Source organism: Apium graveolens, chromosome 5, assembly GCF_009905375.1.
Source record: "Apium graveolens cultivar Ventura chromosome 5, ASM990537v1, whole genome shotgun sequence".
NCBI classification, from domain to species: domain Eukaryota; kingdom Viridiplantae; phylum Streptophyta; class Magnoliopsida; order Apiales; family Apiaceae; genus Apium; species Apium graveolens.
The window spans coordinates 131,906,014-131,978,102 of NC_133651.1; the positions used below are offsets into that span (position 1 = coordinate 131,906,014).

The following is a 72,089-nucleotide window of genomic DNA, read 5'->3' on the forward strand; positions in this document are numbered from 1 at the left end:
TCCCTTATCTTCTGATGTCAAGCTAACTTGAGCTGCGTCAGAGGTTGCTTGCTTCCTTGTAACATCTGAATTTACTAACTCTTGACTTTGAACAACTTGAGCTCTTTCAGAGGTTGTTTGAGAATCTTTCTTGTTCTTCAAAATCAGATCAGTATCTTCATCAACATCTATTTGTTCATCCATAGTTGGCATGTAAACCCTTACAGGTTCATCAACTTTGCTTGTGCCCTTAAACTTTGGATCATACTCCACTTGTGATTTGGCTTTAGATGCCTCAGCACTTGTCCTTTCTTTAATCACAATGTCTTTAGCCTGTGGAGGTTTCTTTGCTATTGCAGAAACTTTAGACTTAGATTGCGACTTATCAATTGTAGCTTCTAGTCAAGCTTCTTCTTCTTCTTCCAGCATTTCAAGATCCATCCCAGGATTTTCTTTAAGAAACAGCTTCTTTGAGATCTCTTCATCAATATCTTCAGGATTGACTAGAACTTGTTTACCTGAGTTTGATTTCTTGCTAACATCAGAACTTAGCCTTTGAATTGTAGTTATGTCTTTCTGTAATGAAGAGCCTTTGCTTTTTCTTTGACCTCCACCCGTTTCAGAGTTTCCCTGATCTTCATTTTCATCATCTTTTTCTTTCTGTGATGTAGTAGGCTTGCATTTGGACTTAATTACTTTCTCCCCCTTTTTGGCATCATCAGGAAGAAGCAGGGAGACAAGCAATTCTAGAATTTTGAAGTTCATTAAGCTGAACTTGTTGAGCAGCTTGATTTTGTAAAATTTGAGAAACTTGAGCTTGCTGCTTGTCTTGAGACTTTTCAATATTTGCTAAACGGTCAAAGTTATGCTTGAAAAACCTCTGCTTCTCTACTTTGATCTTCTCTGCATCTTCTAGCAATGTATTTCGAATTTTGTCCAGCTGGGCGTGAGTTGTTGAGTGTTGACCATGAAAGTGCCTCGTACCCAGTGCTGTAACTCTAAGATGTGTCTTGAAATCATCATTGGCAAACATCTCACCAGCCTTTGTCAGATGTTCAGAAAGAACAGCTGCATTAGGGACAAATTCAACATTATTCCAGTCTTGGATCCACTCCTGCCCTCTTTTAGTCTCACTCCAAGGAACTGGAGGAGCCCTTTCTACAAACTTCTTGATAAAAGCAGCCTTAGAAGCTAGTGGTAGAGAAGCATGTCCAGAAGGACCGGCTGCATCAGCATCTACATTAACATCAGCTTCATCAGAGTTTGCAGCAGGCAGTGCAACAGAAGTGGCGGAATCTTCACTATCATCATCTTCTGATAAAATGACTGTATGAGAAATAATTTGAGATTCATCTCCAAGATCATCAGAATTTAGCATTGGAGTGGCTGGAGGAGTGTGCTGAGAAAGTTGTGTAGTTGGTGGAGCTTCCAGATACAAAACCTGAGGCACTTAAAAGTTATGGATGTCAATTTCATCACTTGGCCCCTGGTTATCAGCATGTACTGGAGATACTGGAGGTGTGGGAATATGAGTTATTTCTGGCTCATGAAGTGGAGAGTGATGAGTTGCATGAAGGTCTGGATCAGCACTTGAAGAATTCTGAGCTTCAACAGGGTCTTGTGAGATCAGAGATTCCTGACCCCCTTCCTTAGCTGCTGCTTCCATTCCTTTACCAGAATCTGCAGGCCTTTTTGCTAATGTTTTAAATATTTTTGCTTTTGAAGAGACTATAGGAGCTACATCATCAGAATTAATTGTTCTAGGCCTTTTCAGGGACCTAGAACTCCCAGTCTCTGTAGCTTTCTGAGAAGAGACTTTCTCAGCTGCAGAAACAACAGCATCTGTAGGTTGAACCTGTGCCTCATCATCTGATTCATCTCTCAAGATGATCCTCCTTCTTTTCTACTGTGAAACTTTCTTAGATCTTGATGCTGTTGCTCTAGCAGAAGAAGGCTGCACTGGATGTGCTAAAGGTTGAGATGACTGTGATGGTTTGAAATATGTCCTGATGGAGGGTTGAGCAGGTTGAGTTGAGAAGTTTGATGTTTTTGTGTAGATGTGGTATGTTCTGATGGTTGTTGTGGTGGCTGGGATGTGTTGGTGGGTTGAACATCAGGGTAAACATATTTGTAGGTTTGAGGATCAGCATTTACCAGTATCCATTTCACTAAACGAGGTATCTGTAAAGGTCTAACAACTTGTTTCTTTATGTCAGCATTTAGCAAGTCATTAAAAGCCCTTTTTGCAAGCTTAAAGGGTGGAATTAAATCAGTGGTAGGTTGGGGCTCATCAGCACAACAAAAAGAATATATAAGCTGACAGAATCTAGCAAAGTATACTACATTCCTATCCCCTATGAAACCTAAAATAGCACTTGCAAAATCAAAGTGAGTTTGATGAATAAGAGCATACCCGATTTGTTAACTCATGATTGGAATGACATCAAAGTTGGAGCACTTATTGGCGAATGCCTTAGTGATACAATCGAAGAAAAAGCTCCATTCCTTCCTGATATTTGCTCTTTTCAATTGTCCAAGCTTTCCCAAACTGCTCTCATAGCCCAAACTGGCCATAAGCTGCTGTAGAACAGGGTCCTCTACTGTTGAGAATATACAGCCTTCTGGTAAGTGAAGAGCTTTACGAACGGCTCCAGGAGTGACCACATGTTCAACATCATTTACTTCAAATCCGATGCTTGGAGTACCAGTAGCACCACCATCATTAAAATGCCCAGTCCGCCAAAACGTCAGTACTTGTTGGCTTGAAATAGCTTGAGGCTGGGTCAAAGCATACCCAATCTCACTATTTGCTAAGAAATCTTGCACAAAGTGCAAATCTGATGGAGCTTCAGCCTTATTCAAGATTGCAACATAGTGGTTTGGTACAAACTTGGCTCCATCAACAATTAAATCCTTGGGTGCCATCAGAAATAAGTGAAAAATTTGAGTGTCTGAAAGGTGTTCGAGAAATGCCTGTGTGATAAATCGTCAGAAAATAGTGAGAGTATAAGAGTAAAAAGAGAGAGATAGAGTATAAAAGTGAATAAAAGATTTTACAATCTTTTCTCTCTTTTACTTATACATGGTAAAAGATAACCGTTGAGACGAATATGAACCGTCTTTGGACACCTGTCAGGCATGCAGCAGTAAAAAATAAATAATGGGCACGGGTAATCATTACTTATCACCTACAGTTTTTCAAGGAGAAAAAACCGTCCCACTAACCAAGTAATCCCATTAATCAAGTAATCCCATTTAAACAATTATTCTGATAAAATATTCTCATTTAAGAATAACCAAAAATAAACCAAGCAAATAAACACTACCACGTGAGCAGCACAACTTGATTATTATCAGAGTGTAAAGGGTCATCAAAATATGGAATGACTTAAAGACAAAATCTTGCAATAAAGTAAAATTTCATTAATATATCAAACGAATACATTTCATAAAACTTAAATTACATACAGAAAATTACAAGATTTCCCTAGTCTAGAATCCCTAACATTGACAGCCTTATTCCTAGTCTAAAAGACTGACACAGCTGACAGTAAAGAGAAACGGGAGGATAACAATTAATTCTTCTTCCTATCTTCAATAAAAAGAATAGCAAGACGAATGATTCTGTCCTGATGACGAAGAGAACGAAGATGAAGATCTCTTTGAACAGTCAACAAATCATTTTTAATGATTTTTGGAAATTGAATCCAGAGATTAGAAGGAATATTGTTGATAGGATAACGAGTTGGAACTCCATTGTTCCAAATAGTCACCTTGTCTGAGCCATAGCAGTAAAACCAACCAAACTGAGTCATTGTGTGAGAAAAGAAAGAATTGGTTGTTACTGCAGGATTATTGATCAATTATATAGACAAGGGAAGACCAAGGGATGCAGGGAGTGTGAAATGAAAAGAAGTAAAGCCTCATCTCCCTAGACCGATGAGTAATTATGACAGCCATTAGAAAGTTAAAACAGGAGTTAATGAGCACACGAAACAAGTAAAAATTACTGTGCATACACGAGTACCACCAACCCAAAATATTTTGACTGTTTATATCTAACCCAAACATATTCTGATTTTAAATATGACTGTTTTAAATTTAACCACAAGTAAGTCAAGTAAAGAATCATGATTTAATACCAGAACTTAGACTTATCAGAACTTAACAGTCATCAGAACATGGCTCCTTAACTCGAAAAGTGAATGTTGTATTCCTGTAATTCTTCACACAAATACTGATATGGTTTCATCAGAACTTTAATCAGAACTTGTCCTCAGAATTTGAAGACCCTGTTGTAGGTTCTAATGCTTCTTGAAATGTCGTTGTATCTTCAGTATGCTCCCCCTGCACATGTGCATCTTCCTTTGGCGTAGTCACCACAGTTTCAATAACATCAGAGTTTAATCCATCAGAGTTTGCAGTATCAGGATTTAGACTGTCAGGATTTACAGTATCAGAATTTAAAACTTCATTCTCAAATCTCAGCAGATCATGATCATTGAAATCTTCAAGTCCTGTAATCTTCTTATCAAATAAAGAGACATTGATAGATTCCATCACAACCCTCGTTCTTAAATTGTAGACTCTGAAGGCTTTTGTGGAAAGTGGATATCCAACAAAAATTCCTTCATCAGCTTTTAGATCAAATTTGGATAGCTGTTCAGGATGAGTCTTAAGAACAAAACACTTGCATCCAAATACATGAAAGTACTTCAAATTTGGCTTCTTTTTCTTTACCATCTCATATGGTGTTTTTCCATGCTTGCTAATGAGTGTTGCATTCTGAGTAAAACAAGAAGTCTCCACAGCTTCAGCCCAAAAGTAGGTTGGCAACTTTGCTTCATCAAGCATAGTTCGTGCAGCTTCAATAAGAGTTCTATTCTTTCTTTTAACAACTCCATTTTGCTGTGGAGTTCCAGGAGCAGAAAATTCCTACTTTATTCCATGGTCTTTGCAGAACTCTTCCATGATCAAATTCTTGAACTCAGTGCCATTATCACTTCTTATGATCTTCATAGAATCTTTGACCAATTTATCCAGTTGCTTGACATGATCAATCAAAATAGATGCAGTTTCACTTTTTGTGTGCAAGAAATACACCCATGTGTATCTGGTGAACTCATCCACTATGACCATAACATATTTCTTCTTTGCAATAGACATGACATTCACTGGACCAAATAGATCAATATGTAGTAGGTGATAAGGCTCAAGAATTGATGATTCAGTCTTGCTCTTGAAAGAAGATTTTCTTTATTTTTCCTTCTGACATGAATCATAAAGGCCATCAGGAGCAAATACTGATTTTGACAATCATCTCACAAGATCTTTCTTGACTAGTTCATTTATATTGTTGAAATTTAAATGAGAGAGTTTCTTGTGCCAATTCCAGCTTTCTTCAATTGATGCTCTACTTAACAGACAGATTGCAGAACCATCAGTACTTATTGAAAGCTTGGCTTCATAAATGTTACCATGCCTGTATCCTTTCAGAAAAACTTTGCCTGTAGTTTTGCTTACAACTTCACAGTGTTCTTCAAAGAAATCCACATGATAACCTTTGTCACAGATTTGACTTACACTCAACATATTGTGTTTAAGTCCTGAGACTAGAGCTACTTTTTCAATGATAACATTCCTCAGATTGATATTGCCATATCCCAAAGTTTTTCCCATGTTGCCATCTCCATAAGAAACACTTGGGCCAGCTTTCTCCACAAAGTCTGATAGCAGGGCTTTATTTCCAGTCATATGTCCTGAACATCCACTGTCCAGAACTAGGATTTTTTCCTGTTGTCCTGCAATCACAAAGACCACTAATGATTAGGTTTAAGGACCCAGACTTGCTTGGATCCTTTGGCCTTATTAAGTTTGTTAACATTTGCAGCGGATTTAGCATAAGAGTTTATGTTAACATTTTTCTTATCAGCATTTACACTATCAGACTTTGCATCAGAACTTACACTAGAATGAACAATGCTAACTTTCTTTAAAGAAGGTTTTATTTGATAATAATCATAGTACAAACTATGATATTCCTTACAAGTATAAATGGAATGCCATAAACTACCACAATGAAAACAAGGATTTTGTGGCCTATATCTAACAGACTGACTCTTAACTCCTGACTTTGAAGGTAAGGAGTTTATGTTCTTATTTTTCCTGCAAAAAGAAGCCAGATGGTTAGAAATTCCACAGTTATAATATTTCTTTCTAGGAGCATTAGGAACAGGCTTATAATCATTACTTTTATTCATACCTTCCTTTCCATTCTTATTTTTCCTAGGTGGCTTTACCTTGTTTACATTTTTAACATCTTTCAGCTTAAGCTTAAGCTGCTTCTTAGTCATTAAGCCTATGTTAACTTTAGTTGGCTTATCCTGTTTTGGTTTCTCAGAAGTTAATTTCTCTTTAACTTCTGATTTCTCAATATCAGACTTTACAGCTACAAACTTAACAGGATTTACCTTTGGCTTTTATTTAATAACTATAGGCTTAATTTCTATAGTTCCCTTATCATTCTTATCATCTCCATAACCTAAGCCTTCTTTCTAGTTTCCACTACTTAACAAATTCTGAGTTGTTCTGCCAGAGTTAGTCCAAGTCCTGATAATCTCTCCTTCCTTTTCTAAATCAGTTTTTAGAGATTCTTCAAGGCCTGCATGTGTATTATCAGTATCTCCAGTACATGCTGATAACCAGGGGCCAAGTGATGAAATTGACATCCATAACTTGCAAGTACCTCAGGTTTTGTATCTGGAAGCTCCACCAACTACATAACTTTCTCAGCACACTCCTCCACTCACTCCAGTGCTAAATTCTGATGATCTTGGAGATGAATCTCAAATTTTTTCTCATACAGTCATTTTATCAGAATATGATGATAGTGAAGATTCTGCCACTTCTGTTGCACTGCCTGCTGCAAACTCTGATGAAGCTGATGTTAATGTAGATGCTAATGCAGCTGGTCCTTCTGGACATGCTCCTCTACCACCAGCTTCTAAGGCTGCTTTTATCAAGAAATTTGTAGAAAGGGCACCTCCAATTCCTTGGAGTGAGACTAAAAGAGGGCAGGAGTGGATCCAAGACTGGAATAATGTTGAATTTGTCCCGAATGAAGCTGTTCTTTCTGAACATCTGACAAAGGCTGGTGAGATGTTTTTCAATGATGATTTTAAGACACTTGTTAGAGTTACAGCACTGGGTACAAGGCACCTTCAAGGTCAACACTCAGCAACTCCCGCCCAGCTGGACAAAATTCGAAATACATTGCTAGAAGATGTAGAGAAGATCAAAGTAGAGAAGCAGAGGTTTTTCAAGCCTAACTTTGACCGTTTAGCAAATATTGAAAAGTCTCAAGACAAGCAGCAAGCTAAATTTCTTAAAATTTATAAAATCAAGCTGCTCAACAAGTTCAGCTTAATAAAATTCAAAATTCTGTGGAATTGCTTGTCTCCCTGCTTCTTCCTGATGATGCCAAAAAGGGGGAGAAGGTAATTAAGTCCAAATGCAAGTCTACTACATCACAGAAAGAAAAAGATGATGAAAATGAAGATCAGAGAAACTCTGAATCGGGTGGAGGTCAAAGAAAAAGCAAAGGCTCTTCATTACAGAAAGACAGAACTACAAGTCAAATGCTAAGTTCTGATGCCGGCAAGAAATCAACCTCAGGTAAACAAGTTCTAGTCAATCCTGAAGATCTTGATGAAGAGATCTCAAATAAGCTGTTTCTTAAAGAAAATCCAGGGATGGATCTTGAAATGCTGAAAGAAGAAGCTAGACTGAAAGCTGCAATTGATAAGTCACAATCTAAGTCTAAAGTTTTTGCAAAAGCAAAGAAACCTCCACAGGCTAAACGCATTGTGATTAAAGAAAGAACAAGTGCTGAGGCATCTAAAGCCAAATCACAAGTGGAGTATGATCCAAAGTTTAAGGGCAAAGGTAAAGTTGATGAACCTATAAAGGTTTACATGCCAACTATGGATGAACAAATAGATGCTGATGAAGACACTGATCTGATTTTGAAGAACAAGAAATATTCTCAAACAACCTCTGACAGAGTTCAAGTTGTTCAAAGTCAGGAGTTAGTAAATTCAGATGTTACAAGGAAGCAAACAACCTTTGACACAGCTCAAGTTAGCTTGACATCAGAAGATAAGGGAATAACCTCTGCCATTGCTCATGTTAAACCTTCAACTACTCTACCAGGATTCACCCAAGCTAAAAAATCTGCTCAAACTCTGAAGAGTACATCAAGAGGTTTTCAGAGTAGATTGCTTCTAGGAAAGGAGGCAAGAGATAAAACTGGTTTGGGAAATGCTGATAAAAGAAGAGTAAGTAACACAACTCTAGATCCTACATCTCTGTCTGAACCAGGAATAGGAACAACTCTTGAAAGATTAAATCAATTGGAGTCTGTACAGATGGTTTACCACTCTGCACTGAAAGAACATGTTATGTTATATTTCATGACAGATGGGAGGGTATTCCAGATTAGGCAGGATGTTATTAACTTGAAGTACTATGAAGAATTGGAACATGTGCTATATTTGCTTCAAGTAAAGAACAAGTCTACAGATGATGATGCTAAATTCTTAAGGTCTAATATTGAGAGATAAAAGAAACTTTACAGGATAAAGTCTGACAGCTCATACTATCCTAAGTACAGAGCTCATGATGGAAAAATTGTTGAAATGAAGCCTAGCACTGCAAAGATTGTTACTACCTTTTTCGGTTATAGGGCTGTTGAATTCAACATGAATCAGACAAAGCCTATAATATCAGACTTAATGAGGATATAAGAAAGGCAAAGATCAATGATCCCAGAGCTACTATCTTTCAGACAAGTGAAGATACAGCTGAGCTAAAAGAAGCCATAAGGAGGATGTTGAATGAACTTGCATATACTGAAAGATGTCTTTTGAAGAATTATCTCAGGACAACTCCTGATATTAAAGAGATCACATAATGAAGCCAAGTCAGGGACTGTAACTGCTAAATTCTGAAGAACATACAGGCTAAAGCTGATATCAGACTTTAAGGATGGTAAAAGCTACAAGTATTGTAAGTTGTAGTTTCTTAGTCAAATTCTCATGTGCATTTGTACTTAATATTTTTGATATTATCAAATATATATTGAACTTGTATATTATGCTAATTTATAAGTTGGGGGAGATTGTTAAATATATTTGAGATGTCATGTCTAATGTATTTCATGTTTAGTTTTTCAGATCTTAACAAACAGGAAATATCAGTACTTACTGAAATCAACACTTACTGGAAGTTAGAACTTAAGGATATCTGTACTTAAATTATCAGGAGATAATTATCAGAAGATGGATATCAGATTTTAAGTGCGGAAGGACGAACAGTTAAGGAAAGGCTGATTGAAAGGAAAGAAGGTCAAGACTAAATAAGGAAGAGATATGCATAGAGAAGATTTCTATGGAAGATAGAAGACTTGGAAAAGAAGATATCTAATTGATATATTTTAGGATACAGAATCATATTCAATATCAATTAGCGATTATCTTGTAACTGTGTAGTATATAAACACAGACATAGGGTTTACACTATATGTATTATCATAATCGAAGTTATTATTTATTGTAACCCTAGCAGCTCTCGTGATAATCAGTTCATCATTGAGAGAGAACAGTTCCATATTATACCAGAGTTTAATAAAATTTGTTTTCTGTTACTTGTGTTCTTTAATTCGATTTGATTGTGATAAACACTGTATTCAACCCCCTTCTACAGTGTATGTGACCTAACATTTAAGAAAACGAGATTATTTCTTCCGAGAAGATTATACAATAGTAATAAAAAACAGTTTTTCTATAATATATACATGGGCACACAATAAAAGTTCGTTTAAATGATATTTTCTATGCACAAAATTCCCACTAATAAAAACTAGCTCTATAACCCGTGCAATGCACGGGCATGTTCTCTAATGCGTGAATTGATGTTATTTTGATTGTAATTATCGACGATATATTCATGTTGTTTCATGATATATCGATTAACTAAATATCTCTCTTTATGGAATTGAGATCGATGTTGTACTTAACGTGTTTTTTCTCAAAATGAATTGAATATGCGGGAATGAAATCGAAATATACGATCAAAATATTATACAAATGACAGCACACATATCTCATGAAAATAATTATAATGAATGAAATATTGTAAAGTTAATTAAAGAGTTACTATATTTGTTTACATGGTACAATTAGTGATACAAAATACATGAATACGAGTAATTCTTACTTGCCATATTAGAAAATGTAATGATTGGATATGAAAGCCGACATATTAAATATAATATTGTACAATTGATAAAATAAATATATTTTTCAATATACATCATTTTTATGATAAATATATTAATAGATAGGTCAGTAATCAATGGTTATGAAAATTGAAAAATGGGCTACATCAGTTGAACTACCGTCAAAAATCGAGAATTTATCGAAATGCTAAATTGAAATAATGTCGAACATATTTTTATATTCTTTTTAAAATATATAAGTAAAAGAATTATATTTGAGATGTGTAAATTTGCATTTGTACATGCATACTAAGTTATAACATTATTTTGTGTGCATTATTTATTAAAAAAATAAGAGTCTTAATCATCTTTACGCATCTCTCTTCTTCTTCCGTTATCTTTTCAGTTTCCATTCGGCAACCGTCTGATTTCTTCATTTAAAATTGTCATTTTTCACCAACTTGATGCTGAGTATATTTCTTCTTTCTTTTTTTCTCTTCATAGCCTCAAATTTTGCTCTATAATATTGTTTGGTTGCCTTCTAGCAATTTATCGGCGAAATTGTCGATTTCTATAACACTACACTAATCTTATAACTCTTTTACTTATACCTCTGAAAAAACTTTAAATTGGTTGATATAAGAAAAATGATTCACCTGACCATTGTAAAATATTAATGTAACCTTAATGAACTTGATATTTTAATATTTTATTATATATATTCAAATCTTCAAACCAGTCTTAGTTTATATTCGATTTGGTCATATAATAAGAATCTCAACTTTATTATAAACCCCCCCATAACCCATTATTTTATCCATATACAAAGAGAATATTTATTATATTTCTTGGTTTTAATACTTGATACACTAACATTGTCATTTTCAGATTAGCTAACATATTAAATTTATTTACTGAAAATAATTTATTTTATATAAAGTCTTCAAAAAAAATAAGAATTTAGTATATATACATGCAAATATTATTAAATTTTAGATATCTAATTATAGGTTGTTAATATTCAATTATAAATGGTAACACATATAAAATTATTAATACTAATAAGTTAGGTGTAATTAATATATGTTATTAAATATGACGTTTATTTATATTTATTAATAAGAAGTAATAATGACCTAAGTGTAATTAATATATGGTATTAAATTTGACAATTATTTGTATTTATTATTGAGGGGTAAAATAGTAATTTGGAATAAATTGTATCACCTAACCCCTATTTGCTCTATTATATATAATAGATAGATGCGGTAATGTGTGATGTGTTCATAGACACATAATAATGAAGTAATGAAGTGAGATAACAAAATCTAATTGATTCTTTTGACAAACCCACAAAAATAAGCCAACTCAAAAAATGCATAAACTTAATATTTTTTATCCTAAAAAATTTCAAAAAATCAATCAATTAAAATAGAAGTAGGGAGGTGACTCCTGTGTATTAATGATAATAGCCATATTTAAAATGTGCCTAACAAAAAAATTTCCATATTTAAATTGTGTCGTATATTGTATAATCTTCAACAGTGATAAAAATTATTTCTTATAATTTGCTCATTGGCATTTTATAACATCTTTTATGCTAAAAACCATTAACTAAATAATTTAGTTTATATCTAGGTGTCATATATGTGCCATTTTCATTTTCAGAGAACATGTAAAAATTCTCCACTGCAACCTTGTATCCCTATGTAAAATTTATAGACAATCACTTTTAGTTGACTATATTTGTCCAACAAAAATAACCTTTAAAATATAATTATACATAATAAAAAAATAGATAATATCATTGGAGTATATATCAAACCCATCACTTAAATTTTACATTACATATATAGTAATAATAGACGACTATTATTTTATTTTTTTTGAATAAAAGACAAATAACATTACTAAGAAATGTCATACAAGAGAGACTCCAACAACATACTTGAAGGAGACGTAAACACGTTTTGACAATTCAGAGAACAGGGTAATTTAGCTACCAAGTGAGCAACCCCATTCGCTTGCCTTTTAACAAATGAAACTGAGAAACCTGGTCTAGAATCCAAAATGTTACTACAGGCACTCAATATTATCCCGACTTCCAACACATTATCACCGGGACTCTGAAGCGCTCGTACGGTTAGAAGAGAATCTGATTCAATGACCACTCTGTCATATGGCATAGTAAGAAGCCATTTCAAACCTTCAAACACTGCTAATGCTTCAGCTTCAAAAACAGACATTGTCATGGCTTTACACATTGTTTTACCACTAACCAGGCTCCCATTATGATCTCTTAACACCAATCCCATAGCAAACTTCGATTCTCCCACTTTTACTGCTGCGTCAACATTAAGTTTAAGAGTTCCTAACGCTGGTTTTTGCCATTTGGATACAGCCGGAGAGCTACTAGTCGAACTTCCAGCTGGTTGGAGGAAACGTTTCTCCCTTGCTTCTCTCCACTCTAATACAATCTTTGAACTCCACCCCATTGCAATATCCGCCGTCACCACTTTATTCTCCCAGACTTTCTGATTTCTGAAGAACCAAACACCCCACAAGATTCTAGCAATTAATAAAACTTCATCCGAAGAACTTGTGTCTAACTTGGCTAATAACCAGGAAGCTGCATTTTCTGAGCTCGTCAAATCATAATTATAACCACAAACAGACCAACAAGCTGCTGCAAAAGGACATTCAAAAAAGATATGGAAAATATCCTCAAGTCCTGAGTTACACATAGGACAGCTAAGAGGGATCTGCACTCCCTTCATACTCAACCTACTCTTCACTGGAATGTTGTTCCTGCAGAAACGCCAGAGGAAAATCTTCATTTTGTGAGGCAAGTCTAAGCTCCACAACTTACTCCACCCTTTCGATTGCAGAACAGCTCCTACAACCACATTCCGATTATGCCATAATTGATATCCCGTTTTAACTGAATATTTTCCATTAGTAGTTCTAGTCCAAGCCAGACGATCTTCCACAGGATGCTCCGGAATACGAGTTGCCAAAATAAGGTCAGCATCCTCTCTAGAAAAAGTTTGCAGAACCTTTACAGCGTCCCACCGCCTTTCGTTCTGGATGAATAACTGCGACACAACCAAATTATTATCAGCATACATCCTGGTCTGATCAACCTTAAAATCGCTCTTCCCATGGATCCAAGGATCTCTGGTACATCTGATCGAATCACCCCAACCCAACACCCACCTGTAGCCTTGCATAACTTCGTTCATAGCAGTGTCAATGCCCTGCCAAATGAAACTCGAACCTGGGGGAGCCTTTGCCTGAAGAACATGGGAGTTAGCAAAATATTTCGCTTTAAAAAATCTGGATACCAACGAATGAGGTTCATGAATAAACTTCCAAACATGCTTTGCCATTAGAGCAATGTTATTGCCAACGGTTTTAGATTTTATTATTGGATTGCTCTTAGATGTCATCATAAAATTTTTCATTTATTAGTTAAAAGGTCTTTCTAATTTGTGCCTGAGAGCACATAGTAAACAAAATAGTAAACACTAAATATTATGAGTTTGCTACATTTTTATTGGTGAAGTTGTTTTAAATACAAGTGTCCATAATATATGTACATATATATATATATATATTTGTATATATATATATATATATATATATTACATATACTATCCTATAACCCGTGCGATGCACAGATTATAAAATTTGTAATTTTATTATTTTGTAAAATTAAATAATAAAAATAGTGATTATATATTATTGAAATTAATGAAGTTAAAATATTTACATATTATTTTAAATGTATTATATTACTGAAGAATTCAAAATTTAGATAGTTAAAATCTTAAAACGTTATACAATTTTTATATTAATATTTTGGTAAATCAGTTAATTAATCCTTTGCAGGCAGCCGTCAGTTTCTAGATTTGAACTTGCTAATTTCTCCCCCTTATTATCCTGATAGTGTTAAAGGGATAGATAATTTTAAGAGTATAACTTTTCAGAATCATTTAGATGAAAGCCTCGAGGTCTCAAAATCTAGGGTAAGTTAAATATTATTTCAGTACCTAATTATATTTCCAAAAAGGTTCCTTATCAGTAATGTTTTTTCATGAGAAGAAGGTCACTCAAAAAGTGGAGAGTTATGCTTCTACAAGATTGGGAATTCAACTGCCTCTAGGCCAAGTTTATACGCCAGAGCATCCTTATTTGCAGAATGGTGTAATTTCAAGTTTTCTGCCAGTCTTTGAGGTATATAAAAGTATATTAAATGTTTCCTAAGTGTATGACAGTGTTTACTGTTGCTCCCGTTATAGATGACTATTAGTGAATGGTTGGTACTTTTATTTCTCAATTTGAATTATCAAATTTAAGCAGGTAATAAATAATTCTAATGGTAGGTTCCCATAAATTGCAAATCTCCTTTCCACATTGTTACAATAGTAATTTCTGCGAGGAACAGGTTTTCCATGAGTTAGTCTACTTAATATATGTTTGTGTATAAGCCATCATTCAAATTTCTTATTATGTCATAATCATTTGATCATCTAAACTGAATGTGCTTCTTGCATATATACATGTGTTGTGTACTGTTCAAGGTTGTTAAAGGGGATCGTTTTATCAAGGTTGTTAAAGAGAAATTGATCAGTTTTATTTGTGGTCCTATCATACGTTCAAGTTTGTTAAAGTGGCTGAGTTCGGTGTTGCCAGAGTTCAAGCGTAGTCTAAAGTTGTGACAGCAGAAACTGGGACATATATATATATATATATATATATATATATATATATATATGGCACCAAAGGTTTGGTTCTATAGTATAATGTTCCTAATCGGAGGAGGTGTGAATATACATCAATGATTTTTTCTTACGATTGAGCCTATTGCAAGTAGTTAATTGACATATATATATATATATATATATATATATATATATATATATATATCTTTGATCAGTGTTACCATATTTCATAGTGAAGCTTTATCATGACAGACCACCTCAGTGTTACCAATGTTTCAGTAATTACACAAGTATCATATAACAATAGTCTATTGAGCAGACTACCTCTGAAAAGATATTATTAAGCCTACTAAAAATTGAACTTATTTTCAAACTATTTGAGAAGAACATGGCTCGAGTTATGGCTTATTATTTAAATTTCTCTCTGTAAGAGCTTTTTCTCACCAAAAATTATTGTCAGTCGGGAAGTTGTTAAAAACAAAAAAAATTGTAAGTTGGTTTTCCTTTAACAAAAAAAATTGTAAGTTGGTTTTCTATATGTCCCAAGGAATTTTAATGGTGAAGCAGATGGGCTTGCATCCTTTCCTTTTTTGTCATTTTTCTCTAATTTTGCATCTATAACGGGATGTATAATTATGAATTAATTGAGAATTATGGTACTTTATTAGGTCATTTTTATCTATTCATTATACTAATTTACTTACTATGTAGTGCTGATATCTGAACAGCCTTTTTCGTGTCTTTATCAAGTAACTTGATTGTTTTGCATGTTAACAAGGAGATGATAAAGCATATGATTTCTCAGAACTAAATGAGTTCAGTGGGCAGTCTTCCGAGTTACGTGGACTGGATGAAATCTACACTCTAAAGCATATGATTGTGTTGCATGTAAACAAGTAGATGATCAAGCATATGATTTTCTATCATGCATTTTTTCTCCTTTAATCTGTGTTTAATGGTATGAGTGTCATAATCTTGAATGTAGCACCATAAATTTATGATTTCTTAGATATAGAGTGCATTTTCTTTGAAATAGCCTTTTATCTGTTTATTGATGCCATATGTATTTGGTACATACTTGAGACTCTAAAAGTTTTTCTTCATCATCATTTACTCATGTGTTTATCACATCAAATGTTATAGGTTAGTGGACCTGTGAAAGTAGGAGAATCATTTATATCTGGTTGGACGGCATCTTCGAAGGGTCCATTTGGTTCTTTATATTGTTGATCCACTTTTTTCCTAAATATGTTTGAGTTGAACATGGGTTCTCACCATATTTATATTCTGATATCTATTTTAATATTTTTTATGTTGATGCATTTATGGTCTATTGTATTATAAATTATTTCCTCTTATTTGTGTCATCTAAGTCTATTCAACTCAGTGATTTTCAGGTACATAAACATAAGCCTTTTTAAAAGGTGCCAATGAGATTCTATTGTGAAGAAGGTTATAGTGATATAATCCTGAATGCTACTATTTTTTGTCACACTATAACATCTTTCTTATTACCCTTTTTTCTTCTTTCAAGAGGATGCAAACCGTCCGGAGAAAAATGTTTTATTGCTCCAGAATTCCCTAGGATGCTTATATTAAATTATATTCCTAATGTATTTTTTGTTTAGATTCTAGATTTTACATGTCTGAGTATTTCTAGGAAATAGAGGCGATGGAGAGTCTACAAGCTACTTTCTGGTGGACTTGACAAAAAAACTAAAATTCCAACAAAGAGTTTGTTGGGGAAAACAGAGTTGTCTACAAGAAGAAGTATGTGATCTTCTGAAAAGCAATTTTCCTTTAACAGAGGTTCAGATTATAAGCATTAATACTTTATCAGGTGTCTTTCTTGAGAATGTGTCTTGAAAAAAGTTTGAGCTTCTTTGTTTTGTTTAAAATTTCTTGCGATGCAGATTGCCAAGGCTTAATTCTGCAGTCTTTCTAGATATATTTTAAAATCACTCCAAAAATTATTTTTTTATTGGATTATTTTGTATGTTATCATATTTTAGCTGATTTTTACAAAAGATTTTTATCTTCACATTATGGATTCAGGAGAACAATTCTTTGTTGCTCTAGAATTCCCTGGGGTGCTTAGAGCATCTCCAAGGGAGAGCACCTGTTAGCAATAATATCTACGTGGCAACCCTAATTTTAAAAATATAGATAATATGTAAAAAAAACAGTATTCCAAGGGAGACACCTGTTAGGTAAAATTTTAGATGCCGAGAAAAAGACACGCTACATTTGTTGAATGAATGACTGTCATCTATATTTGAGCCACGTCATTTCCCTATACAATATTTCTTCAGCAACTTATTTTCCCTCCACTGTACACCTTCCCGCTAGAACATCTGGCTTCATCAAATATATATAATTAAGGTTTGGGATTTTAGAATTGAGTGTAGTTTTACAAAAAATTATATATATATATAATAATTACATTTAATATATATATATACTAATTTAATTTTATATTTTAACTTTATATAATATTAATTGTAAAAATTTAATATCAAAAAGCTGTAAAAAAATCATGTTAACCAATTTTATTAATTACTTACATAATTTTTTATTGTACATTTTGATATAAAAAACTATTAAAAATTACTTGGATAAAAAAATTATTTAAATATTTTATAATATATAAAAGTAATGTTTGTTAACTAATTTTTTTCATGATTTAAATATTATAATAACATCAGTAAATATTTTTATTTTATACATATATATATATTATTTCCACTTATATTAAGTTAAAAAAATTATTTTTTATTAATAATTTCTTATCAACCCTTTTTGATAAAACATAACTCTTAAAATTTAAAAATAATAATAAAAACTGTTTTTTGAATATAGCTAATCATTATAGCTAATACCACTGAAGCAGAATGGTTCATCAATTTTTACATAATATCTATTTTCTACTAATATAGCTAATGAATATAGCTACTCCCGTTGAAGATGCTCTTATATAAATATATATTCCTAATGGATTTTCTATTTGGATTCTAGATTTAACATGTCTGAGTATTTTTAGGAAACGGAGGTGGAAAGTCTATAAGCTACTTCCCGGTGGACCTGATAACAAAACTAAGATTCCAACAAAGAGCTCTCTACAAGAAGTAAGTGATCTCTGAAAAACAATTTTCCTATAACAGAGGTTCCATATTATAATCAGTAATACTTTATCAGGTGTCTTTCTTGAGGATTTGTCTTGAAAAAAGTTAGAGCTTTTATGTTTTGTTTAGGATTTCTTTCAATGTAGATTACCAAGGCTTATTTATGCAGTCTTTCTAGATATAAAATTCTACAATCACTCCAAAAATTATTTGTTTATGGATTCTTTTGAATGTTATCACATTATAGCTGATTTTTACAAAAGATTTTTATCTTCACATTATAGCTACAAATGGCTATAATTGCATTATTCTTGCACATATGTTACACTTGCACAGATGTTCAGTTATGTTAGCTTCAGTTTCTCAAGGAATAGCTATAAATATACATTATCCTTTTTGAAAATATTTATTATTTATGGGATTATGCATATTTTTTTGAGCAAAACATGTGTTAAACTTATTATATTATAAACTATCTGAAATACGTTTAATAAAACAAAATTTAACTAGCACCATGCGAAGCGGTCAAAAAATCCTTGTATATACATATCAAACGACCTCTACGAAATTGTGTTTCAACGATATTATCTATAATAATTAGTTAGATTTGAAATACAATTTCAAAGTATATGTAGCGTGATGATTTCTCATTATCTAAAAATATGCCTAATAAGATTCTCCGTTGGAGTACTCCTTTTTAAAAAAAATATTAGGTATATTTTTAATATTTTTATTACCAGTTAGGTATTATAGCTAATGGAGATGCTCTATTATTAATTATAATTATACTATTATGCCTTTGTTTTCATAAATACAACATTGAAAAAAAATATAGCGACATATTATTGCATTAATTAGTATAGTTATTAGAAAATATGGATATTTACCCCACATTGTCCAATCATTTTGAGCCGTAAGTTGAGTGGATGAATGTTATGTGCGCGCAACAAGGAACACTTGAAACATGTTCTCTTCCGTGAGAGTTTTTCGAGAAACTTTCATATTACCATAGATTGCTTATAGAAACACCGAGAAAATGTGCCTTAACTGTATTATTTTTTGTAATAGAGTATATGGCAATAAATGTACAAAATTTGAGCATTTCAGCGAAGTGCGTTGTAATTGATCGATTTAGCAACGAATATAGCACCATATAGCAAAATAATTAATTTAATATGTTGAGCAAGATTGAAGCTGAAAGAATGACTCAATAATACCAGTTTGCATAACTCAACATAAAATGATGACTTGCAAATAGTATATGTTCCACTTGAATCAGTACAGAGAAAAGATTAGGTATATATAAATATGATTCTGAGAATTGTTGTGAATAAGTCATTAACAGAAGTCCGGATGAAGTTCATTAATATGTTCATGAATCTGAGTAATAAGGTTGAATATTTTCGACTTAAAAGCTTAGAAGACTACGAAGAGCAAGGTTAAAGGTCAAGAAATCTAAGGCTTCAGTGGATCCCAATTACAAGAACTTTTCTATTGACTCTTATTGGCTCCAAGACTTAAAATGTGTTAGGTCACACACACTGTAGAGTGGGTGAATACAGTGTAAAATACAATCAAATCGAACTTTAATATATTAGGTAATAGAAAACAAACTTTATTGAAACAATAAACTCTGTTACAGTATGGAACTGTTACCTCTCAGTGATGAACAAATATCACGAGAGCTGCTAGGGTTACAATATATAGTCTTCTCGAATATGATAACACTTATAGTGTAAACCCTATATCTGTGTTTATATATTACACAGTTACAAGATAATCGCTAATTGATATGGAATATAATTCTGCTTCCTAAAATATATCAATCAGATATCTTTTCTTCCAAGTATTCCATTCTTCACGGAACTCCTTCTTCATGCATATCTCTTCTTATGTTTATCTCGATCTTCTTTCCTTTAATCAGCTACTTTCCTTATCTGATCGTCCTTCAGCACTTAAGTTCTGATATCTAACTTCTGATGATTATCTCCTGATAATATAAGTACTGATATCCTTAAGTCCTGACTTCCAGTATAAGTACTGATCAACAGTTAAGTACTGATTTGTCCTGTTAAGTAAGATCTGAAATCTAAACATAAATTATATTAGCCATGATATTATCAAATATATCTAACAATCTCCCCCAACTTGTAAATTAGCATAATATACAAGTTTAACAGATATTTGATGATGTCAAAAACATTAAGTACAAATGCATGAGAATTAGACTAGATAACTACAACTTACAGTCCTTAAAGCTTTACCAATATTCAACTTCTGATAACAACTTCAGTCTGTACAAATATCAGAATTTAAGCAGTTATAGATCTTCAACTTGGCTTCATCATCTGATCTCTCTGATGTCAGGAGTTGTTCTGAGATAGTTCTTCAACAAACATTTCTCAGCATATCTGAGTTCATCAATCATTCTCCTTTTGGCATCTTTAAGCTCTGCAGTATCTTCACCAGTTTGAAAGATTGCAGCTCTGAGATCATTGATCTTTGCTTTTCTCAACTCCTGATCTAGTCTTATGACATATACTTTGTCAGACTCCAGATTGAATTTAAGTCCCTTAATACCAAGATATGTTCTGATCTGTGCAGTATTAGGCTTCATATCAACAATATCACCATTGTGATCTCTGTACTTTGGAACATATGTGCTGTCAGACTTAACAGAATAAAGCCTTTTCTGTCTCTGAATCTGTTCTTTTAAGTAGTTTGCAGCAGTTCCTGTTATTCTGTCATCCACTTGAAGTAAGAAAAGTACATGCTCCAATTCTTCAAAATACTTCAATGGAATGGCATTTTGTCTTATATGATAAACCCTACCATCTGTCATGAAATACAACATGATGTATTCTTTCAAGTAGGTATGGTAAACCATTTGTACAGATTCCAGTTGATTCAATCTCTCAGGAATTGATCCAATACCTGGTTCACTCAAGGAAGTTGGATCATTTGTAGTGTTATGTATTCTTCTTTCATTAGCACTTCCCAATCCAGTCTTATCTCTAGCTTCCTTTCCAGTAACTACTCTTACTTCAAAACCACTTGCAATAGTCTTCAAAGGTTGAGTCTGTTTTGCTTTAGTAAATCCTGGTAGGAGTGTCTTTGGTCTATCTTCTGATATCAAGTTAACTTGAGCTATGTCAGAGGTTACTTGCTTCTTCTGAATATCAGAACTTACAATTTCTTGACTCTGAACAACTTGAGCCATGTCAGAGGTTGTTTTAAGAACTTTTCTTGAAGTCAGAGCAAGATCATCCTTTTCATCAGTAATTTCTTCATCCTCAGGAGGCACATAAACCTTGATAGGTTCCCCAACTTTTTCTTTACCCTTGGATTTTGGATCTATCTGCGATTGTGATCTAGCCAATGTTGCTTCAGTAAGTGTCCTTTCTTTGATCACAATGCCTTTGAGTTTTGGAAGTGGCTTTTTACCAGAAGCTTCAGATTTAGATGTGACTTTCTCTGATTTAAGCCTGGCTTCTTCTTTCATTAAACTCTCCAAGTCCATTCCTGGATTTTCCTGAAGAAATAACTGTCTTGACATTTCCTCATCAAGATCTAAAAGTTCATCAGAACTTATCCTTTTACCAGTAGCAGAACTTATTCTCTTCCCAGTATCAGAACTTGTCCTGTGACTAGCTTGTCTTGATGCGAATCCTCTACCTTGACTATGACCTCTACCCATTTCAGAGTTTTCTTGATCATCTTTTTCATTATCCTTTCATGTCAGTGTCTTGTCGTCAGTCTTGCATTTGGACTTAATTACTTTCTCCCCCTTTTTGGAATCAGCAGGTAGTAGAAGAGAGATAAGCAATTCCACTGAGCATTGGATTTCAGTTAGTTGTGATTGCTGAGAAGCTTGATTTTTCAGAATGTCATCAATCTGAGCTTGTTGATGATCTTGAGTCTTCTCAATATAAGCAATCCTGTCAATGGTAGGTTGGAAGAACTTTTTCTTATCAATTTTCCAAACTTGTTCCTGTTTGATAAAGTTCTCCTGAATCTTGTGTAGCTCTGCACGAGTAGTTGAATGAAGACCTTGTACATGTTTAGTACTCAATGCAGTGACTCTAAGCTGGGTTTTGAAATCATCAGAATTTAATATTTCATCAGCTTTAGTCAAGTGCTCAGCAAGATGCTTTTCAGTTGGAACACATGAAACTGAGTTCCATTCCTTAGTCCACTCCTGGCCTGCAGGAGTTTCACTCCAAGGTACTGGTGCTTCTCTGGTAACAAACTTCTTAACCAGTTCAGACTTTAGAATAGTCTGTTGAGTAGCATGTCCTGAAGGACCTGCTGTATCAGCATCTGCAGTTGGAGCAGCATCACCAGTATCTCCAGCATTTGTAGCATCAGAACTTAAAGAATCAATATCTTCTGATAAGACAACAGTGTGAGTAGCAATAGAGGCTTCAACATCCTCTAATTGCTGATCTTGTTCTAAGTTCTGATCAACAGCCAAATCCTGATGCTCACCTAAAGTCTGATCATCATCATCATGATTTAGAGAAGATGGTGTTGATAACTCTGGAGTTTGAACAACATCAGGAACAGGCGTTGTAGAAGGATTAGTTGCTGGTGGAGCTTCTAAGAAAAGTATTTCAGGCACAACCAGGTTCTGAATATCAATTTCAGCACTTAGGCCTGGATCAACAGGAGAGACAGACTTTTGAACAGGAGACACAGATGGTGTGTTGGCCTTTTCAGTAGCAGCTTCCTTAGATGGAGTTGATGGAGAAGAAGTGACTGAAGCAAATTCCTTGTCTTGTGAGATCAGAGAATCCTGATCCCCTTCCTTAGCTGCTTCCTCTTCATCATCTGAAACTGGCCTCTTTGCCCTCTGTTTCTGGTATCTCTTTGTTGATTTGGATTCCTTGGGAGTTTCAGGGACTGTCATTCTTCTAAGCCTTTTGAGAAGCCTAGATCCCCCAATTCCAGAATCCTTCTGAGAAGTCTTTTTCTCAGCTTCACCTACAACAGGTTCTGAAGAAGGAACCTGTTCCTCAGTATCAGATTCATCTCTCAAGGCAATCCTCCTTCTCTTTTGAGGTGTTTGAGGAAAAGTCTTTGTCCTCTTTGGCTTGGAGGATGAAGGCTTCACAGTAGGTGCTGAGGCTGAGGGTTGATCATTCTGAGAAGTGGAGAGATAGGATTTGAGATATGTCCTGAGGGTAGGTTGAGTAGAATGAGTGGTAGGTGCTGAGGATGATGGTTTTTGGGTGTTTATTGTTGGTTGGACATCAGAGTAAATAGATCTATAAGTACCAGGATCACCATTTACTAGGATCTGTTTTACAGACTGAGGAATCTGTAATCGTCTAACCACTGATTTCTTAGTGTCAGCATTTACCAGGTCATTAAAGTATCGTTTTGTAACTTTAAAAGGTGGGGTTGAGGAACTGACTAATTGAGGTTCATCAGTACAAAAAGTATAAATAAGTTGACAGAATCTAGCAAAAGAGACAACATTCCTATCCTCTGTCATCCTATCCCCAATAAAACCAATTATACCAGTTGCAAAATCAAAATGAGTTTGATTGATAATAGCATACCCGATGTGCTGACTCAGAATTGGGATAGCATCAAAATTCGAACATTTGTTCCCAAAAGCTTTGGTGATGCAGTCGAAGAAGAAGCTCCATTCTCTTCTGATATGAGCCCGTTTCAACTGCCCAAGTTTTGCCAAACTCCTTTCATACCCCAAATTTGCCATTAACTCCTGAAGAGCTGATTCTTCTGGAATTGAAAAGGCACAATCTTCTGGGAGATGTAGAGCTTTGTGTATTGTACCAGGAGTGACTGCATAAGATAAATCACCCACTTCGAAAACAATACTGGAAGTACCATGTTTACCACCATCATCAAAGTGCCCAGTCCGCCAAAACGTCAGAACTTGTTGGCTCGAAAAGACTGAAGGCTGGGTCAGTGCATACACAATCTCACTGTGTGCAAGAAGATCTTGCACAAAATGCAATTCAGATGGAACTTCAGCATGATCAAGAATTGCAGCATAGTTGTTTGGAACAAACTTAGCTCCATCAATGATTAAATCCTTAGGTGCCATGTGAAAAATTGAGATTTAAAAGTGCCTGTTAGGTGTTTGATAAAATGTCTGTATGAAAAACCAACGTGAGAGAAAGAGACAGTAAAAGCAAGTAGAGAGAAAAAGTATAAAGGAAATAAAAGATTAAAGAAATCCTTTCTCTGTCGTACTTATACTCAAAAAAAAATGTTACCGGTGGACACCTGTCAGACATGCAGTAATAACGGATAGTTACTGGGCGCGAGAAAACAGTAATCATTACTTGCCCACTTGCCTGTTTTCAAGGAAAAACCGTTCCATTTACCTAGATATTCCATTAATCAAGGTGAAACCGTTTTAATTCAAAATTGAAACCGTTCCCACTGATTTAATTATTTTTCACTGCATCATTAATATTCTGAAAAGAAATCAAGTGAAAATGACCAAGATAAATCATATGATTAAGTACTGATAAAGGAAAGTCAGAACTTAAAATAAAATAGAATTTATATGGTCATCAGAATATCAATCAGGATTTATCAATGCATTACAAAATAACTTAGAGACAAAATCTTGAAATAAAGACAGATTTCATTAATATATCAAGAGAATACATTCATGAAATGGAAATTACATCAGTACTTATACAAGATTTCCCTAAGCTACTAAACCTAACATCAACAGCTTTAGTCCTAGCTAAGAAGCCTGACAAAGCTGATGATGAAGAAAAACAGGAAGAAGACAAGATTAAATCATTTCTTCTTCTTCCTACTCTCGACAAACAGAATGGCGAGTCGGATGATTCGCTCTTGCTGGTAGAGAGCTTCCAGCCTTTCCTCCTCCAATCGCTCTAGATGGCGATGGTAGTCCATATAGAAGAATAGGAGTTGGGTAAGTACCTCCTGTGGGACAGAGTCCCATATCTCCTCAGGAATGGCCGTGACGTGCCATTCCTGCTGCCAGTCGACACAGCTTAGCTCCATATTGAAGTTTTGGTAGTTCAAAAACATGTTGTATTTGACCATTGTGTTTTTGAAAGAAAAAGTATGAAGGTAAGTTTGTGAGAAAGAGTGTGATGGGAAGGCTGATGTGAAGTGGCTGTTTATATAGGCAAGAGAATGCCAGGAGACGTAAAAGTATTTAATGCTGACAGGTAGAATTAATTCTACCTCATTTCCCCAGACTTGGAAAAAGAATAACATTCATTGGAAAGAGGAAACATGGTTGAATGCGCACAAGACACAAGTAAAAGTTGACTGTTTAAGTACGAGTACCATGAATCCTAACCATAGTGACTATTAATCTTCCACTTCACATGTTCTAGTTTGTACCGAGACTGTTATCAAATTTTATCCACAGATAAGTCAAGTAAAGAATTTAGACTGTAATATCAGAACTTAGACTTATTTCAGAACTTAACAGTCATCAGAACATAATTTCTTAACTAGAAAAAGGAATGCCTGTCTAAGTAAATCCTCATACAAGTGTTGAGTTATACTCTTCAGAACTTAATCGTCAGAATATGCAACCAAAACTTGGCCTCAGAGTTAGTGCAAGATGACACAATGACTATTTATCTAAAACAACATAGACCACCATAGTAATTTTCATCATTCAGATGGAGTGATTAGTGTGTGCATCAAGCTAAATAGCAGACAAAGAGTAAAGTCTGATTCACTTCAGTATATCTTAGAAATAAGGCATAACTAAAATTTTGCTAAAGAGTTGTCATTATCCTGAAACCTACTGATGAATGAGTTCATGCTTGAGTCCACCTCAACTGTTTTTTGCTAATTTTATGCATCTTTTTAAATTCTATTTTACAGTGGCTCCTCAGTGTAAGTGAGTCACGACTGCTTATCAGAATTTATGCTATTATCAGAGTATTTCTCCAGTAATCATAGAGTGTGAAAAGTCACCAAGAAAATATTTTGCTTTTTTAATGCATATTTACTTAATACCAGCAATGCACTTGGGTCTTCCCTTCCACATTTGTACTCTAGATCTCAAAGGGGTACCTGATTTTATTCTTTAAACCTTTTGATTTTTCTTTTTATAAGTGAGGTTTATCAGCACTTAGTACATTCAGAAGTTTTACTAGTATCAGAACTTAACAGATGAGTAGCATTATTCTAATTTGTGACTTAGTAATAAGATAAACAAAGTAAACTTAACTAAGCTCAATTATCAGAATTTGCTAGTGTCATAAGATTTCCACAGAAATAATTACTTCTTACATAGGATCATTTGTTTATTGAAGACTAGTAAGTCAGTATCTAGCACAGTTATCCTCATAGGATTGAATGGTTACTTAGACAGACATATCACTTATCAGAGTTTAGAAACATATATCAGACAGCAGTCAGTACTTAAAAACATTTGTCAATTAATAACAGAATACACAAAGAGATTAAATTTTATAAATACTGATCATAAAGTCTGATAATACAGAACAAGACTAAGCAGATTTAGAGAAAGAACCTGAAATCATTCCAAGTTCATTTACCAATCTTGTAAAAGTGGCTTCACACAGTGGTTTTGTGAAGATATCTGCTAGTTGTTGATATGTTGGAACAAAGTGCAATTCCACTGTACCTTCATCCATATATTCCCTTATAAAGTGGTACCTGATGCTGATGTGCTTTGTCATAGAGTGTTGAACTGGATTACCTGTCATAGCAATAGCACTTTGATTATCACAGTAAATAGGGATTTTGAAATATGTTAACCCATAATCCAGTAACTGATTCTTCATCCAAAGAATCTGTGCACAACAGCTTCCTGCAGCATTATACTCTGCTTCAGCAGTTGATGTGGAAATTGACTTTTGTTTCTTGCTGAACCAAGAAACCAATCTGCCTCCAAGGAATTGGCAGCTTCCACTTGTGCTTTTCCTGTCAATTTTGCAACCTGCAAAATCTGCATCTGAGTAACCTATTAGTTTAAAATCTGATTCTCTAGGATACCACAATCCTAGATCAGCTGTTCCTTTAAGATACTTAAAGATTCTTTTCACAGCTGTTAAGTGAGGTTCTCTTGGATCTGCTTGAAATCTTGCACAAAGACAGGTAGCATACATGATATCAGGCCTACTAGCAGTTAGATAGAGTAGAGAGCCAATCATACCTCTGTAGTCAGTAATATCTACTGATTTACCAGTATCCTTATCCAGTTTTGTTGCAGTGGCCATGGGAGTGGATGCACTTGAACAATCTTGCATTCCAAATTTCTTCAGCAAGTTTCTGGTGTACTTGGTTTGACAAATAAAAGTGCCTTCTTCATTCTGCTTGACTTGAAGGCCCATAAAATAGCTAAGTTCCCCCATCATACTCATCTGATATTTTGACTGCATTAGTATGGCAAGCTTCTTGCAAAGTTTGTCATTTGTAGACCCAAAAATGATATCATCAATATAAATCTGGACCAGAAGTAAGTCTTTTCCATGTTGAGGTAGAACAGTGTTTTGTCTATTGTTCCTCTGTTGAATCCACTTTCCAGAAGAAACTGAGCTAAAGTCTCATACCATGCTCTAGGAGCTTGCTTAAGACCATAAAGTGCTTTATCAAGCCTGTAGACATAATCTGGATGTTTGGAATCTACAAAGCCTGGAGGTTGTTCAACATATACCTCCTCCTCCAATTCTCCATTGAGAAAAGCACTTTTCACATCCATTTGAAAGACAGTAAACTTTTTGTGAGCAGCATAAGCCAAAAATATCCTTATGGCTTCTAACCTAGCAACTGGTGCAAATGTTTCATCATACTCAATTCCCTCCTGTTGAGAATATCCTTTTGCAACCAGCCTTGCCTTATTCCTTGTAATTATGCCATCACTGTTAGTTTTGTTTCTGAATACCCACTTTGTACCAACAACAGATCTATTCTTTGGTCTTGGCACTAGGGTCCAGACTTTGTTTCTTTCAAATTCATTTAACTCTTCCTGCATTGCTTGCACCCAATTAGCATCTTGAAGAGCTTCTTCCACTTTCTTTGGCTCAGTTTGAGAGCGAAAAGAATTGTAAAGACATTCATTTGAAGTACCTGTTCTAGTTCTGACACCTGCATCAGGATTTCCAATTATCAAATCAGGTGTATGTGATTTTGTCCACTTCCTTGCAGATGGAAGGTTTTCTCTAGAACTGGATGCTCCTTCATGATCCATGTTGTCTTCATTTTCATTTTCTGATGCTCCCCCTGAAACTATGCTCTCTGAGGTGGATTCTTCAGTATTTAGATTTTCAGCACTATTAGAACTTGGCTTATCAGAACTTGACGAATCAGAACTTGACGAATCAGAACTTGAAGAGCCAGATGTATATTCTGATGTTTCTTGAGATGTGGTAGGATCTTGAATATGCTCCTCCTGCATAGGTGCATCTTCCTTTGACGTAGTCACCACAGTTTCAATAACATCAGAGTTTAATCCATCAGAATTTACAGTATCAGGACTTAGACTGTCAGGATTTTCAGTATCAGAGTTTGAGTCTTCATTTTCAAATCTCAGCTGATCATGGTCAATGAAATCTTCAAGACCAGTAATCTTCTTGTCATCAAAAGAGACATTGATAGATTCCATGACCACTTTTGTTCTCAAATTATAGACTCTGAAGGCTTTTGTGGAAAGTGGATATCCAACAAAGATTCCTTCATCAGCTTTTAAATCAAACTTGGATAGCTGTTCAGGATGAGTCTTGAGAACAAAACACTTGCATCCAAATACATGAAAGTATTTCAGATTTGGCTTCTTTTTCTTCACCATCTCATATGGTGTTTTTCCATGCTTGTTACTGAGTGTTGCATTTTGAGTAAAACAAGCAGTCTGCACAGCTTCAGCCCAGAAATAGGTTGGAAGCTTTGCTTCTTCAAGCATTGTACGTGCAACTTCAATGAGAGTTCTATTCTTCCTTTCAACAACTCCATTTTGCTGTGGAGTTCCAGGAGCAGAAAATTCCTGCTTTATTCCATGGTTTTTGCAGAACTCTTCCATTATCAAATTCTTGAACTCAATGCCATTATCACTCCTTAAAATTTTCACAGAATCTTTGACCATTTTATCCAAATGTTTGACATGATCAATCAAGATAGGTGCAGTTTCACTTTTTGTGTGCAAGAAATACACCCATGTGTATCTGGTGAACTCATCCACTATGACCAACGCATACTTCTTCTTTGCAATAGACATGACATTTACTGGACCAAATAGATCAACATGTAGTAGATGATAAGGCTCAAGAATTGATGATTCAGTCTTGCTCTTGAATGAAGATTTTCTTTGTTTGGCCTTCTGACAGGAATCACAAAGGCCATCAGGAGCAAATACTGACTTTGGTAGTCCTCTCACAAGATTTTTCTTGACCAGTTCATTTATATTATTGAATTTTAAATGAGAGAGTTTTTTGTGCCAATTCCAGCTTTCTTCAATTGATGCTCTACTCATCAGACAGATTGCAGAACCATCAGTACTTGTTGAAAGCTTAGCTTCATAAATGTTACCACGCCTGTATCCTTTCAGAACAACTTTGCCTTTAGATTTACTCACAATTTCACAGTGTTCTTCAAAGAAATCAACATGATAACCTCTGTCACAGATTTGACTTATACTCAGTAGATTGTGTTTAAGTCCTGAGACCAGAGCTACTTTTTTAATTATGACATTTCCAAGATTGATATTGCCATATCCCAATATTTTTCCAATGTTGCCATCTCCATAAGAAACACTTGGGCCAGCTTTCTCCACAAAGTCTGATAGTTTATACTTAAGCTGCTTCTTTGTCATTAAGCCTATGTTCACTTCAGCTGTCTTTTCCTGTTTTAGTTTGTCATAAGTTAATTCCTCTTTAACTTCTGATTTCTCATTTTCAGACTTTACAGTTACAAACTTAACAGGTTTTAACTTTGGCTTTTGCTTAACAACAGGCTTAATTTCTTCAGTTCCTTTATCATTCTTATCTTCTCCATAACCTAAGCCCTCTTTCCAGTTTCCACTACTTAGCAAATTTTGAGTTGTTTTGCCAGAGTTAGTCCAAGTCCTGATAATCTCTCTTTCCTTTTCTAACTCAGTTTTTAGAGATTCATTCATTTTTAGCACTTCATCCCTAACATAAAAAGCATCATCTCTATCCTTCTGAGTTTGATGGAACATGACTAACTCTTTTTCTAAGAAATTATTTCTTTTCTTAAAAGCAAGATTTTCAGAAGTTAATCTTTCACATGTTAAAGTTTGATCTCTATAACTAACAAACATGGTTTTAAGATATCTTCTCAACTCATTAATATCATCAGTATGAAAAGCATAAGTAGTCTGAGGTACCTTTGTTTCAGCAGCTTCAGAACTGCTCTCAGCACTTTCTTTATCAACATTTGCCATCAATTCATAGTTCTCCTCACTTTCAGAGTCTGAGGTGTCTGTCCAGCTTTTCTGCTTTGTGACAAGAGCCTTGCCTTTGTCACCCTTTGCCTTCTTGCAATCAGGAGATATGTGGCCTTTCTCACCACAGTTATAGCATTTAACATTGGTATAATCTCCTCTGTCAGACTTTCCTCCTCTGCCTTCAGATCTTCTGAAATTCTTCTTATCAGAACTTATGCCTTTCCTGGAAAACTTCTTTCCCTTCCTGAACTTCCTGTATGCAATCTTTGTGATTCCTTTCACCATAAGAGCACACAGCTTCATCATCTCCTCATCAGCATCAGTCTCAGGCAAGCTTTCAGAATCTGAGTCATCATTACTTTCAGAACTTGATGACTCAGTTTCAGACTTTATGAAAAGAGCTTTACCCTTGTCTTTCCTTGAGGAAGCTGCTTTGGGGGATTCTTCTTCAGCCTTAAGAGCAACTGTCCTTGACTTTCCTCCTTTCCTCTTGCTTCTTTGTTCCATCTCAAGTTCATGAGTCTTGAGCATTCCATAGATTTCATCAAGAGTTGTTTCATCAAGATTGTAGTTGTCTCTTATTGTCGTTGCCTTCAAATCCCGTCATTCAGGAAGAGCTAACAGGAATTTAAGGTTTGAATCTTCAAGATCATACTCTTTATCAACCAATGACAAATCATTCAAAAGTTTGACAAATCTATCATATAAATCATTCAATGACTCATTAGTCTTTGAGTCAAAATGTTCATACTCTTGAGTGAGTATTGTCTTCCTGTTCTTCTTAATTGTGTCAGTTTCCTGACACCTTATTTCCAGAGTATCCCATATCTCCTTAGCAGTCTTGCAGTTGATTACCCTGTTTGACATTACATTATCAATGGCACTATGCAGTAAGTGTCGTACCTTAGCATCCTTAGCAATTGATGCTATATCTTCAGCAGTATAATCACTCTTCTCCTTTGGTACGGTCTTTGCTACTTCACCTGCAACTGCAACAGCGAGCTTGGTTGGTTTGTGAGGCCCTTCCTTGATTCTATCAAGGTATTCTGGATCTGTTGCTTCTCGGAACATGGTCATCCTTACCTTCCATATGGGATATTCAGATGGTCTCAGTATGGGAACTCTGATAGTCTCATACCGACTTTGAATTTGTGTCTTTGGAGGTTCTTCAGTTTTGGTAGGCTTAGTTGGAGTTTCTGTGTCAGACATGATTGTGTTTGGATCTTTAACTGTATGTGTGTTAACAGATCAGCTCTGATACCACTTGTTAGGTCACACACACTGTAGAGGGGGTGAATACAGTGTAAAATACAATCAAATCGAACTTTAATATATTAAGTAACAGAAAACAAACTTTATTGAAACAATAAACTCTGTTACAGTATGGAACTGTTACCTCTCAGTGATGAACAAATATCACGAGAGCTGCTAGGATTACAATAAATAATCTTCTCGAATATGATAACACTTATAGTGTAAACCCTATATCTGTGTTTATATACTACACAGTTACAAGATAATCGCTAATTGATATGGAATATAATTCTGCTTCCTAAAATATATCAATCAGATATCTTTTCTTCCAAGTATTCCATTCTTCACGGAACTCCTTCTTCATGCATATCTCTTCTTATGTTTATCTCGATCTTCTTTCCTTTAATCAGCTACTTTCCTTATCTGATCGTCCTTCAGCACTTAAGTTCTGATATCTAACTTCTGATGATTATCTCCTGATAATATAAGTACTGATATCCTTAAGTCCTGACTTCCAGTATAAGTACTGATCAACATTTAAGTACTGATTTGTCCTGTTAAGTAAGATCTGAAATCTAAACATAAATTATATTAGCCATGACATTATCAAATATATCTAACAAAATGTCAAGTGAATTCTAGTTTAAAGATAATTATTGTGACGTCCCTGAAATCCGGGGGTCTGGATTTGACGTCATCACACGAAAACCACTTTTTAAAACACTTTTGAAAATCTGTATTTTTGAAAAGATAATAAAAATCAAAAAAAATGAAACCTGGAACTTTAGTAAAAGATTCAAAATAAAATAGTTGAACCCCGTAAAACAGGATCACATATAGGTTACAACACTGAAAATAGAATCAACCACTATTATTAATAAACAACATCTTTTATAACATCAAGTCATCTTCGATAAGAAGAATCACTACTACTTTATTTACAAACCTGATTTTCAACTGAATCTCAATAAAAAAATCTAGCTCGAACCTTCTTCATTAATTTCTGTAGATACCTTCTTTGACCTCTAGATAATTTTACCCGTCATACTCTTCGCACAACCTTAGCCTTAAATGTTATTGAACTCGAGAAACTCATCTTTAGTCCTTTCTAAAATGGTTATAAGAAAAGTAAGGGTGAACAACAATGCTCAGCAAGTACCAATATAACAACAACAATCTGAAATAGTTTATCAAGAATTCACAAGCTCAGGGTAGTATGTAAAAAGATTCATCAATCTTTGTATTAATTAAAAACTAGAAAATTCAATCATTCAAAGGAATTATTGAATTGGACTTATCTCATTTTGACTAAAAACCAAAGGTTAGGCTGCTGATCAGTCACGCGCTAACCCCGAACATGGCGTACAATCCTGTTCTCTATACTGGATCCAAGGCACATATTGGCCTATATTTGACCATGAATCTGGTCTGACCACGAATCTGGTCCATATATTTTATAAAAATAATCCAATTATAATAATTCAATTCAATAAAAACATTCATTTTCATAACCAGAATCATAATCAACAATTATAAAACATTTAACTTAAAAATAACATTTTTATTTGGTAATCAAATCATATGCAACAAGAATTTCAACCTTGTAATAACAAAGGTTTGGTATTCATGAAACGAAATCAGGTATACATGGGTATGTATTCATTGAATGAAAGGTATTTGGTGATTTTGAAGTGGTATCGTAGGGTATGTGTTCATAGGATATGATAAAATGTTTGGCTTTTCAGAACTAGAAGGTAGAAGGAAATCATGAGTTTTGTTCTCAGAAGTAAAGGTTTAGCAGGTGTGGTTCACTGCATAAAACATAATACCATAATCATAAAAGAAATATCAAATCTTTGTAACATACATAAGAAAGGATTTAGGAACTTGACTTAAATCTGGTTTCCAACTCACAACTCAGTCTCACACTTTATACTCCACATTATATGCAAATTATAACTCACGGATAACCTTTGACTATACTCTATTGACTGCACATCGTTGCTTTCTCGACTTATTCCGTATTCACTTTGCAATACCATTTGACCTTCTGTACGTCTTCGATATTGTACGTCACCTCCAGATCCTTTACAAGAATAACACAATACTATAATCACTAAACAGTCTATCGACTTTAACTTATAACTATCAAACCCCGTATCTATACCCCCTTCACATATACATGCCACGTATACCAATAAACCCTTATCATATAGTTAGAATTCAACTCATATAACTTCTTTAAACTTATTAGATATCACTTATCACGTAATCATGCTTTGACTCTATCATAATTATTCTATGAATCAATACGAGTACAGATCATATCGAAAATCTGACATTATCTCGTCTATTTTTAGACTATTCCCTTGTTATTCTATTTCAATCAACAATCAATTAGTCAAACTGAATTCCAATATCAATCTGGACACTACATTGTGTTACTCAATTCACTTATTATGTTCTTAACACAAGAAATAAACATATACTTCACATGATCATCCATTAATACATAATTAGATCACATATAATTACATTATACCTACCCAATGACATGCACTCATATTTCCGACTCAAACATTTTATTACAAAATATTAAAATAGACAATATAAGCTTCTAATCGCTTTCAGTTTCTTCTGAATCCAGATTACGTACTAGAAGATACAATTAAACCAGTTTTCTAACACTCTTATCAACACATAATTCATATAACATATAAACACCTATTCCACGTATCACATAATTCATATAACATACGACTCAGTTTATGACAACATTCGACTCAGTATGTTCAAAACTGAAATCGAGTCGAAATACAACGTTTTGATAGTTACGCGACTTAGAATGGTTTACAAAATCAAGTGACCTTTCGAAATGAAAGATTTTAGGTATCTAAAGTATTTTTAATAAAAACAGAATATTTTTCTTTGTCTAGACGCGTTCATTTCATATTAATAGGATGAACGGTCTATTTATTACGAATGAAATTAGAATAATTTAGTTAATAATAATATTAATTAAATTTTAAATACCTTTACATAATTTTTAAAAGCTCAAAATGATTTTTAAATCATTATTTGGATGAATTATAAATAATTACATTTAATTTAATCATTTACAAATAAAATTAATTGATTAGATGAATTAATCAATTAATTATATCAATGAATAATTAATTAAAATAAATAATAAATAAATAAATCAAATTTTGAATTTTTAAAAATAATAAAGAAAATAATCTTTAGAATTTCAAATAATTTAGTTAATTATTAATTTTATTTATTAATTTATTAAAATAATTTTTAGAATTTAAAACAATTCAGTTAATTTAGGAATTTGACTCGGTATGCTTAAAACATAAATGGAGTTAAAATACGACTTTTTCGATAAATACGCGACTGAGAATCATTTTCAAAACAAGCGACCTATCGATACAAAATATTTTATGTCTCGAAAGTATTTTTTATAGAAGCAGAACATTTTTCTGATTCTAGACACGTTCTTTTTCTATTAAATGGACAAACGGTCTATTTATTATGAGTAAAATAAGAATAATTCAATTAACCATAATATTAATTGATATTCAATACCTATATATAATTTTAAAAGATCAAAATAATTTGTAGAATATTATTTGGCTTAAATATATATAATTACATTTTATTTAACTATATATAAATAAAATTAATAGGTTAAATAAATTAATCGAGAAATTACATGAATAAATAATTAATCAAAATAAATTATAAATAATTAAATTAATTTGGATTTTCGATAATAATAAAGAAGATAATTTTTTGGAATTTAAATAATTCAGTGAATTATTTAAAAAAATAAATAACCAAATTAATTTTGAATTTAAACACAATTCGGAATTAAAATTGAATTTTGAATTGTTTTAAAAAACAAAATCTGAATAAACGGATTTTAATGGTTCTGGTTGGCTGAAGATTGATCAAAGGGCGGCAGGGAAGGGGGACGGCGACCGGAGGACCAAGAACATGGTCGCCGGATTCTGGAAAATCCCAGAACACGGCACCGGTTCCGGTCACAGGAAAATACTCCGGCGGCCTCCTATAATGCTAAACACAGAACCGTTTAGTAAAGTTTTTGATGCTAAATGACCCAAAGTTCATAAATTTTGTTGTCCCCTGCGAATACCACTAGGATTCAAAATCTGGCCAAAATGGATTACATACTATCTATTCCCAGCAACCAATTCATTCAATAATCATTTATAAGAACATGAATTAATTCATAAAAATAAGGCATAATCGACCTTAGCCAAATCTACACCAATCCTATGCAAATTTAATATCAAATCAATGCTCACAATCCCTACTATCTAATACAATCAACATAATTTACAAATAACCCATAACGAGTCCATAAATTGAAAAAAAGAAATTAATTATTCATGCCTGAATTCGAATTATCATTTCTAGTAATCGATTAACATGATCATATACACGAATAAGTTCTAAACAATCTCAGGAAGCTTAATCTAGCAACATAAACATTTGAAAATCAACTAATATGATAGCCTCAATTCGTCGATTTCGACGAACATGGAAGCGAACAGAAAACAGGACCTTTGATCGAGTTCTTGGTATAAAAAGCCTCGTCTCTTCACAAGCTTCAAATCAGTATCAAGGTTGTTGAAAACGATTAAATGAATCGATTGGAATGATCAAATCGTTGAAACAAAGTTTGTGGGATTTATTGGATAAACGAGAGATGAAATTTTGCATTATCTGAAGCATTTTTATTTTTTTTGAAAATAAAAATTGGTTGTGGGGCAATTTATACTAACGGTAAATTACTACCCGATAAATCACAAGTCGATATTTCGATCTCGTAATATAAAACAGCTAGCCCAAAGTAATTATTTACGGGGACTGATTTTAAAAATATTATTTTTATATAAATATTAATTATACATTACAATTCCCCAAAATTATGAATATTCCAAATATACAAGACTATTGAATATTTGAAAGATCTTTGATTTTATAAAAATCAAAACACGAATTTTGTAGGCTTTAACATTCCATTCGGTCCCGGTCTGATAATTTTTATGAAATTAAAATACTTTCTAAATTTAAAATAAATCCTGAAAACAAATACAGTATATGCAAATATACACAAAACGAGATTTAACACGTAAACCAGAATAAACGTAATTTGGCACGCGTCCAAACCACGTATCATTTAATATAAATATATTTTAAACACATAACAAATATCCAAAAAATATGTTGGTCCTTACAAGATCACATACAAATCTATCTCATATTAAATCCTGACCAACAACATTTTAAATAATAAAAAACACATAAGTATTCATTTAACACGTAACAAAATAGTCATAATATAACGACTCATATATTTTATTATTTAAATATGTAATTATTGAATAAGTAAATAAATAAAATATGTGCATGGGTTCTGTCAGCTGGATATTATTTATAAGTGATTATTGGTGTTCGAGGATAATTTATGTAATTAATTACTGAACTGTGTTGCTTTGTTTATATATTTAAGGGTGATTTTATTTAAGATTATTTTCATAAATATGTGTAGGATCCCTAAAATTATTTTTATGATTTTATAATTAAAATATTTATTTTTGGGATTTTATAAAATTTAGAAATCAATATTTTATTGATTATTTATCCCTGAATGATTTTTCTAATGATATTTATTTGTAAAATCCATAATTAATTTCAGAATTCTCCAAAAATTACGAAACTCATATTTTATTAAGTTTGAATTATTCCGAGAATTTAAAATTATTTTGGAAATTTTTGGGATTAAACTCACTCGCGCATTGTTTCATTTATTCATTAAATGTGAGTATAAGTCGCTTTTCAAAATTTATTTAAAAATTACGAAATTTATGTTTTTATTAATTTTGAGATATTTATAATATTTTAAGACTACTTTGGTGATTTTCTGAAATTGTTTTAAACGCGACTCGATTCGTTAATTGCGAGTTTCGTGTTAAACTGGGCTACTAAAAGGTTATACTTATCCTTTTTGCTACGTGTTCAGTTTTCAGATGTGTAATTGCAATGTGTTGCTGCTGAGTTATAGCAGTTAAATAATAAAATATTCATAGAAACCAATTGATAAGAGCAATCATCCTTATCCCCCTCATTTTTTTATTTTTTTTCCCACATCTTCTTTTTCTTTTTGCCTTCTGTCATTTTCTGATTCCTTCATTTCCCCTGCTCTATTATTTTCGGTAACAGGCATGCTCCCTGTTTTGTTTCTTTTACCTTCCTCACCGCCCCTCTCCAATTTCCGGCGAGGGTGGTGGTGACGGGTGGTGTTCGTCCGTGTGGGTAAGTTCCTGTATAGGTAAGTAATTACTCGGTGTTGCCTTACTTTGATCCCGCCCCTGTTCTTTTGTCTCCGTTGCCGGCGATAGTCCGGTATTCTTCCGCCTTGGTATCGGTTTAGCTGTTGATTTGGATGTATATACACGCACACGCGTGTGTGTATATCCCAGTAGAAAGTATCGTTGCTATTTGGTTGTTGTCTCTGTATGTTTCCTACATCCCTTTGTTCCTGTTGTTCTGTTTCCGGCTGTTTGTTCCGGCTTATTGTCTTGTAATACACGTGTGTGCATATGTTGCTTAAAATTTATTGTCTTCTTTGTTTTCTGAATTTTGATGAACTGAAATTGGTGAAATTCGACTGATTAATTGGATTTATTTGAAGAACTTCTAAAAATTCGAAGTAAATCCTTAAACTATTTTCTCGAATTATTTGGTACAATATTTCGAAATAAATCCCTGTAATTATTCGAATTTTATTTTTAAAGATTACGGGATAATCGGTGAAACTCGTTACTGGAAACCCGGTACCTCCAGGTTTCGATGAGCTGACGGTGGACTGTGATGATGCGATTTTGAGTCCTAATATATAATAAATAAATAATAAACATATAAACTTTATTTGTAAGTTCGATGCGAAATGGTAGTTGAATATTATTATTCGAGGTTATTGGATTGGAAATTGTAATTGTTTACTTATGCTTGAATTAAGTTATGATTGCGATTAGATTGTGGTGGTTGATTGTTGTGATTGACGTCGAATTGTTTCAACGGGTAGTCCGATAATCAAAGGGAACGCTGTCCGGTTTTCGGAAATGTATCCTGTAAAATATCGGATATAACAGTCAAATGTGTATAGTTATATGTAATTATAAATAAAATATTTTTATAAAACATAGCTAACAATCTATCTTCTAAAACGAGTAGTATATGTGTTTTTCAAAAACCAATATTGAATTGAGATTTGAGTATATGAATCCTGTATGTTTCATGTACTATAGTAATGTATATAAGTACGAGTTGGGATTGTTATCATTTGGGTAGGATTGGTATCGAGGATATGTCAAGCATACCTAGACGTCTAACGTAGGGTATTTCGACTCTATAGGTTCTAGTTGAAGGACTCAAGAATTGATATCGAACTAAGATAACCTAGTGATCAGTCGACACGCGTAGCGAAGTTCAAAGCGAAGGACCTGAACGTTGAAGTCGGACCCAGGATAGTCTGATAGTAAGGCGATAAAGCCGAGCATCCAAGTCAGTCCAAGGTCAATCAGTATTAGTTGTAAAGCTCTGCAAGGCAAGTACCCCTGACCATTCTTTTATGGTTCAGTATGTATGAATAGCTAAATGTTTTATTCTCGTAATGGAACAGAAACGTTTTAAGTTACGTATCCCCCGTAGTTATAAAACACTGTTTTTAAATTGTTTTAGGGAAAAGTAACTTCGAAAGGTACCTATCTCGAATGAAACGATTTGCGAACTGGATTTTATATGTGTGCTGGTAAAATGAATGATTTTGAAATGAGATAGGTACAAGTGTTTTGAAAATTAGATAAAATGATCAGATATGGGATACATTGGGGCCAGGGGACCTATTGAGGTGGCGTGAGAGGCTAATTCGGTTGCGCGCACCATATAACCGATTAGTCCAGCAGGTCAGAGACCTAGCTAGTCTCTGAGTTCCGGAACAGGTATATGGGATGGCAGTGGGAGCCGTCCGGTGTTGATAGCCTGATCAACTGTCTTCACATATCGGTACGTATCTGATTTGGCTTTGTGGTTCTCGTAACGGAACAAGTAGTTTATACAGTGGATTTGGAAATGAAAATGGCATGCTAGAATTATTCTCTGGTATTTATACACAGCACACTACTGATGTTATTGTTTTACAGAGCATGCTAGTTTTGATATCTAGTTTATACAATGTTTACTTGTTTTCTAACAATTATAAATTCTGTTCCAATAACTGCTTTACTTTCAATCATTTTACTTGTTATTCATATAGTGGTACTGCTGAGCAATTGGTTGCTCACCCTTGCAGAATGTTTTTATATATGTGTTGCAGATGCCTAGGAGATTCTTCCATAATAGTCGGGCAGAGTTCCAGTTCCCTCAGTGGCAGGCTCCTCTGAGATGGTTGTGCTGGACCAAGGATGGTCTGTTGAGTTGTGCTAAGTTAGCTGTGTCAGGATGGTTGTTGTAAGTTGGTTTTGTAATAGTTGTAACTTAATTTATACTTAAACCTGGAAATGATCTTGGTAAAGGGGTCGTGTTTGTGTTAAGTTGGATTATATTATGTTGTTATTATTGTTATTGATGACGTCAACTCCTGACCCCGGGGTTGAGGCCGCCACATATAAAATATTATTTTCAAATATTTTTAAACCTCACTCTATGCCCGAGTGAACACGTATAATATACCAAGTAACATTTCTGACACATATAAAATATTGAAGCGAGCAAAATATCCACTCGATCCCCAAGAATGGAAAACACACTCAATTTACCGATATTGATAAAGCGATCGATTTTCAGATAAAATTTTGAGATAGTAAAAGTATTTAAATACTTTCACAATACGAAAGGGATCGATACCAACTACCAATTAACACATTAAGCCATTCAATGACATGAACACATTAAGCAGGAAAAAAATATCCATAATTTTATTCCTTTCAAATTAGAAAAGCACATAAACATGTCCAAAGAATAATAAAAATATTTGCAGAAAATCCGGGATATCACAATCTACCCCTCTTATAACGATTCCGTCCTCGGAATCAGCAGAAGAGAATACTATGGATCTTCTTGCCAACTTTTCACTTCCTTACAACTTCAATTTTTCTGAAATCTCAAATAGAATCTTGGATTCCTTGTCTAACGCAACAATCATGGGAACTTCACTTCACACTTTTAATTTTGACCATCTTCTCAATATAATCATTTTCACTGATTAAGAGATTGAAGAATAGAGATAAAGATAAAGAGAAAGAAAAGAAAGAGAGATAGAGAGTAAAACATAGAAACCAACTTACTTCGTTATACACCACTGATATTATAATTGCATTACAATTTACTGCCGCTCATGGAAATCTGTCACAAGACCTTACTTTACCTTGACAAGGTTAACTCATCTCAACTTGATTGGCATACCTTCAAATACTTCGAATGATAAAATTATGGAATTTCAAAGAGAAGAATTTCATATCATAACGGGTGTCCCACCATTGCGGTTACCAAAATCTGAATTTATGAGAAAGTACCGTTGAAATGAAAGATTATCTGAGAGATCAATGTAATCAAATGAACTTATGGTGTGTGCCTTAGTTTAGACACTTACAACTGAAGGTAATTAGCTAGTGATGGTGTCCCATCTAACTTATATCACACAGACAGAGAGTCCTGGAGTCCCTTATGAAATAAGGTTGTTCATCTCAGTCAGAATAAAAAGAATGTGAAATGAATTCAAAATTAAATGAATAATCAAGGGTTCAAATGACCTGTTAATACAACTCTAGGATCAAAACTGAAAAGATTTCAAAGCTGATATTTTTGGAAGAAATGAAATCCAGAAAACAAAATTCTGACACAAAATGATTAAGTGGTGTCATATCACCAATAAAACTATCCACCATATAAGAAAAGTGGAAATTCAATATCGTAACTTGGCAGAGCTATCACAACCTGAAAATATGTTTCATGACAGCCTCTGGCACATTTAAAACACATACGTGATTGAAAATGACTGTTAGGAAATATATCCTCTAAAAAAATACCTCTTTTTGAGAGATGCCAAATCATTTATAGAAAGAGAAGGTATTTCCAAGATCTTCATACTTATCTTCTTTTTAACTCTTCTGATGACTCACCATCTGATTCTAAATACTTCTTCGTGTTTTAAGTTTATCGATATTTTACATCGTCATCAACTCATAATAGTCTCCGAAGATTCCGCAATAGACATTTGAAGTTTCCAGGAGTTCTATTTAGCTCAGCACAATTAACTCATCTGAATATGCCTTATCTTTACTTACTCATTGGTACTATATCCAATAGTCCAATATGAACTCGATATGAGCTCTGACGATCTTACATAACTATACACACTCCTACGCACTCTCGTTTCTAGTTTACTATAAACCTCATCTGTGATACTGTAACACCCCCAGATCCGGGGTCGAGGATCCGGGTCGTCACGGTCTTTCTTTCCACAATATCACTTCACTTAATTAATAAATAACCTTATACTGTGACCCCACACTAACACTCACCACAACCCGTTATAGTCTCAGAGATGAAATTTAAATAAGTACAAGTCTTTGAATCCACAATTTAAAAGTTATTACAACCCAAAATGATTACTTGATAAATTTACAGTTAATTGCCATTATCTGCCACAAGTTATAATTATACATAATTGATTCTCAAAAGTAGATGGTCTGATTTACAATAGATCTACCTCTGCAGCTATAGCAGCTACAACATCAACGGGAAGACGCGGGACGCTTCCCACGCGCTTGTGCTGGGTCTGCTGGAGTCTGGCCATCTTTCCTAACTGTTGTTGTGTGATGAAGAAATAAAGCAAGGGTGAGCAGCAAGCCCACCAAAATAATATGTATAATGATTAATAGTATATGAGCCTACTCATAATACTCATGAAAGTCTTGGTCAAAAGAAATGAACCAAGTTTGATATCTTAATGCGATGAAGTCGCAAAATATTCAGTATATATACATATATACTTTTCAAAATATTGGAAGTCCTCTTCCATGCATAATATACACAAAGTCCCAGTGTATAACTGTATAAAAAAAATATCGTTGCAAGGTGATCTCATATATCTAACCTTGTCTCAACGTTTTTCTGAAAATCTTTGTCATTCAAAAGACAATTATTAATTAGATATAAGTTTAAAAGATGAGGTTACCAAATACCCCAATATACTTATATCTTTCCCAATACTACTTGAACTACCACCGTTCAAGTTATAATCAGTTTCAAAAGTTCATCACATAGATGAGACTACAAGACAAGATTTGAATAGATTCAATCTTTGAAATATTATTGAATGAAATAAAGTTACGAGATACTTTATTTAGTCCCGATATATATATATCCACATATATATATCTCTTAAACATTTCCTGGAACCTCTGTTATGTAAAGTATGAACAGAGTTTGAAACATCCAATGAATTTTGGAAAGGAAAAGAATTTTGGCATAAACCCGATATCTTGCTGATCAGGCAAAGATACCAATAAGTAACCTTTTCTACTAGTAGATGGACGAATTCCCCACTGGTCATCACCCTGGTCATAATTAAGACCTATGCTGGACTGCCACTCAGCCACTTATGCATTTGATGGACTCCCACTGAGCCACTTACACAATAATAGACCGTACCCCGGCCTGTCGCTTATGCCGACTCAATGAGAGGGGCTTACTTCCCGAACGTTGGGCAAGTAATCAATTCATTTACCAAATCTGCAACCTTGTTGCGAATATAAAATACACCACAGAGCCGGATTCCCCAGGTTTTGAGCGAGTATTTAAATCCCCTTAAAAGGAAGATCTTTAAATATAAAAATGAGTTTTGGGATCCGCTCTGACTTTTAAAAATCATTTTGAAGACTCGAAAACACTTTAAAGAGTGTTTGGAGTAAGGCTGATTTAATGAAGTAAATCAGTCCCCAGAATATTTTAGAAAATGACTGAATATTATTATTTTAATTAATATTCCCATAAAGAATAATCTTTATAAAAATAATTGAAGTAGAAGTTTTAAAACTTATACTTAAAACGAATATTAAATAACCAAAGATATACTTATATAAAAGTATTATCTTTATTTGAATAACCGAAAATAAGTTTGATTATTTACACCTTATTCTTTAATAAAATAAAGAATATATTACAGCACATAATCAGAGTCATAGATCCTCAAATGAATATTCAAATAATATTCATAAATAATATAAAAGAGTCATAAGCCTTCGAATGAATATTCAAATAATATTCAATAAATAATATAAAAGGAGTCATAAGCCCTCGAATGAATATTCAAATAATATTCAAATAATAAAATAAACTGAGTCATAAGCCCTCGAATGAATATTCAAATAATATTCAAATAATAAAATAAACTGAGTCATAAGCCCTCGAATGAATATTCAAATAATATTCAAATAATAAAATAAACTGAGTCATAAGCCCTCGAATGAATATTCAAATAATATTCAAATAATAAAATAAACTGAGTCATAAGCCCTCGAATGAATATTCAAATAATATTCAAATAATAGAATAAAGGTATCGAATAAACCTTATTCGATCCATAGTTTTAAAAACTATATCCATATATATATATATATATATATATAAATATATATATATAATATACTCGGGAACATCGACTCCCGGTTTAGAAATATGTTCACCTTTTATCCCCTATACTAAGGGTATACGCAACTACTTGCTTATTTCTAGCATAGGTATTATGCAACTATAAGCATTGAAATCAACAGATAGATAACCAGATTACGAAACAGACATGCATATATACCATATTAGCATGCTCCAATATATCGCAAAATTTGCTAATAACAATCATGCAATATCACAAGATAATGCATATACATATATTTACATCACAACAACAGTATAACGGGTAGAAAACTTGCCTGAGCGACTGGGGGTTACGAATGGCTCGGGACGAGTCTGGTAACCTATAAGCAACAAGTAAGTTGGAATTAAACCAAAGTCACTTGTAAATCTATACTTTAGCTAACTTAGACTCTAATGCTAGTTTTACGCTCACCGATTCGCTTAAGTCACTCGGGTACTCTCGGCTCCATCATTTTTAATAACTTAACCTTTACGAGTCTTAAAGCGATTCCTTCGCGAATGACTTACCAACTGCCTAACACACTTACCATAAATGTTTCATACATTAATTCACCCTTTTTGGTCTTTAACCTATGTTTCAAAGTAAGGCGAGGGGGAAAGTTTCTTCCGCGAAACGCCGTTACTTGAAACGGTCGTTTCTCCTAAACCGTAAATCGGAATCGAACGAACTACATATCAAAACGAAGCTCGTAACATGAGCTATCTAAACATGGCAGTGGTCACAATCTAGCAGGGGGTTCTAGGGTCCTAATGCTATGCACAAAAACAGTCCAAAGAAAATCGGACGTTACGACGGCTATGTTTACGCGATTTCCCATTTTTTAAACTACCCACAATCAACACAAACCATCCTCAAATCCAACACACAACAAACACCCATCCTTATCACATCATAACAATCCCAACCAATTCAATTTTACTCATTCATACTTATGCTTAACCTAACTTTAATCATGCTTAAGTTTCTTTAAATCAAAACCACAAAATTACCATCTCATTTCACTACCATACCAAATCTCAAACTCTAATCATAACAACAAGATACCATAACATCCTACTCATCAAAATCACTTATAATATATATGAACCTAGGGTTTGAAAATGGTATACCTTCCTTGGATTGGTGGGTGGAGCTAGGAAGCCTTAATAAGCTTGGAGAAGCCTTAGGAAAGCTTGGATCTTCAAGAAAAACAAGAAAAAGTTCAAGTTAAAAACTTGAAAACACTATTCATTGTCTTCTTCATTGATTAAATGAAGAAGCTAGAGAAAGAATTAATGGCTTAAACTCATGATATAGCCATAACTAAGCATAAAGATGGTTAGGGAATTTTCTTACCAATTAAGGATGCTTGGATCTTGATTTTGGAAATTTTTTTCTTTGAAAAAGGCAAAAAGCCGAGAGCTAATATGAAGAACAATGCCTTGGCTGATTTTTTGATTTTTGATGAAATGATTTGCTAGTTGGTTGGCTTGGTTTTGTTTTTGATTTAGCAAATTACCACCTTGCCCTTGAATTTGTGTGGTCCTTAATCAACCACACCTCCCTTCTTCCATGTCATGCTTATGTCACCCTTATGATGTCATCCTCCCTTCCTTGTCTCCTTTCTATTGGTTGGATGACATCACTCCCATTAAACCCTTTGATTAGCTTCCTAATCGTTTGCCTAATGACCGCTGATCTGTTGTACGGTTCGCTTAACTTTCGTTCTCGTTTATCGTTTGAAGGATCATACCCGGGATCTTATTACTTAGGTTCCCTTAACCTTTCTCAATACGTTATATTCCTTTTTATGATCCTCTATTATAATCCTTTAATTTAAATCCTTTTTATCCTGTTACCTTATACTCAATTCTCTCCGTATCTTGTGGATTTCCGGGAAAAACCAAAGTGTTCGGATTTGGATTCTGACGATCTTTACATACACTTATATCCCATATAAAGTACTAATAAAATCTCAGAATATCCATATCAGAACCCCTACATAGTGTGGCATGAAAAGTTTTCTCATTCAGCAAAAACACTATTCATAAGGGTTTCAAAAATTTTCCAAAAATTGGGGTTATTACAGTCTCCCCTCCTTAAAAGGATTCCGTCCCGGAATCAGATAGAAATGAATAGGGATACTTTCTTAGTATTGCACTTTCTAACTCTCAAGTCAATTTTCCACATTGTGGTTCTACCATCAAACTCTGACTAGTTTGATAACCCTTCTCCTAAGCACTTGTCCCTTTTCGATCTATAACCCTTTCTGGTTGCTCCATATAGGTTACGTCGGGTTGCATATCTATGCGCTCATATGCCTCTATTTATCTGGCATCTGAATTACACTTCCTTAACATTGATACATGAAACACGTTACGACCTGCTACATGTTCGGGGTTAGGGCTAGCTCATATGCTAACTTCCCAAACGTCTTAATATATCCAAGGGTCCAACAAATTGTAGACTTAGCTTTCCTTTCTTTCCGAACCTCATCAATCCTTTTTCAAGGGTTTCCAAGGGGATACCTATAACATTACTAGGCCCCCTATTTCATACTCTTTATCCTTTCGTGTCAAATCAACATACTTATCATGTCCATCTTGGGCTACTATCAGCCGTCCTCTGATTAGATCTATCATATCCTTGGTCCTTTGGACTACTGCGGGTCCGAGCATCTTACGCTCTACAACTTCATCCTAACATAAGGGAGATCGACATTATCTTCCCTCAAGAATCTCATAAGGCGACATCTCGATAATGACATATGATCTATTGTCGTAAGATAACTCAATCCGAATTAAGTGATCATTCCAAATTCTTTCAAGTCTATTGCACAGACTCTCATTATAGCTTTTATCATTAGAACTTTTGCTTCTCAATACCCATTCTTTTCCAGTTCGTAATCGCTACTACCTTCCGTTCCTAATATTATACTGGTTATACTTTTGCTCGTTAGCGTTTTATAACCTTTTAATAACCACGTCAACCTTAGTATCACGAATGTGTTCCCATTCCGCATACTACCACCACTTTATTACTCCTTTTTCAGTTGTTTCTATTTTCCAAAATTTGATCAATCAAATAGAAGTAAAGGAATTTGTTGAGAGATCACTATGATCATGAACACTTGTTATATCGCATAGTTAGTACAGAAGGTGGCCAGCCTTTAGTACTTGACAAGCAATTAAACAACATGTGGTATCCTACTAGGCTTCTATCACAAAGATAGATAGTCATTCGGCAATACCTCCCCTTCTGGAAGGGTTGTTCTTCTCAGCTTACATGAAATGAAAAGAAGAGAAAAGAACGAACTGAAGAGAATTGTATATATGAAAAAAAAAATATATACTGCCACAAAATATCTGGCTTGGAATCTACCTCTGAACTATAGAGGTTTGTCATAGGAGAACAAAACATATACGTATTTATATCAGCATCAAGCATTATAGCCTCGTATTTTGCATGCTTAAATATTTTCGCTATCCCGTCCATCATTCTATGGACCCACACTCTTCCTCGAGCTTATACATAATCACCTTTGAAACTCCCTCGACATCGAAAATCGAATCTGGGATCTCATTCTATACATCATCGTTACTAGAATTCTATGCTTGCATCGCAACCTTCCTCGTATAATAATACGACTCTCTATTGATAAGAAAGAATAATTATTCACTAGGTAGATACTCTACTTAATTAGTCTATCAATGATAACTTATACACTACCACGACCCGATTAGTGGTACTCAATCTCAACACCCATTCCAATACAACTCTCACGGTTGTAATCAGCTCAATACTCGCAGAATCATTGCTGCCTTACTATGGTCCACCACTGACCTACTGTCGTCATTCATTTTCCATGAAGTCTTAATAGCTAACCATACGGAGTCCATACATGTCGTATCAAATCCTTCTAAGGAGGTAACATAATCACCATTCATGATTCATGGAGTACATTCCTGATCCTGACATACATACATGACATGAAGCATATAAAATTGCAGAAGAATTTCAATCAAAGTACCGATAGCAGGTTAATACCATTCTTAATCATATGCCTTCAATAGAAGACTTAACTCAAAGGTTTGTTTGGTCCTTTTTGAAACATGGTCCTGGCTTATCTCAAGATAGGACCTTCTAAGATAGATAGCCCGTTCATGGCGATTACACGAATTAAACCTTTACCAACTACTATTACGGTTGGGTATTGCACAGTCATCAGAAGGAATGTCAATCTTCCAAACCAGAATTCAACCTTCACATTTTTAACCATCATCACTGTATTCTTTTGGCACACGCGCCTATAATTATCCACTTACCTTTAAAGTGTCGGCCACCTCTTTGGCCTTTCCTGATAGTAAAATTTCCTTACAGTCAATGTCATTTTAACCACCTCCAAATAAATTTTCTACCTTATTTCCGATCACTCCTTGAGTGAAAATGCTTTCCTTAAAATCTGATGAGTAAAAAAAAATCACCATTTTTCCATAAGTTATTGCCTCAGTCTTTAGAGGCTAATCACTGTCAAGACTGACTCTCAATCATACTTAGAACATTTTTTTTTCTTAAGTCCTAATTACCCTGAACAATTTTGACCATTACTGGTTCGATCCATACTTTCTCGTGGTTTAACACGTTCCCCACTTGGCATCATTATAATTACGTCATATTTCCTTTATCCACATTTCTATTCTTGAGAATTTTGAATATTACCTTTTTCCTTATAAAACCTCTAAGGTTATCCTTCAATCGTTCCTCCTGTATTCCCTAGATACAGGGCATATCACAATACCATTTACTAATAGTAGAACCATTGTCTATATACTTCTGCAAAATTTCTCCACTGATTCTTAAAGGTTGTTGTTACCTTAACCCTTTCCCAATCATACTGTCAAAACTCATACTGTCCCTATTAAGGGTGAAATGCCAACCTTTATGCATTCCCCTGGGATTCATTTTCAGTTACCGATGTTTTTAATCCTTAATTCCACCTTTAGAAAAAGTACATGCATCCTTCCATGGATAAATTAAGTCATATATCCCTGATAGATTATCATATTCATCATTCGCACCTCGATAGTCTATACCTAACTTCATAATAGCATCCTTATTCAAATTGAGGTCAATCCATATGGCCTCTAAAAGATAACAATGGTCATCCGCTTTTCTTTCCTGATTTGGTAATGATAACATGGATGTTCTGGAAGATATTGGTCATGTTCAACGTGAACTTCTTCTTAATAATTCCTTATTTACTTTTGTTGTTTATCTCAACAGTCACCTCAATGTTGGGATATCTTTCATACCTGACGTCTTCCTTTCTGGGTATCAAGCCACCGGTCTTACATTTCCCATTCTTGAAGGTCACTTCCTTCATCCAATTTTCTTAATTTCTTACTTTCTTGTCTCCTCAGTCTATCCGCGTCTCATTATTTATCCTTCGAATTACCTCAAGGTTTCCTCGAATCCTCCCAACTTAAAGGGGGTACAATATATGTATCTCTTATGCCTTCAACCACCAATTTTAACTCATGGTGGATCATCATCATCCTGACGATTACATACTTTTCTATTTCTATTGCTATGAGTCTTTAGGGTTTCCTCATACCCAACTCCCTTATCATTCCTCAAACTCTATTGCCTTTATATTCCTTTCCACTTCAGTTTCTTTTTATTTTCCTTTCTCTTATCATTATTTCAAAAACCAATCACAATATAAGCATTGATTTCAAACATCCCGTCATTCTGGATTCGTATCCTCAGAACGAATCTTGACAACTTTTACAACTTAGATTCATAATTTATCATACTTGTCTGCCTTTGTTCTGGCTCTAAAGCTTTTACACTATTCCATAACCTTGGGAATTACTTTCCTGAAAACAATTGACTGAACTTAAATCAGTTTATTATAACCTCTGGCTCCGTGCCTTTCTTGGTCTTTCACCAGCGGGTGGCCTCTCTCTTAGGAGGGTAAGTGACAAAAATAGTCTTTTGTGGTTCATCAATCATTTTGAATCTCAAATGATTCCTATATTTCCTTTAGCCAGGCTCTTGCCTCGGCTGGGTCAGCCTGTTCCTTGGAACTCTGAGAGCTTAGCGATTTAAAGGTCCTGAAAGAATTTCTCACCTAACTGTCTCCTCAGGGTGGTGGTTGGGGATAATAGTCTAAGTTCTTTTTAGACAGGTCCATGAATTGCCGTATAGGAGTACCGTCTCGGGTCTCCTTTCCTTACTCGACTTTCTGTTTCCTTAGTATGAAATGTTTCAACCTTCTCCCCATAATTGGGGTCATCCTTCATATTTTAAATCCTCATTTTCACTTCATTATGTTATGGGTTCCTTCTATCTTGATGGCGACCTCCCTGACTATCACGTTCAGGGTTTGCTCTAAATCTTATTCCTCAAACTAGCTGTCATCTAAGATCTCATCTTTAAGCTTTTGAACAATTGGAACCCAAATTCTGTAGGAATACCTCATTATTCCCTTATCATCTTTCTCGGTATTAATCTCATATTTATTTGTTGGCTCTCTGCCTTCATTCATCACCTTTACTGGCACAATATGTTCTTTTCCAATAATTCGGGCTGTATTGCTATCTCAAACAGCTTTTCGGTACCGGCTCCGGTTACCTTCACTACTATTTCCATTTTCTCAAAATCTCTTATAAACTCTCCAAAAGACATTATCATCTTGAGTCTCTCCTTTTTACTAAGGGCATCAGCCACCATATAGGCTTTCCCCGAATGATAAAGAATCTCCCAATCATAATTCTTGATTAGCTCTAACCGCCTCCTCTGGCGTATGTTGAGCTCTTTCTACGTAAAAATGTACTAGAGCTCCTATGGTTTGTGTAAATCTTGCACTTCTCTCCATACAAGTAGTGCCTCCAATCTTTAGGGAAAAAGTATTGCCACGAGCCCAAGCTCATGGGCGGTGATATTGAATTTCATATTACCTTAATTGTCTTGACATGTACGCGATTTCCTTACCGTGCTGCATAAGCACGCACCCTAAGCCCTTGTGCGAAGCGTCACTACCCTTCACAAAATCTCCTTTTCCATCCGGCAACGCCAGCATAGGGGCCATCACCAACCTCTGCTTCAGTTCTTGAAAGCTGTTCTCACATTTCTCTGTCCATTCGAACTTCTCAGTCTTACGAGTAAGCCGCGTTAAAGGGGCTACTATCTTTACAAACTTGAACGAACCTCCGGTAGTCGACCTAACCATGGTCATCAATTCATCAGTGGTCCTTTATCCAATCTTGTCAGGATCCTCCATGGGATCCTCCTCAACAACTATCCCTTCTAGGACAACATCCTCAACCGCTACATCCTCAATATCAACATCATCTGGTCCTGCATTAGGACACTCTATCGGATCCACAATCCGATCTCCAATTAGTAATAAAACATCATCGCGCTGTTGCTCCTCAACCTCAGGGTTCGGAGTCCCGCTACTCTATACGATAACGAACTACGCTTCTATCGCTACATTTATAAGGGTTCTCATAAGGGTTTTAACTGTCCGTGCTACGTTAGGTAGCCCGACTATGAACTTGGCAAGAGTTCTTATTATCTTAGTTAACTTATTATCTTAACGTCCCATCATCTCTGAGGTTTATAACGCTTAGCTCTGATACCATTTCTGTAACACCCCCAGATCCGGGGTCGAGGATCCGGGTCGTCACGGTCTTTCTTTCCACAATATCACTTCACTTAATTAATAAATAACCTTATGCTGTGACCCCACACTAACACTCACCACAACCCGTTATAGTCTCAGAGATGAAATTTAAATAAGTACAAGTCTTTGAATCCACAATTTAAAAGTTATTACAACCCAAAATGATTACTTGATAAATTTACAGTTAATTGCCATTATCTGCCACAAGTTATAATTATACATAATTGATTCTCAAAAGTAGATGGTCTGATTTACAATAGATCTACCTCTGCAGCTATAGCAGCTACAACATCAACGGGAAGACGCGGGACGCTTCCCACGCGCTTGTGCTGGGTCTGCTGGAGTCTGGCCATCTTTCCTAACTGTTGTTGTGTGATGAAGAAATAAAGCAAGGGTGAGCAGCAAGCCCACCAAAATAATATGTATAATGATTAATAGTATATGAGCCTACTCATAATACTCATGAAAGTCTTGGTCAAAAGAAATGAACCAAGTTTGATATCTTAATGCGATGAAGTCGCAAAATATTCAGTATATATACATATATACTTTTCAAAATATTGGAAGTCCTCTTCCATGCATAATATACACAAAGTCCCAGTGTATAACTGTATAAAAAAAATATCGTTGCAAGGTGATCTCATATATCTAACCTTGTCTCAACGTTTTTCTGAAAATCTTTGTCATTCAAAAGACAATTATTAATTAGATATAAGTTTAAAAGATGAGGTTACCAAATACCCCAATATACTTATATCTTTCCCAATACTACTTGAACTACCACCGTTCAAGTTATAATCAGTTTCAAAAGTTCATCACATAGATGAGACTACAAGACAAGATTTGAATAGATTCAATCTTTGAAATATTATTGAATGAAATAAAGTTACGAGATACTTTATTTAGTCCCGATATATATATATCCACATATATATATCTCTTAAACATTTCCTGGAACCTCTGTTATGTAAAGTATGAACAGAGTTTGAAACATCCAATGAATTTTGGAAAGGAAAAGAATTTTGGCATAAACCCGATATCTTGCTGATCAGGCAAAGATACCAATAAGTAACCTTTTCTACTAGTAGATGGACGAATTCCCCACTGGTCATCACCCTGGTCATAATTAAGACCTATGCTGGACTGCCACTCAGCCACTTATGCATTTGATGGACTCCCACTGAGCCACTTACACAATAATAGACCGTACCCCGGCCTGTCGCTTATGCCGACTCAATGAGAGGGGCTTACTTCCCGAACGTTGGGCAAGTAATCAATTCATTTACCAAATCTGCAACCTTGTTGCGAATATAAAATACACCACAGAGCCGGATTCCCCAGGTTTTGAGCGAGTATTTAAATCCCCTTAAAAGGAAGATCTTTAAATATAAAAATGAGTTTTGGGATCCGCTCTGACTTTTAAAAATCATTTTGAAGACTCGAAAACACTTTAAAGAGTGTTTGGAGTAAGGCTGATTTAATGAAGTAAATCAGTCCCCAGAATATTTTAGAAAATGACTGAATATTATTATTTTAATTAATATTCCCATAAAGAATAATCTTTATAAAAATAATTGAAGTAGAAGTTTTAAAACTTATACTTAAAACGAATATTAAATAACCAAAGATATACTTATATAAAAGTATTATCTTTATTTGAATAACCGAAAATAAGTTTGATTATTTACACCTTATTCTTTAATAAAATAAAGAATATATTACAGCACATAATCGGAGTCATAGATCCTCAAATGAATATTCAAATAATATTCATAAATAATATAAAAGAGTCATAAGCCTTCGAATGAATATTCAAATAATATTCAATAAATAATATAAAAGGAGTCATAAGCCCTCGAATGAATATTCAAATAATATTCAAATAATAAAATAAACTGAGTCATAAGCCCTCGAATGAATATTCAAATAATATTCAAATAATAAAATAAACTGAGTCATAAGCCCTCGAATGAATATTCAAATAATATTCAAATAATAAAATAAACTGAGTCATAAGCCCTCGAATGAATATTCAAATAATATTCAAATAATAAAATAAACTGAGTCATAAGCCCTCGAATGAATATTCAAATAATATTCAAATAATAGAATAAAGGTATCGAATAAACCTTATTCGATCCATAGTTTTAAAAACTATATCCATATATATATATATATAAATATATATATATAATATACTCGGGAACATCGACTCCCGGTTTAGAAATATGTTCACCTTTTATCCCCTATACTAAGGGTATACGCAACTACTTGCTTATTTCTAGCATAGGTATTATGCAACTATAAGCATTGAAATCAACAGATAGATAACCAGATTACGAAACAGACATGCATATATACCATATTAGCATGCTCCAATATATCGCAAAATTTGCTAATAACAATCATGCAATATCACAAGATAATGCATATACATATATTTACATCACAACAACAGTATAACGGGTAGAAAACTTGCCTGAGCGACTGGGGGTTACGAATGGCTCGGGACGAGTCTGGTAACCTATAAGCAACAAGTAAGTTGGAATTAAACCAAAGTCACTTGTAAATCTATACTTTAGCTAACTTAGACTCTAATGCTAGTTTTACGCTCACCGATTCGCTTAAGTCACTCGGGTACTCTCGGCTCCATCATTTTTAATAACTTAACCTTTACGAGTCTTAAAGCGATTCCTTCGCGAATGACTTACCAACTGCCTAACACACTTACCATAAATGTTTCATACATTAATTTACCCTTTTTGGTCTTTAACCTATGTTTCAAAGTAAGGCGAGGGGGAAAGTTTCTTCCGCCAAAAGCCGTTACTTGAAACGGTCGTTTCTCCTAAACCGTAAATCGGAATCGAACGAAACATATCAAAACGAAGCTCGTAACATGAGCCATCTAAACATGGCAGTGGTCACAATCTAGCAGGGGGTTCTCGGGTCCTAATGCTATGCACAAAAACAGTCCAAAGAAAATCGGACGTTACGACGGCTATGTTTACGCGATTTCCCATTTTTTAAACTACCCACAATCAACACAAACCATCCTCAAATCCAACACACAACAAACACCCATCCTTATCACATCATAACAATCCCAACCAATTCAATTTTACTCATTCATACTTATGCTTAACCTAACTTTAATCATGCTTAAGTTTCTTTAAATCAAAACCACAAAATTACCATCTCATTTCACTACCATACCAAATCTCAAACTCTAATCATAACAACAAGATACCATAACATCCTACTCATCAAAATCACTTATAATATATATGAACCTAGGGTTTGAAAATGGTATACCTTCCTTGGATTGGTGGGTGGAGCTAGGAAGCCTTAATAAGCTTGGAGAAGCCTTAGGAAAGCTTGGATCTTCAAGAAAAACAAGAAAAAGTTCAAGTTAAAAACTTGAAAACACTATTCATTGTCTTCTTCATTGATTAAATGAAGAAGCTAGAGAAAGAATTAATGGCTTAAACTCATGATATAGCCATAACTAAGCATAAAGATGGTTAGGGAATTTTCTTACCAATTAAGGATGCTTGGATCTTGATTTTGGAAATTTTTTTCTTTGAAAAAGGCAAAAAGCCGAGAGCTAATATGAAGAACAATGCCTTGGCTGATTTTTTGATTTTTGATGAAATGATTTGCTAGTTGGTTGGCTTGGTTTTGTTTTTGATTTAGCAAATTACCACCTTGCCCTTGAATTTGTGTGGTCCTTAATCAACCACACCTCCCTTCTTCCATGTCATGCTTATGTCACCCTTATGATGTCATCCTCCCTTCCTTGTCTCCTTTCTATTGGTTGGATGACATCACTCCCATTAAACCCTTTGATTAGCTTCCTAATCGTTTGCCTAATGACCGCTGATCTGTTGTACGGTTCGCTTAACTTTCGTTCTCGTTTATCGTTTGAAGGATCATACTCGGGATCTTATTACTTAGGTTCCCTTAACCTTTCTCAATACGTTATATTCCTTTTTATGATCCTCTATTATAATCCTTTAATTTAAATCCTTTTTATCCTGTTACCTTATACTCAATTCTCTCCGTATCTTGTGGATTTCCGGGAAAAACCAAAGTGTTCGGATTTGGATTCTGACGATCTTTACATACACTTATATCCCATATAAAGTACTAATAAAATCTCAGAATATCCATATCAGAACCCCTACATAGTGTGGCATGAAAAGTTTTCTCATTCAGCAAAAACACTATTCATAAGGGTTTCAAAAATTTTCCAAAAATTGGGGTTATTACAGATACCAACCTATAACACCCCCAAATCTGGGGTCAGAAGATTTGGTCGTCATGATGAAACCTTAATCCAAAATAACCTGTGTAATCAATAAAAAATCCCAGCAGTTGAAATATAACACCTGCGACCCCAAATTATACCAAGATCGTTTTAGGTTACAATTCTAGAAACAAGATATCCAAATTCCACAATAAAATTTTCCTTTCTTTAAACACTCTTTTCAAAAAAAAAATTCAAACTCAATACTAAACCCGCTAGTATAACTTTGAAAAGAAGTATACGAGGCCCAAGTACACGATAATACAACTATAATATGTTAGAAGAAAGTGATGATATCAGCTTATAAGAGTTTACTATCGGTATTTGATATCAGAGTTTACTATTGCCATTTGATATCAGAGTTTAGCACAAGGTGACGTCATCAACATTTGTCATCAGCATTAGCTGATCAGTAAATGACATCAGTATTTAGTCACTGCATCTAAAGATCAGGAGATATCAAAGAAGGAAAGGGTTTGCAAAATTCAAGTCGGTGAAGGAATTTACTTCTAGTATCAATCAAATTAAGGATATGTTTTATGATTCCTTATTGTAATAAAATAGGATTCCTTATTTGATTGTGTAGCTGTGTAGTATATAAGCATAGATTAGGTTAACACTTTATGTGTCACATATTGATATATCTTTTTAGTAACCTAGAAGCTCTCAAGGATATCTGTTCATCCTATGAGAGATTAGTTTGTAATCGGTTTTTATCAATAAATAAAAAACTGTTTATCCTGTTGTGTTGATTATTTCAATTTATCTGCATAAACTTTTTTTACCCACCTCTAAAGTTGTATTAAGGACCTAACAATTGGTATCAGAGCTTGTTGTTGATATACAAACAATTTAAGATCTAAAATCAATCTATAATGGAAGATAAAGAACCTCAACAGATTCCCCCACCTTCTCCACCAGCCAATCAACCCATCAATCATAATATGAGCATATATGAGGCTATCAAAGTTCCAATCTAAAGATTCATGAATATTCAATCTGGAAGATTAAGACGGCCATGTGTCTGAAAGCGACAGATCTTGAGTATCTAAGCAGGATTTATGATGGTCCACATAGGCTAATGAAGGCAGTTGTTGATGTTGCTGGAGAAGAAGAAAAGATGGTTGATAAGGACAAGAAGGACTATACTCATGAAGATCTTTCATCTATTATGAAAGATGCAAAAGTGATATATATTCTTCACAGCAGTCTTGACAGTGTTATGTCCAACAGAGTTATTGGATGTAAAACTGCAAAAGAAATTTGGGACACTTTGGAAGTCAAGTGTCAGGGAACGACTGCTATTAAGAACAGGAGGACCATATTGACACACGAGTATGAGCACTTTGACTCAAAATATGATTAGTACTTAACTGAAATCTATGACAGATTTCAAAAGATGATCGATGACTTGTCTCTGGTTGATAAAGAATATGACCAGGAAGATTCTAACTTGAAGTTCCTTCTTGCTCTCCCAGAAAAATGGGACTTGAAAGTCACATAAATCAGGGATAATTATGAATTGGATGAAGTATCTCTAGATGAGATCTATGGCATGTTGAAGACTCATGAACTGGAGATGAAGCAAAGAAGTAAGAGGAAACGACCAAGAGTAAGACGGGTTACTCTCAAAGTTAAAGAGAAAGCCAGAAAAATAGCCACTCCAAAGGAAAATATTTGTTCTCCTTATTAACACCTTCTTTTCCATTTTATTCTTTCTAGGCTGTTTTTCCTGTTTTCATTTTAACATCCTTCAGCTTTTGCTTAAGTTATTTCTGAGTCATTAAACAAACATTTACTGATTTTGTATGAACAGGTTCACACTTATCAGTTTTTAAATTTGACTTGGATGCTGATGTTGACCCTTTTTTATTAACTGACGTAAAAGCATAAGCACTTAAGTTAAACTTAATAGGTCTTAACTGAGACTAGTTCAGTTTTACCTTAACATCAGTATTTATTGGTTTAGCCTTCTCAGTTTCTTCCTTATTTTTCTTACCAAAATTAGTCTTATCAGCATATCCTAATCCGGATCCCCAACAGTCATTTTCTATTAAACCCTGAGTTATTTTTCCTGAACTAGTCCAAAGCTTAATTACTGCTCTTTCTTTAGCTAATACTTTTTCCAGATAAGCATATTTTTCTAACAATTTCTCTTTAACATACAAAACATCATCTCTTTCCTTTTGAGTTTCTATCATGAAAATCAACTCAGATTCTAGGTGATCATTTCTTTTCTTAAGATCAAGGTTTTCACTCTTAGTCCTAGCATTCTCAAAAGTTTGATCCCTATAACTAACATGCATAGATTTAAGAAACAGTCTTAACTCACATATATTATCAGTATAAAAAGCAAGTTTGGTTTGAGGTACCTTTAATTCAGCAGTGTTAGCCTCAATTTTAGCATTTTCCATGAGAGCATAATTGACTTCATCATCTGATTCTGATGTATTATCCTAGTTCTTTTTCTTGGTGACTAAAGCTTGTTTCTTCTCAGCCCTAGGATTTCTGCAGTCAGCTGCAAAGTCTCCTACTTCATCACAATTGTAGCACTTCTCCTTTGACTTGTCAAACTTTCCATATTTTGACTCCACATCAGAGTTTCTTTTGTAATTCCTTTTATTAGAGTTTGAGGAATTGAAGTCCTTCCTCGAAAATCTTTTGTTCTTATTTTTAAAGTTTTTGTAGACCATCTTCTCGAAGCTTTTACCAACATAGCTGCCATCTGATCCATATCTTCATTGTTATCATGATCACTTTCGGTATATTATCCACTATCAGAGTTTGAGTCATCATCAGAGTTCGATGACTCAGTATCAGACTTTACAATCCTCAAATGAATATTCAAATAATATTCATTAAATAATATAAACTGAGTCATAAGCCTTCGAATGAATATTCAAATAATATTCAATAAATATTATAAAAGAGTCATAAGCCCTCGAATGAATATTCAAATAATATTCATTAAATAATATAAAAGAGTCATAAGCCCTCGAATAAATATTCGAATAATATTCAAATAAATAAATAAATGGAGTCATACGCCTTCGAATAATATTCGAAATAATATTCAATAATAAAATAAAGTCAAAGTTATCGAATAAACCTTATTCGATTAATAGTTTGGAAAACTATAACCATATATATATAAATATATATATATATATATATCCATATCCATATATACAAAATCTACTCGGGATCCTCGACTCCCGGTTTTAGAAAATATTTTCACCTTTGGGTCCCTATATTAAGGGTATATGCAAGTTACCGCTATCCTCTAGCATAGGTATTATCAACTGAATCAACAGATATATATTTCAAGAATATGAAACAGGCATGCATATATACCATATCACATGCTACAATATATCGCAAGAATTTGCTAAATAACCAATATGCATTTATCGCAAGATCATGCATATACAAATGTATACATCACAACAACAGTATAACGGATAGAATACTTGTCTGAGCGACTTGGGGTGATAAAAGGCTCGGGACGAGTCTGGTAACCTATAAACAACAAGTAAGTTGGAATTAAACCAAAATCACTTGTAAATCTATACTTTAACTAACTTAGACTCTAACGCTTGTTTTGCGCTCACTGATTTGCTTAAGTCACTCGGGTACCCTCGGCTCCACCATTTTTAATAATTTAACCTTTACGAGTTTTAAAGCGATTCCTTCGCGAGTGTCTTACCAACTGCCTAACACACTTACTATAAATGTTTCATACATTAATTAACCCTTATTGGTCTTTAACCTATGTTTCAAAGTAAGGCGAGGGGAAAAGTTTCATTCGCGAAACGCCGTTACTTGAAACGGTCGTTTCTCCTAAACCGTGCATCGGAATTGAACGAACCACATATCAAAACGAAGCTCGTAACATGAGCTATCTAAACATGGTAGTGGTCATAATCTATCAGGGGGTTCTCGGGTCCCAATGTTATGCATAAAAACAGTCTAAAGAAAATCGGACGTTACGACGGCTATGTTTACGCGATTTCTAATATTTTAAACCATTCAAAACCATCCCAAATCAACCTCAAATCCAACATACAACCAACATCCATCCTTATCACATCATAACAACCCCAACCAATTCAATTTAATCATTCATACTTATGCCTAAACTTAACTTTAATCATACTTAAGTTCTTTTAATCAAAACCACAACATTTACCATTCCATTTCACTACCATTCCAAATCCCAAACTCTAAATCACAACAACAAGCTACAATATCATCCTACTAATCAAAATAATCTTATAATACATAGGAATCTAGGGTTTGGAGATGGTATACCTTCCTTGAAGTGGTGGGAGGAGCTAGGAAGCCTTAAGAAGCTTTGAGAAGTCTTAGGAAAGCTTGGATCTTCAAGAAAAACAAGAAAACTTCAAGTTAAAAAACTTGAAAACACTATTCATAGTCTTCTTCTTTGATTAAATGAAGAAGATTGAGAAGGAATTAATGGCTTAAACTCATGATATAGCCCTAACTAAGCATGAAGATGATTAGGGAATTTACTCACCAATTTAGGAAGCTTGGATCTTGGATTTTGAAAAATCTTGCCTTTAAAAAGTGAAAAAGCCGAGAGCAATGAAGAACTAATGCCTTGGTTCTTTTTGATTTTGATGAAAATGATTTTACTTGGCTTGGTTGCTTTGTTTTTGTGTTTGCTTTAGTCAATTACCTTCTTGCCCTTGAATTTGTGTGGTTCTCATTCAACCACACCTCCTTCCTTCCCATGTCATGCTTGTGTCATCCTCATGATGTCATCCTCCCTTCCTTGTCCTCTTTCTATTGGTTGGATGACATCATTCCCACTAATCCCTTTGATTAACTTCCTAATCGTTTGCCTAATGACCGCTGATCTGTTATACGGTTCGCTTAACTTTCGTTCTCGTTTATCGTTTGAAGGATCATACCCGGGATCTTATTACTTAGGTTCCCTTAACCTTTCTCAATACATTATATTCCCTTTTTATGATCCTCTAATATAATCCTTTAATTTAAATCCTTTTTATCCTGTTACCTTATACTCATTTCTCTCCGTATCTTGTGGATTTCCGGGAAAAACCAAAGTGTTCGGAATTGGATTCTGACGATCTTTACATACACTTATATACTACATAGAGTACTAATAATATCCCATAAGATCAATAACAGAACCCCTACATAGCGTGGCATGAAAAGTTTTCTCGTTCAGCAAAAACACTATTCATAAGGGTTTCAAAATTTCTCAAAAATTAGGGTTATTACAAAAGATCTTGTGAGAGGACTGCCAAAGTCAGTATTTGCTCCTGATGGCCTTTGTAATTCTTGTCAGAAGGCTAAACAAAGGACATCCTCATTCAAGAGCAAGATTGAATCATCAATTCTTGAGTCTTATCACTTACTGCATGTTGATGTATTTGGTCCAGTAAATGTCATGTCTATTGAAAAGAAGAAATATGCTATGGTCATAGTGGATGAGTTCACCAGATACACATGGATGTATTTCTTGCACACAAAAAGTGAAACTGCATCTATCTTGATTGATCATGTCAGATAACTGGATAAGTTGGTCAAAGATTTTGTGAAGATAATAAGAAGTGATAATGGTACTGAGTTCAAGAATTTGATAATGGAAGAGTTCTGCAAAAACCATGGAATCAAGCAGGAATTTTCTGCTCCTGGAAAATCCACAGCAAAATGGAGTTGTTGAAAGAAAGAATAGAACTCTCATTGAAGCTGCACATACAATGCTTGATGAAGCAAAGCTTCCAACCTATTTCTGGGCTGAAGCTGTGCAGACTGCTTGTTTTACTCAGAATGCAACACTAATTAACAAGCATGGAAAGACACCATATTAGATGGTGAAGAAAAAGCAAATCTGAAGTATTTTCACGTATTTGGATGCAAGTATTTTGTTCTTAAGACTCATCCTGAACAGTTATCCAAATTTGATCTAAAAGCTGATGAAGGCATCTTTGTTGGATATCCACTTTCCACAAAAGCCTTCAGAGTCTATAACTTGAGAACAAGAGTGGTCATGGAATCTATCAATGTTTCTTTTGATGAGAAGAAGATTACTGGACTTGAAGATTTCAATGATAATGATCAGCTGAGATTTGAAAATGAAGACTTAAATTCTGATACTGAAAATCCTGACAGTCTTAATCCTGATACTGCAAACTCTGATGGATTAAACTATGATGTTATTGAAACTGTGGTGACTACGCCAAAGGAAGATGCACCTATGCAGGGTGAGCATACTCAAGATACAACCACATCTCAAGAAGCATCAGAACATACATCTGGCTCTTCAAGTTCTGATTCATCAAGCTCTGATAAGCCAAGTTCTGATAATTCTGAAAACTTAAATTCTGAAAAATCTAACTCAGAGAGCATAGTTTCAGGGGGAGCATCATAATATGTTGATGAAGATAGCATGGATCATGGGGGAGCATCCAGTTCTAGAGAAAACCTTCCATCTGCAAGGAAGTGGACTAAATCACATACACCTGACCTAATTATTGGAAATCCAGATACAGGTATCAAAACTAGAACAGCTACTTCAAGTGAATGTCTTTACAATTCTTTTCTTTGTCAGACTGAAGCAAAGAAAGTGGAAGAAGCTCTTCAAGATGCTGATTGGGTGCAAGCAATGCAGGAAGAGTTAAATGAATTTGAAAGAAACAAAGTCTGGACCCTAGTTCCAAGACCAAAGAACAGATCTATTGTTGGTACAAAGTGGGTATTCAGAAACAAAACTGATAGTGATGGCATAATTACAAGGAATAAGACAAGGTTGGTTGCAAAAGGATATTCTGAACATGAGGGAATTGATTATGGTGAAACATTTGCACCAATTGCCAGATTGGAAGCCATAAGGATATTTTTGGCTTATGCTGCTCACAAAAAGTTTACTTTCTTTCAAATGGATGTGAAAAGTTCTTTTCTCAATGGAGAATTGGAGGAGGAAGTATATGTTGAACAACCTCCAGGGTTTGTAGATCCCAAATATCCTAATCATATCTACAGGCTTGATAAAGCACTTTATAGCCTTAAGCAAGCTCCAAGAGCATGGTATGAGACTTTAGCTCAGTTTCTTCTAGAAAGTGGATTTAACAGAGGAACAATAGATAAAACACTGTTCTACCTCAACCATGGAAAGGACTTGCTTCTGGTTCAGATATATGTTGATGATATCATCTTTGGTTCTACAAATGACAGACTTTGCAAGAAGTTTGACAAACTGATGCAGTCAAGATATCAAATGAGCATGATTGGGGAACTTAGCTATTTTCTGGGCCTTCAAGTCAAGCAGAATGAAGAAGGCACTTTTATTTGGCAAACCAAGTATACCAGAAATTTGCTGAAGAAATTTGGAATGCAAGATTGTTCAAGTGCATCCACTCCCATGGCCACTGCAACAAAACCAGATAAGGATACCGGTAAATCAGTAGATATTACTGATTACATAGGTATGATTGGCTCTCTACTCTGTCTAACTGCTAGTAGACCTGATATCATGTATGCTACCTGTCTTTGTGCAAGATTTCAAGCAGATCCAAGAGAACCTCACTTAACAGCTGTGAAAAGAATTTTCAAGTATCTTAAGGGAACAGTTGATCTGGGATTGTGGTATCCCAGAGAATCAGATTTTAAACTAATAGATTACTCAGATGCAGATTTTGCAGGTTGCAAAATTGACAGGAAAAGTACAAGTGGAAGCTGGCAATTTCTTGGAGGAAGATTGGTTTCTTGGTTTAGCAAGAAATAAAAGTCAATCTCCATATCAACTGCAGAAGCAGAATACATTGCTGCAGGAAGCTGTTGTACACAGATTCTTTGGATGAAGAATTAGTTACTGGATTATGGGTTAACATATTTTAAAATCCCTATTTACTGTGATAATCAAAGTGCTATTGCTATGACAGGTAATCCAGTTCCACACTCAATGACAAAGCATATCAGCATTAGGTACCACTTCATAAGGGAACATGTGGATGAAGGTACAGTGGAATTACACTTTGTTCCAACAGATCAACAACTAGCAGATATCTTCACAAAACCACTGTGTGAAGCTACTTTTACAAGATTGGTAAATGAACTTGGAATGGTTTCAGGTTCTTTCTCTAAATCTGCTTAATTTTGATTCTGATGCATCAGACTTTATGATCATTATTTACAAAAATTACTCTCCTTGTGTATTATGTGCTTAATTGAAAATTGCTTAAGTACTGATTGTTGTCTGATGTGAATTTTTAAACTCTGATAGTGATATGACAGTTTATGTGACTATTAAATCCTATGAGGATAACTGTGCTAGATGCTGACCTAGTAGTCTTTAACATACTAAAGATCCCATGTTAGAAGTAATTATTTATGTGGAAATCTATTGACACAAGCAAACTCTGATATTGAGCTTAGTTCAGTTTACTTTGTCTATCTTATTACTAAGTCAAAAACTAGAGTCATGCTTCTCATCTGTTAAGTTCTGATGATAGTAAATCTGATGGATGTACTAAGTGCTGATAAACCTCACTTATCAAAAGAAAAAGTAAAAGAAAAGTGAATAAAAATCAGGTACTCCTTTGAGGTCTAGAGTAAAAATGTGGAAGGGACGACCCAAGTGCATTGCTGGTATTAAGTAATATGCATCAGAAAAACAAATAATCATTTTTCTTGGTGACTTTTCACACTCTATGATTACTGGAGAAATACTCTGATAATAGCATAAATTCTGATAAGCAGTCGTGACTCACTTACACTGAGAAGCCACTGTAAAATGGAATTTCAAAAGATGCATAAAATGAGCACAAAATAGTTGAGGTGGACTCATGCATAAACTCATTCAATAGTAGGCTTCAGAATAGTGACAGATTTTTAGTACAGTTTTAGTTATGCCTTATTTCTAAGATGTACTGAAGTGAATCAGACTTTACTCTTTGTCTGATATTTTGCTTAATGCACACACTTACACTCCATTTGAATGATGAAAATTACTGTGGCGTTCAATGTTATTTTAGACAAACAGTTTACGTGTCAAATTGCATAACTTCTGAGGACAAGTTCTGATGAAAGTTCTAATGATTAAGTTCTGAAGAACCGAAATCAGAATTTGTATGAAGAATCACAGAGATAGGCATTCATTTTTCGAGTTAAGAAATCATGTTCTGATGACTGTTAAGTTCTGATATAAGTCTAAGTGCTGATATTAAATTCTGATCCTCTATTTGACTTATTTGTGGTTAAAATCTGAAATAGTCTTCGTTTAAATCAGAATATGAATGGGTGAGATATTAACAGTCAATTCAATTAGGGTTAGTAGGACACGTACATGCACAGTAATTTTTTACTTGTTTCTTGTGCGCATTAAACCCTGTTTTACATTTCCAATGACTGTTTTTCTTCTTCCAAGTCTAGGGAGACGAGGTAGAATTATTTCTACATGTCAGCATTAAATTTCCTTGCGTCTCCTGGCATTCTCTTGCCTATATAAACCAACACCTCAAATCAGCCTACACATCATTTCTTTTCTCACATACTCACTCTTCTTTCCTTCATACCAACACAAAATGGTCAACTACAATATGTTTTTGAACTATGAGACCTTCAACATGGAGCTGAGCTGTGAGGACTGGCAGCAGGAATGGCATGTAACTGTCATTTCTGATGAGATTTGGGACTCGGTTCCGCAGGAGGTTCTCACACACCTCCTGTTCTTTTACATGGACTACCATCGCCATCTGGAGCAATTGGAAGAAGAAAGGCTGGAAGCTCTCCGCTAACAAGAGCGAATCATTCGACTCGCTATTTTTTTTGTAGAGAGTCGGAAGAAGAAATAATTTATTTTCTTCTTCCTGTTTTTCTTCATCGTCAGCTTTGTCCGGCTTTTTAGCTAAGGACAAAAGCTGTTGATGTTAGGTTTAGTAGCTTAGAACAATCTTGTAATGCTCTGATGTAATTTCAATTTCATGGATGTATTCTCTTAATATATTAATGGAATTTCTTATTCTTGCAAGATTCTGTTTCTGAGATGTTTGCAATTTTACTGCACTGTTAAATCCTGATATATCAATATTCTGATGACCATTTTAATTATTGATTTAAATTAAGTTGTGATTTTAAAATATCAGTACTTGTTTACTTGCTTTATTTTGGTCATTCTCACACTCGCAATTTTTATAAAATATTGGTTTTGCAGTGCAAATAATTGAATAAGTGGGAACATTTTAAATTTTGAATTAAAACCGACTTACCTCAATTATTGGGATTACTGGGTAAGTGGAACGGTTTTTCCTTGAAAAACTGCATGTGATAAGTAATGATTACTTTTTTCCCGTGCCCATTAACTATTCATTATTGCTGCATGTCTGACAAGTGTCCAACAGTTATATTTTTTTTACCAAGTATGAGTCAGTGAGAGAGAAGATTATACAATCTTTCATTTACTTTTACATTTTATCTCTCTTTCTTTGCTTTTACTCTCTCTCATCTCCTGACGTTGGTTTTTCATACAGACATTTTATCAAACACCTAATAGGCAATCATAATTTTCAATTTTTCTCATGTCACCTAAGGATTTGATCATTGATGGAGCTAAGTTCGTTCCAAATAACTATGCTGTAATTCTCAGTCATGATGAAGCTCCGTCTGAGTTGCATTTTGTGCAAGATCTTCTTGCATATAGTGAAATTGGGTATGCATTGACCCAGCCTTCACTCTTTTCAAGCCTAAAAGTTTTGACGTTTTGGCGGACTGGGCACTTTGATAATGGTGGTACTAATGGTTCTGCCAGCATTGTTTTTGAAGTGGATGATTCTGAACATGTGGTAACTCCTGGAACAATTCGTAAGGCTTTACATTTACCAGAAGGCTGCATTTTCTCAACACCGTAGGAATCAGCTCTACAGCAGCTCATGGAAAATTTGGGGTATGAGAAGAGTTTGGCCAAGTTTGGACAGTTGAAACGAGCACACATCAGAAAAGAATGGAGCTTCTTCTTCGACTGCATCACTAAAGCCTTCGGGAATAAGTGTTCTAACTTTGATGCCATTCCTATAATGAGTCAGCACATCGGGTATGCTATTATTAACCAAACTTATTTTGATTTTGCAAGTGTTGTGACAGGTTTTATTGGGGATAGGATGACAGAGGATAGGAATGTTGTCTACTTTGCTAAATTCTGTCAGCTTATATATAATTTTTGTTGTGCTGATGAACCCCAACCTACCACTGACTTATATCCACCTTTCAAAATTGTAAAACGAGCCTTTAATGACTTGGTCAATGCTGATCTTAAGAAAACGGTGGTTAGACCTTTACAGATTCCTCAGTCTGTAAAACAGATCTTGGTAAATGCTGATCCTCAAACCTATAGATCTGTTTATCCTGATGTCCAACCTACCATCACATCTCAAACACCACACCAACCATCAGAACAAACCATAGATACATCTATACCTCAACCCTCCCTCAGAAATATCTTAAACCTACTGTGAAGCCTTCATCTTCCAAGCCCAAGAGGACAAAGACTGTTCCTCAGACACCACAGAAGAGAAGGAGGATTGTTATTAGAGATGAGTCTGATAGTGAGGAACAGGTTTCTGCATCAGAACCTGTTGTTACAGAAACTGAAAAGGTTCCTTCTCAGAAGGATTCTGGAATTGGGGGATCTAAGATTCTCAAAAGGCTTAGAAGAATGACTTCTGCTGAACCTCCCAAGGAATCCCCACCTTCAAAGAGATACAAGAAATAGAGAACTAAAAGGCCAGCTTCAGATGATGAGGAAGCAGCAGCTAAGGAAGGAGATCAGGAATCTCTGATCTCAAAAGAACCGGAATTTGCTGAAGCTACTACATCTCCTTCTCCATTGTCCCCAACTCAGGAAGCTACTACAGACAAGGCAAACACACCATCTGTGTCTCCTGTACATGAAACTGTATCTCTTGTAGACCCAGGCACAAGTGGTGAAATTGATATTCAAAACTTGGTTGTGCCTGAGGTTCTCTACTTAGAAGCTCCAAAAGTAATTAATCAAACAACAACACCTGTTACTGATGCTACTCAAACTCCAGAATTGTCTACTACACCTTCTCTGCATCTAGATGTTGATGATCAGACTATAGGTGACCATCAGGATATGGCTGTTGATCAGAACTTGGAAACAGATCAGCACTTAGAGGATGATGTTGAAGCCTCGATTGCTTCTCATACTGTTGTTTTATCAGAAGATGTTGATTCTGTCAGTTCTGATGCTGCAAATGATGATGATACTGGTGATGCTGCTCCAAATGCAGATGCTGATGAAGCTGGTCCTTCAGGATATGCACCTCAACAAACTGTTTCTAAATCTGAACTAGTCAAGAAGTTTGTACGAGGAGAAGCACTAGTACCTTGGAGTGAAACTCCTCGAGGACAGGAGTGGACTAAGGAATGGAACTCAGTTACCTTTATTCCATCTAAAAAGATTCTTGCTGAGCACTTGGAAAAAGCTGATGAAATGTTAATTAGTGATTATTTCAAGATACAGCTTCGAGTCACTGCATTGAGTACTAGACATCTGCAAGGTCTCCATTCAGAAACTCATGCAGAGTTACATAAAATTCAGGAAGAATTGCTCAAGCAAGAAACAGTTAAGAAACTTGAAAAGAAAAGTTTCTTTAAACCTACCTTTGACAGAGTTGCTGACATTGAGAAGACCCAGGAGAAGCAACAGTCTCAAATTGATGATATTTTGAAAAATCAAGCTTCTCAGCAATCTCAACTCGATGAAATCCAAGCCTCAGTGGAATTGTTTGTCTCTCTTCTCTTACCTGCTGATGCCAAAAAGGGGGAGAAAGTAATTAAGTCCAAATGCAAAACTGATCAGACACTGAAGGGGAAAGATGATGAAAAAGATGACCAGGGAAACTCTGGAATGGGTGGAGGTCATGGTCAAGGTAGAAGTTTCACATCAAGAAAAGCTGAAATCACAAGTCACAGGACAAGTTCTGATGCTGGAAAAAGAATTACTTCTGCTACTGGTAAAAGTATAAGTTCTGATGAACTTTTGGATCTTGATGAAGAAATATCAAGACAGTTATTTCTAAAGGAGAATCCAGGAATGGACTTGGAAAGTCTGATGGAAGAAGAAGCTAGACTTAAATCAGAAAAAGTCCAATCTAAATCTGAAGCTTCTATTGGTAAAAAGAAACTTCCAAAAGTCAAAGGCATTGTGATTAAAGAAAGAACAAATCCTGAAGCAACCAAGGCTAAATCACAATTACAGATAGATCCAAGGTCTAAGGGCAAAGAGAAAATTGGTGAACCTATCAAGGTTTATGTGCCTCCTGTGGATGAAGAAATTACTGTTGAAGATGCTGATCTTGCTCTGACTTCAAGAAAAATTTCTAAGACAACCTCTGACATGGCTCAAGTTGTTCAGAGTAAATATAAAGTTAGTTCTGATATCTCAAAGAAGCAAGTAACATCTGACATAGCTCAAGTTAACTTGATATCAGAAGATAAATCAAAGGAAACCTCTGACATTGCTCATGTTAAACCTTCAAAGATACTCCTACCAGGATTCACCAAAGCCAAACAGACTCAACCTTTGAAGACTGCTGCAAGTGGTTTCGAAGCAAGAGTGGTTACTGGAAAGGAAGCAAGAGATAAAACTGGATTGGGAAGTGCTGATGAAAGAAGAATACAGAACACAACCAATTATCCAACTTCCTTAAGTGAACCAAGTATTGGAGCAACTCCTGAAAGATTGAATCAACTAGAATCTGTACAGATGGTTTACCATACCTACTTGAAAGAACACATCTTGTTGTACTTCATGACAGATGGTAGGGTTTATCATATAAGGGAAAATACCATTCCACTGAAGTATTATGAAGAATTGGAACATGTATTATTCTTACTTCAAGTGAATGACAAAATAACAGAAAGTGCTGCAAACTATTTGAAGAATCAGATTCAGAGACAGAAAAGGCTTTATTCTGTTAAGTCTGACAGCACATATCTTCCAAAGTACAGAGATCACAAGGGTGATATTATTGAGATGAAGCCTAACTCTGCTAAGATTATAACTACCTTTCTGGGTTACAAGGCTGTGGAATTCAATCTTGAGTCTGACAAGGCGTATTTGATCAGACTGGATCAGGACATAAAGAAAGCTAAAATTAATGATCTCAGGGTTGCAATCTTTCAAACTGGTGAAGATTCTGCAGAACTTAAAGATGCTAAATGGAGGATGATTGATGAACTCAGATATGCTGAGAGATGTTTGTTATAGAACTATCTCAGAACAACTCCTGACATCGGAGAGATCAGAAGATGAAGCCAAGTCAAGATCTACAACTACTCAAATTATGATATGAATACAGACTGAAGTTGTTATCAGAAGTTAAAATTGGTAAAGCTTTAAGGACTGTAAGTTGTAGTTATCTAGTCAAATTCTCATGCATTTGTACTTAATGCTTTTGACATCATCAAATATCTGTTAACTTGTATATTATGCTAATTTATAAGTTGGGGGAGATTTTTAGATATATTTGATAATGTCATGACAAATGTGATTTATGTTTAGTTTTCAGATCTTACTTAAACAGGACAAATCAGTACTTAACCGAAATCAGCACTTATACTGAAGTCAGAACTTAAGTCGTCAGTACTTAAGGTTCAGGAGATATTTATCAGAAGATAATATCAGGACTTGAAGGAAACGTTCAGATAATAAGGAAGGCAGCTGATTTACAGGAAGAGAAGATCGAGACAAACATAAGAAGAGATATGCATGGAGAAGGAATTCTATGAAGAATAGAATACTTGGAAGAAAAGATATCTGATTGATATATTTTAGGAAGCAAAATTATATTCCATATCAATTAGTGATTATCTTGTAACTGTGTAGTATATAAACACAGACATAGGGTTTACACTATAAGTGTTATCATTAATCGAGAAGATTATTCATTGTAACCCTAGCAGCTCTCGTGATATTTGTTCATCACTGAGAGGGACAGTTCCATACTGTAACAAAGTTTATTGTTTTGAATAAAGTTTGTTTTCTGTTACTTGAGTTATTAAAGTTCGATTTGATTGTACTATACACTGTATTCACCCCCCTCTACAGTGTGTGTGACCTAACAATTTATAATTCATTTTAGTTAATTATTTATGAACTTAATTAATTGATTAAAATTACTTAATCAATTAATTTCATTTATAAATAGTTAAATAAATGTAAATTATTTATAATTAATTCAAATAATTTCTAAAAATTATTTTTAAGATTTTAAAATTATATTTCTGTATTTAAAAGTCAATTAATATTATTATTAATTGATTTAATTCCATTTATTTCTTATTTTATTCATGATAAATAAACCGTTCGTCCGTTTAATACGAAACGAATGCGTATAGACTCAGAAAAATATTACGCTTTCAATAAAAATATTTTTGAGACCTAATTTCTTTTGTATTGCAATGTCATTTGACTTGTTTGTCCTGTTGAGTTGGTATTTGATCGGTAAATGCTAATATTGACTTGATTTTAATTCTGAAAGTACTGAAACCTATGTTTTGATGATCTGACTTATATGTTACATGAAATATGTGAT

At 34.4% G+C, this 72,089-nt stretch overlaps 1 long non-coding RNA gene across 2 annotated transcripts; it reads left to right on the forward strand.

Moving 5' to 3' along the window:
• Positions 1-14,323: 14,323 nt before the first annotated feature.
• Positions 14,324-40,346, forward strand: LOC141723324 (uncharacterized). 2 transcript variants are annotated; one of them, XR_012576238.1, is made up of 4 exons: positions 14,324-14,491; positions 16,123-16,749; positions 18,020-18,104; positions 40,169-40,346. It is a non-coding gene; the product is annotated as an uncharacterized LOC141723324 (long non-coding RNA). The 2 variants fall into 2 exon arrangements; XR_012576237.1 differs by lacking the exon at positions 40,169-40,346 and having other exon boundaries at positions 18,020-18,293.
• Positions 40,347-72,089: the final 31,743 nt, after the last annotated feature.